Source organism: Lycorma delicatula, chromosome 6 (genome assembly GCF_047948215.1).
Source record: "Lycorma delicatula isolate Av1 chromosome 6, ASM4794821v1, whole genome shotgun sequence".
Taxonomy (NCBI): domain Eukaryota; kingdom Metazoa; phylum Arthropoda; class Insecta; order Hemiptera; family Fulgoridae; genus Lycorma; species Lycorma delicatula.
Genome location: NC_134460.1, coordinates 133,250,390 through 133,311,337, shown reverse-complemented (window position 1 = coordinate 133,311,337; position 60,948 = coordinate 133,250,390). Strand labels below are relative to the sequence as shown.

General features: G+C 29.3%; 1 protein-coding gene and 1 long non-coding RNA gene across 2 annotated transcripts; one reads left to right on the top strand and one right to left on the bottom strand.

Annotated features, from left to right (window-relative positions):
- Positions 1 to 6,844: 6,844 nt before the first annotated feature.
- LOC142326847 (uncharacterized) lies at positions 6,845 to 32,369 on the bottom strand. The gene is made up of 3 exons (XR_012756878.1): positions 32,240 to 32,369; positions 31,626 to 31,744; positions 6,845 to 6,955 (listed from the first exon to the last, which is right to left on the bottom strand). It is a non-coding gene; the product is annotated as an uncharacterized LOC142326847 (long non-coding RNA).
- Positions 20,750 to 32,296, top strand: LOC142326846 (uncharacterized). Its single transcript, XM_075369581.1, has 6 exons — positions 20,750 to 21,025; positions 21,690 to 21,866; positions 24,688 to 24,789; positions 26,052 to 26,184; positions 29,748 to 29,868; positions 32,140 to 32,296. Exons 1-6 carry the CDS (start codon positions 20,931 to 20,933, stop codon positions 32,148 to 32,150), a joined length of 639 nt encoding a protein of 212 aa, XP_075225696.1. The 5' UTR covers positions 20,750 to 20,930; the 3' UTR covers positions 32,151 to 32,296.
- Positions 32,370 to 60,948: the final 28,579 nt, after the last annotated feature.

Here is a 60,948-nt window from a genome sequence, read left to right as displayed (position 1 = left end):
AATCTTTGATCATTACTGCAGTTTAACCTCAAATTGATTCTTACCGACCATCCCTTTTTTCTTTTTGCTTTTACCCGCTTTCGGTTCTGAGAGTAGATAGAACCGTGCCGAAGATAACGGGAACTGAAGTAAATGTATCTTTAATGGATTTGCTGGAAAAAGTTACCTGCGGACCGATATGTCGATCTGTTTCCTTGCGGTAGCTGCACAATATGCCAAATAGCAAATGCTCCTATCGGATAGTGCCGGACCTCATAATTCTTCTATAATATAAAAAAATTCTTATAAAATACAAACAATAACAAATTTGTAAGTGAAAATGGCACTAACCCTAATTAATGAAAAGGATAACACGAAAATTTGTCGTGCTTTTAAGTAGAATAAAATTCAAAATAGTATAACATTAAAATTCAGAACAAAAGAGATTTATAAATTTTTTACATTTTATTAATAAAAGAATACTTTTCTCGTTTGTAGTTGTAGTCAACTATTTAAATAAAGAATTTAGTAACATGAACGGTAAATGAGAAAAAATATCTTAAAACTCACTGCATGCCAAAATATTTAGCCGAGAGTAATTCTAAGCCTGTTTCTTTACGCAACTTATTCATTGTATTTACTAAATCTATGTACTTATATACACGTATGTAGGTGTGTAAAAAGAAGAAAATCACCTGAACTTAGCAATACCGAAATAATTTGGATTTATTTAAATGAAACAAAAAAAATCTTTTTAGTCAGCGCATAAACTAGGTACATACGATCTAAACGGAATTGTAAGGTAAGAAAATGTACGTCCAATACGTAAATGAAATTGATAAAAGAAGGTAACTTGTTTTACACAAACGAAAGAAAATCGTTAAATAATGTATCCTAAAAATGTCAAATTATCACAACACATGAAGAAAGATAACCAAATTTTACGTTTGTAAATATCAAGCATACTTCTCAAATTTTCGCACTAAGATATTAAAAAATACTTATAGAAATCTATGAATTTCAAAGATAAAGACCTAACTAAAGATAATTTATGATAAAAAAGTTACAAAATAAAAGACAAAATGTTTAAATAAATTTTGCATATATAAAAAATTTCTTCATGAGAAATATAATCAATGCAATACGCTTCCAATAATAAGCGCCGATAATAAAATAATGAACATTACAACTCCAGCGTCAGCAATGGCTAAATCACAAAGAAATTAGTCACAAAAACGCAAAACAAAAAAATAGACAGTTTCTGATTTACATGAATATCTATGAATTCGTAATATTTTTCTTCATTAATTGTTCCAAACTGCCTACAATATCTATAAGTGATTCATAGGGTAATAACTATTTTACTGTAGATACGTACCGATGGCCATGATGTCCTAAGTATGTATATTCAGCCTAGTCCACTGTATCTTTATCCTGCAATTACATAATTTTCTTTTATTCCAAAAACTTCTATGAAGAACAATTCTAACAAGCTTCTACTATTCATAAAACGAGATAACAATCTACATAAAATGGAAAGAATTTGAAAAGAAAAAAATAATGTATTTATACATAATAAAAAAACTTTTTTATATTTGTTTACAGGTGCTATTTAATACAAAATTTACCATTTGCACAATATCCTAAAAGTAATTGGCAAACTATTCTAAAGATAACAACAGATAATAAAATCGTAATTCCTGAAACATTGAACAAAACTTATTTCTGCACTGATAAATATGTAAGTAGCCATTTATTTTATTAGTTCGTAAAATTAAAAAAAAAAAATGAACTTAGAAAATAAAATTCTTTCAGGATTTTAGCGGATTATTTATTAAAAGTTAGTTCAGAGTAAGAAGCTTTACAAAAATAAAAGCAAAAACAATTACCTTATTGTTATATAACAAAATTTTTAGTGTGCGGCTAAGTGGGTTTTCACTACTGTTTTATTTTTGGTAAAAAGAAAACAAGATGAATCCAGCCACACCCACAGTATGCGGCTACTTCTACAACTTGTTGATAATTGTTTCAGAAAAATGTGCATCTATTTAATTTTCGCCAGCTACTGCTAAGAAGATTCTGTTAATTTCAATAACACCAAAATAAGAATTTTTATGGAACTAAATGTGTAAATAATAGTCAAACGTGTATCACATTTAAATAATTTTTCCAAAATTAATTCTAAATAGAACTCTCGGTTTTTGAACGTTAAGATTATTTTTTTAAAGGCAAAATATTATTTATAAATTTATTCTTTCACCGATAACTACAGGCCTACACCCGATTACGGATATACTACTCCTTTATGATAAATTAATTTATTAGTGTTAAAAATTCCGTTATTGATTTTAAATTAAATATTCCTTCTTATTTATATAAAACAATTTTACTGTTACAGGTTAAGCCTGTGTACGGGCATGAATTTCTTTAATCCGTAGAAAATTAAACGACTTAAAATAATATCAACCTTGACAAAAAAATAAAAAATGAAGTTTTTGTTTTATTTCACAAAAACACACCAATGAAATTTTACTAAAAATTCATTACACGAAATTAAAAAGAATAAATAAAAAGAAATAACAGAAAAAAACGTATATTTTTAGAGTCAAATATAAAGATAACAAAACTGGTATTTCGTTATAATACTTTTGCAATACTTTTACGTAAAAGTACTTTTACATAAAAAATAAAAATTAAGAAAAAAAAAATTTCTACATTATAAGTCCGGGGTCTTGTAATTAAAAAAAAAATGAAGATATTTTTTGAAACCGTATACATAAAGTGTAAACTTTCAAAAAACTTTTTAAAAATATTTAAACCGAAGGGAGATAGAGCAAAATAACAAAAAATACATGTTTCTATTTTAAGCGGTAGAGGTTGATTTTATGAAGAAAAAAAGAGATTATTTATATATCCACTGCAAGTATCAAATCTGCGTTTTCTCTAAATTCCTTTGAAGAAAATTGAAATTGGTTTTTTCGCGATATCCCCCCTCCTTAACCAAATTAATAAAAAAGATGATCAATTCCCTATTTATAGAGGTATTATTTGGGCCAAATTTTAAGAAAAACAGTTTGGTCAATCCTGAGATGTAAGGCCAAAACCTGTGCAACATAAAAGTACGTACGCACATAATTATAAATGCTTTTTTGGTCTAGATGAACTAGTTGGACCCTAAAATGAAAAGATATAGTAAATACCCAATACCCTATTTTTGAAATGATCACCATATTTTACCCTTTAACAAAGCTATTACATCTATATTCGCAGAGAAAGTAAAACTAAAACGGTAAAAACAGTTAAGACAGAAAAAAATAAAAAATAACTATTTCAGAAGAGGAATATAAATGCATCAATATATTACACAATTTTACATTACACTGAAGTTTTACACGTGACACGAATCAACACGTCAATAAATCCAGCGACTTGCATGCGAAAATAATTAATGTTTTTTTTTTGTTTTTTTTAATTCAGCTACACTGTACAGAAAACTACATGTGCAACAAATAATTGTGTTTAGAGAAAGCCCTTGATGCTATATAAAATTAATTGTAAAATTAATTCCGACAAGTAAAAATTATTTGCAAAATCTTTTTAAATCAAGAGACTATGATAAAACATATCCTAGTAAAGTGAAAAACACGAATAATAATTAGCAGGAAAAGAAATGATACATCGCTTACATACGTCGTGGGCGAATTGAAACATCAGGTTTTTATAATGAGCGTTGTCATTTTGCAATGTGCCTGGCAAATAGGAAAATTATCTAGCGATTTCTAATCATAGAAATTGCAAGATAATTTTCCAATTTGTCGTACGCATTGCAAAATGTCATGGGGTTATTATTACAATAAGCATGATTTTTCAGTTCACCTACGATATATACACATAATTACTACACGGAGGAAGAAAACAAAGGAAGCAACACTCTTATAATATTTCGGAATAAAAAGAAATTGGCATCTTTTTGAACTAAAAAGAAATTGGCATCTTTTTGAACTCAAACAATGAATAATTTAATATTAATTTTTTATTTTATGTCAAAAAATACTTGATAAGAAAATTTAATCCACAGTTGATTTAAAATTTATATTCTGTATCTTTTGTTATTGATCGTATTTTCACACTACATTACATAACATTTTATATTTTATGTGATTTTTTTTCATTTCTTATTTTCAAAAAATAACATTTCTCATCAACATCATGTTAATTTAACCTAATACATCGTTCCTACATTGTTAAAAATGAATTTCATATTTTTTATTAATTATTTTATCAGAATATCTTCACCGAATATAAAAAAACTGTAACAATACAATGCAATTGAGTAACAGTACAATAAAAATACATGCATAATATATACGAGTTAAGCGATAAGAGAAATAGAGGAATACATAACAATCATCTGTGGGTCGATAGATTCTTTCTTTAAATAAATTAGTAGTTAATTCTAACCAAAGAAAACCAATCATAAACTACAATAATTTCACTAATGCCACGTAACAAACAAATTCTTTTATTTTAATATTATTTTTACTTTCTAATAAACGAATATTAAAAACAAAAAAAATAATAAATAAATTAAACTCATTATTACAGACCTGATTAATCGTTAAAAAAACGTTTTTTTATTTTTTTTATTTTATAGAACGTAGAGTTTTTTATTCAGCAAACGATTAAATACGAAACAATAGCCTGCGAAGATACGGTTACTGAAAGAAAAATTGACAAGTACTATAATAAGGATGGACAAGAAGGATTATGGGGTAAGTAACTTTTTCTTTTTTAACAAGAACCACAATTAAATTTACAACAGTTAAATAATTGTCGATATTTACTTATCAATTCGTTTAAAGTTACCAGATTTTCTTAACCCAATTATAGTTAACTGTAATGGTAAAATAAATTTTGTGATGTGTAAAAATTACCAAGACTGATTAATGACACACAGGAGAATATAATGTGACGATTTCAATTAAACATTCAATTAATAAGGTAGCACGTCCTAATATACTTCTAACTTTACATCTTATAAATACTTACAAATGCTACGAAATAAACGCAAAAGCCTCAGCCCCTCGAACACCACCTATAGCTCAGCCCGAGATTTTAAAATTATCAAGAATACATTAAAATAATTTATCAATTTATTTAAATACACCTAAAATCAAATCAAATATCACAATAAATATAATTTAGGTCAACCTTAAAAATGTTATTTAAGATAATGATTATTAATCAATACAATAACAATTATTGTCAGTAATACGAATAATTATTTTAAATATTTAACAATTACACTTGGAGTATATGATCACATATTAAGATCAAGTAGTAGATAATTTAAAAATTTTCATCATATGAAGATTATCCAATGAACCGACATGAGTACTTTTCTTTCTAATAAATCGTGTTATTCATTCTAATCCGTAACGATAACAAAATACATAACTACTATTCGTCGTCTTTCCGATGTCCCACATCATCCAGTTTAAGAAAGGTATAAATTTACCAAGCGTTTTATGATCTACCGTAAATGTAGTATGTTCGTACATGTTAGCGTAAATCATGTTCACCAATTTTCTGCATATGTAGTTAGTTGTTTTTGTTACATCTAATAAAATGATCCATTAATATAAAATATTATATCTAATATTATTATAGTGCTAAAATTGGTCGTCCAACATTTATTAAAAATGTTCCATCGTGTGATGACACTCGCACTTCCCAATATAATTTTCTGAAAGCATACAGCGGCCAAACTATTAGCGTAGAATCGAATTGCAGTTTTAAAATATAAAAACGGATGTTAAAAAAATTGAAATATTTACTTTTTAACAAATAATTTAAACCTAATGTAAAAAAAGGAAAAATATACAAAAAACTTGGAATAGAAATTAACAAAAAATTAATTGAAAATTTCCTAACTACCATTTTTTTTTTAAATTTAGAGCATTAATTTTTAAAAATATCCATCCATTAACAAAAACTGTGGAAAGGTGCTCCCAGTTAATATTTCAGAATTTAAACAATAGACGATGATGAAAAAATTAAATATTTATTATTTTGATAGGGTTAATAAAACGTAAACCATTCACCAACAAAATAGATAATATCAAAAAAGTAGAGATAAATATACTAAAAACATTTATTTTAAATGTAACTAGTATATAGACTATACTAGAGCTTTATTTTTATGCGTTTAAAATATGTGTAAATTACTTACCTTCGATAACAATATGTTAAACTTTTAATACAGTTGCATAAGTTAACCAATTTTTATACTATGTTTATCAACCAGTTTACTGCTGATAATCTTAGTGGCGTAATCAACAGTATGATTTCAAAAAACCAATGAAAATTACGAGTAAAATACACATTTTTCTCACACGCAAACCGGCAATTTATTAAAATACGATCATACCGCTTGGTGAGAACAACTTGAGATGATATTAATTGTTATTATTACATAAATAATAAAATCAGAGCCACAAAAAGAGGTTCGTATCTTGGTGGAAAACGACTTAATAACTAGTAAACTATAATTGAAAATTATTTCATTAAAACTCTATTTGTTCAATTAATTATAATTATGACAAATGTTAATTAATGGAATAGTTGTTTATCGATGGCATTCTAAAAAGCCTTCTGTAGATTATTTAGTTACTAGTATTAAAACAACGACATAGTTTTAAGATTAAACGTTTTAGTCAGTTTAAGGAAAAGTTTATTTTTTTTATTTCAGTTCCGTGGTAAACAAAGAAAAATGTAAAAAATGGAAACTAGAAAAGAAATCTGCAGAAAACGCTTAAAATAAGGATATAATAATAAATAAAATACATACCAAAATTTTGGGAACGTTAATAAAACAAAATAAACAAAATTATTAATAATGTATATGCTTCATTACTGAGTTTTTCCTTCATGTATTATTTACGAAATGATTACCAGACAATCACGATTAGCTAACCTGTAACAAACAATCCATAACTGTAATATAAACAAATATACTCAAATACAAAACTAATTAAAATTTAACACATGTAGCACAACCAAACTGAATAAACAATTTAATTATTGGAAAATATAAAAGGAAGATTATTTATTTAACATGCTAATAAGATCCAGAATATAAAACGCAATGCACAAGCCTGATTACAGTTAAAGAACATATGACAGAAGTGAAAAATTACAACTTAAATATTTTTCGAATTTTACAAACCTTTGAACCCAGAATTGTACTATTGAAAAATACAAAAGCTACCATACCGGGACGTAAAATTTTTGATTATTTTCTTAAGCCTACTTTTTTTATAGTAATGAGTTAGTACATTAGACATGTAAAAGTTATGTAAATGGGTATAATTGACAAAAGCTCCCAAAGCCGGCTTTTACTTCTATTATTTGTTACCGAGTTATCGAAAAAAATTATGGTATAACTTTCGGTTGCGTGATAAGAGCTTGGAGGTGAAAATGCATTTTTTTTTACTTTAGCGGTATGAGGTGTATGAAAATATCACTGATATTGTGGTTTTTTTTATTTATATATTTATAACATTGGTCCATGTATAAAGCTTTACAGCTAAAAAATCTACAAAACACTGGAGATTTCCAAGTGAAAGGTGCAGCCAGTCGCTCGTAAAATAACAGTGATAGTGGCTGTGTTAGTTGAACCGCCGCGCCGAAAACCGTCGCACCACTTAAAAAATCGAAATTCATAGAAACACAAATATGGTTTTTAGATATCTAACTGAAGAGTATTAGCAAGCTAAAATCTATAGACAATCTCTTTTTAATATAGTCGGAAATGGGAAAAATTGGCAATCACTGATCAACATTTTGTTACCTTTCTTCACCCGTTTCTAGGGAAAATCTAGAAAAATCTACAGATTGGTTTTTGGATATTCACACTAAGATTACACACACCAAAAATCAAATTGATATCTTCATTTGTTACTTAAGATTTAAAAAAAAGTATATTTCATTGTGATTCCATTTTAATAATTAAACTACGAATATCAAAAAATAATTTTTTATGCAGCACCGTAAGAAGGTGTATACAAATTTTCATCAATTTATTATTCAGTAGCTTTTCCCTGGGCGTTGATTATGAATCAGTCACAACATGTTTTATACGTATATATGTAAGGAAACTACTTTTTAAGTGAATGATATATTCATCAAATTCATTGAAATTTGAATATGCTGTAGTTGTGTATCTGAAAATTTGCATATGAAAATTTGATAAAGATTAGTTGAGTCGTTCCTGAGTAACGGTCAATTTTAAGATCGAAAGAATTTGAGTGGGGCAAATTAGAAGTACGGTTCGTTATGAGGCCGTAAGTAGAAACGTTGTTCTTTCTTTATTTGGCATATGTTGTTAGGAATATTGTTCAGCGTAAACAGGGACCGTTAGCTACTTTGACAGTCATGATGTCTGAGTTAGTATTTTTTATCTAAGGATTATGCTGACTGTGTAGTGGTGTATTTTTCAGTGTGTAGGGTCTGTACTAGTTAATCGATCGTATCAGTGCGTTTGACTGCAACATAGTGAACGCTTGGAAATTAGTAACATTTTACTGGTTTTTCTTGTTACAGTATATTATAATTATTTTTTATGGCTTCAGGAATGGGGTTGGCACCGAGGATTGCATCTTAAATGCTCTTGCCGAAGTAGAAAGCGCCGACTGTAAATATGTTTTGGCAATTTTTATTGACATGGAGGCAGCATTTCCATCCTTGTGTTGGAGTTCTGTCGTCTATGAGTTGGAACGCTGCAATGTTCTCGTAGCCCAGCAGGCCGTAGAACGTGACTACTTGTCGGATCGCACCTAGTTGTGGAAAAGTCCGTCACCAGGGGAAGCCCGCAGGGCTCCGATCTCGGTCCCTTGCTGTGGTACCTGGTATTCGACGGATTTTTGGGACTGACAATCCCGGAACGGGTCACGGCCCAGGGTTTCGCCGATGGCTGTCTCCTGTTAGTACGTGGTAATTCACGCCCGCAGCTAGAAGACCGAGCTAAGGCGGCTTTGTCAATTGCAGTGGGCTGGATGGACATTCAGAATTTAATGATTTCTGTGCCCAAGACGATGTTTATGCTTCTCAAGGGTGCAGACAAATTATCATAACAGTCGTAATCCCTGTATTAAGTATAAAGGCTATGTAATCAGTTGAGTTCAGTTCGTAATTACCTAGGTGGTTTGTTTGATGATAAGTTGCTGTTTGGCAACCACATTAGGCAAGTAGCGGCGGACGCCGTCTCTGTGATTCACAAGCATAGGAGTATTGCTCGAAAGGATTATGGACTTACAGGCCGTCATTTGTACATTGTGTACCGAGGTGTCTTCGAAAGTATGATCTCTTACGCGGCGTCCATTTGGGTGCCCAGGTTAGAAAGAAATCGAGCATTTATTCAAAAATTAAGGACTACTCAGCGCAGAGCCTTAATTTTATGCACTGGTGTTTTTAAAATAACCTCCTACGAGGCTACTACTGTATTGGGAAAGGTTCTCCTAATTGATTTAGTAGTGAAAGTTCAGGCGGACATGTGGAAATTGCGATGATGTAGGGAGGCTGAGGTATTTGGGATGCGATTTCGAGCCGGGCCTGTACAGTAGCGGAACGGTGATCTCAATGTACCGGTTCAAAATTTAGAACAGTTTCCCATCTCCCACCTGCAGATGAGGCTTTACAGCCTCTCAATGGAATCATGGCAGCAAGAATGGCACACCACGACTAAGGGAAGGTCCTAGTATAGATTTACACAAGATCTGGGGGGATGGTAAGCCTCCCCTTCGTTTTTAAGGGCAACGGGAGCCCGAGTGCTCTCAAACCATGTAAATTTAAACCAAAACTTGTTTCGGTTCCACCTGACAGCTGATGAGCTGTGCGTCTACGGGCAGGTCCAGTCGAACGAATATATGATGTTTGACTGCCCAGCTCCTGGGGAGGCCAGAACTCAGGCACCCTGGAACTTAGAGGTCAAGGGAAAAATTGGCTACTTACAAGCGTCGAGTCAATGTGGCGAGAGCCGCATTGTCGGACCGTGTGGGAGTTCCTTGATGTGGTAGCTTTGTTCAATCGACATCAGTAGTTTACCTAAGGGAAAAGATTCCTACCGCGCTGCTGTGATGAGCTAACCGAGAGATATGGCTGCCCTCAACCAACCACATTAATGCTCCAGCCTTAATGTGGCTGTGGCTGGTAGGTAGCGCTTTAATGGTGGACAGGTACTTGCTGGCATTCAGCGGTCTAGACGTGGCAGCGAATTACTTTCTTTGACGAGATAAATTAATTATTGATAGTCACATATGTTTTGGTATTTGACAGGGTGCGCCTACCTATTTTAGTGATATATGACAAGTGGGCGGTGGGACACGCAACGAGTGGTCAATGGTACCACGCTTATTCCGCTCACGCTTTTAGGTTAGCTCTAGGAGCTCTGCATACAGTCTTTTATTTTTATTTTTAATTTAGTAGCTTTTTTTGAACATTTAAGATTATATAAAACCAGAGCGAAACGGTAGAAACCTGAAAAAGAAAGAAGGGAGAAACAATTATGGCGAAAGAAAAGTAATTGCAAAAAAATAAGTTGTTTTATTAAGCAGGGAAAAACAACTTGTACTGCCAATGCACGACGTACCTAAAAAGAAGGATAATGATTTTTGAACTGGGATTGAGGTAAAGGATAAAGATTAAAAAAATTACAGGAAAGAAGGAAAAAAGTAATTAAGTAGAAAAAATAATACAAAGAACAGATATGTTTTTATTAAGGTGGAGAAGGCAAATTGCTAATGCCAAAATACCTGAAAAAAAGGATCATTATGTTTTGACTTGATACTTTTTCTAAGTACTGAAATTTTAATTTTTTATTTTAGTGTGTTTTTGACGTATAACTACGTTTTATGGATCAAAGATTTTTTTTTTGTAAAATTTTCGATGTGCATGGACTGATACTTTATCAAAAGCAAACAAAATAAAACAACGAAAAGTCAGTGTTTTTGCACAGATCTCCGCAAGTTTTTTTGTCTAAACCTTAGATAGAGTCAAAGTATACTGTAACAGGTCGATTTTCAGAATAATTTTTAGTCACCTCCTACCTAATAATCAATGATTGATACATTAGCCACTTAAAAATGTATAATTAAGAAATAATAGACGTCACTGGATTCTGAAAACAAAATATGGGAAGAAAATATAAATAATATGCAATTGAATAACACTAAATATAATATATTTAATGTTATATAAGTAGCTGCTCAAGCCTAGATAGATCTACGCTTGAACAGTTATTTAATGAAATATCACAGGACCATATTTAATATGTATACCATATTATGTAAGTATATTGATAATTTAAATATTTTATTAGAAATTCATGAAAACAACAAATGTATCAATTATTTTTTGATAAATGCAGCTGTACATACACCATAGTATTTTGGAACTGCATACTATCTTAATAACTTTTACAAAAACATTTTTTTTTAAATTAAAATAATTTCTAAGTAATTTTATCTACGTTATGTTGTCATAAGTAATAAATTAAATACATACATTTAACTTAACCCTTATAAACATTCACATTTTTTTCCCAGTTATTTCAAACACAAATCTTTCAAAATATTATCTCTGCTCCTAGAAATTAAATAAAATGGAAACGATTTTTAAATAACATTAAATGCGATGAGGGTAAATTTAAAAATATTCTTGAGCAGTTCTGCGCAAGACCGACTTTTCGTTACTTTACTTTGTGGCTCACTGCATAAATGCGTCAGGAAAAACAAAAAGTCAATATAACCTTAAATCGAGGTTATGTTGTCTGTTTCCAACCTTAAATTGATTTGTGCATGCACAGATGGGTAGTGATAAGGTACTCTCATCCTCTCTCATCCTCTTATAGAAAAGACTGTACTCCCGACGAGAATGCTCTTTTGGGTGTTCTCGTGAGGCAAACAAGGCATAAAGACCGAGTTCCGGCACCTAGGGTGGGGGAACAGGAACGACATAGTCGGGCCTGGTAACCCTACTCTTAGAGGCAGGCTTTAATAGTTACGATACAGCCGGCTTATAAAAGGACACTCCCCCGGAATGTGTTATGCTTCACTGTCGAATCCAATTTGGGAAAAAAAACAAAAAAAACCTTAAATTGATAGTAACTCAGTAATGACTCTACCAGTCTTCATAAAATTTTTACATGCACAACTTTAGACATACTACTACAGCATAGCTAAATTTCAATGAAATTGATCCAGCAATTTTGGAGATTTTTGTGCCACAAAATTTAATTTTTTTTGAAACATTTGAACTTAACCCACGAACTACACGACCAGTTTTACCAGCATATATATATACTCGTAAATTTTAATGAAATTGATCAAACAGTTTTGGAAATTTCCGAACCACAAATTTTATACATATACATATCAATACATAAATTACTTATGTATCGGTATAAGGAAATTACATTTTAAGAGAATTGGATTTTCGTTGTCCTTCTACCTCAAAACGTAAAGAAAATTCAATTTTACCTCCCAATCCCACTCAGTGCGACTGAAAGTAACACGGTATTTTTCTCCGAAAAGTCGGGAAAAAAATATAATCTAACACGCATTAACAGTTTTTACTCTTAACAAATACCTTAAAGGATTCTTTACAGAGTGTGAAGATCGTGGGTTTACATTTTTTTTTTTACTAAAATTTTAAACTAACTTCTTATTGTTTACGTGATCATTTACTGTAGAAAAGCAAATATTCATTTTATTAATATTTTGTTAATATTAACTGTGTTTATAATTAATAGCCTTTTTCAATGTTTTTTTTTTCACAAAAATATTACATCTCATATATTATCTTTCATTAATTGTAGTAATTAGCAAATTAATTATATTAAAAATAAACAACCTTAACTCGCACTATCACAACTAGTAAACGTAACGTAATATACGTAGCCAATAGGATTGCGAATAAATATCTAAAAATTAGGAAATAACTTCATTAGTTAAAATAAAAAAGAAATTTAATTTATTAAAAATAACTGTTCATGATTTAACCATGGGTCTGACCATTACAGTAAATCCATCCACCTAAAAAAACACCTATACAAAAACTTAAGAAAAGTAATAAATTAATGTGTCCCTATCATAACTCATTATTTTATTTATCCATACACAATGGAAATGATTACAGTCATTGAAAAAGAATTCATTAAATGAAAAATTTATTATATACTACAAAATTCATTTCTGAGTGAAGGGACAAAATGTAAAGAAATACTAACCTTAATAATAATGCTAACCTTAATAATATTATTATTTTAATATTAATTAATTAATATTTTGGCCGTACAAACAAACGTATAATGGCGTATTGTAGTAGGCAGAATTGCGTCTACTCAACATAATTTTTGAAGACTGTCTGCCCTGCCGATCATGGTGAGCTTGATAGTAAGACTATTTATCAACTGTTAAAACTTACGAGAAATTAAAATGTAAACGTACAGAAATTCCCAGGAAGATTTAAATTATCTTATGAAAATGTAAAGTGCATTAACTTGTGTTACCCTAGAAGTTCAAAAACATCCGTCTCTCATAGGATTTTGATATGAAAAATTCCAAAGGACAACATTTACAATTTCTCCCAAAGAATTTTCGTCTGCATAAAATTCAACTTGCACAAAAGAACAAGAAGGTGGTCGACTTAAACTTGTTGAATTTATTAATTAATAAATTCAACTTATATAAAAAAATCTGGTTTAAAAAACTGGTTTATGTACTCGTAAGTTAAACCAAATCGATAACGATGAGAATTATTTTAAGCTGATTTTTTCTGTAGAGATAAAGTTCCATTCATATCAATGGGTTTTTACATTTATTGTCACAACTATCAAATTTGGAGATCAAACCAACCAAACGCATACTTCACGAGTATATTTATAATTTCCGGAAAATGAGTGTCGTAGTTACAGTTTGTATAGCCTATAACAAGCCTTTTCTTCTTTCCACATGATGAAAATGATTTTCATCATTTTGGGATCATTTATGTTGTTTTCTCTCAAAAAAGAAGATGCTGGAATAGAAAGAGGCACAAGAGTAATTTTCATCTAGTATAATTTGCCGGTTTATTTTAGCCTTTCTGTACCCAAAGCTTTAGGTGCCCGGTATCGAAGCGATTTTATCAATAAAAGCGCCAGCTTTTTACTTGCGACGATGGAATTACCTCAAAGGATATTTTTAGGGTTAGAACAAAGTATTTAAAGAAAACATTCGTGATTCATCGTACCTATGGCAAAATATGGGTATTAACAATACGATAGTTTCCCAGGACATATTGATGTAAACATAAACGGCAGGGAAGAAATACTTTTTCAATATATGCAAAATCAAAAACGAAGCACCATCCGAGAAACATCCGTCGATTTGATATCACTCTGCTGAACTTCAAATTGAACTGTAGCAAAACAAGATCATCAGGGTTACAATTTTAAATGCATTAGAAAATTTATCTTTCGTCATAATCATCACAAGTAAATATTAACGGGATTCAGTTCTGAAATTTGTAAAATAAATCAAAAATTTTTAGGGTACCTTGAAAAATTACCGATAGTTAATTCATCACAGAAATGCAAAATTTCTGAAGCTAAAATTTCGAGAATCCCGTCATCATTTGTTATGTATGTACGTGTATAAAAAGACATTAAAAGAGAATACACAACCGATCATAAAGCAATGAAATCATACACAAAGGGTGTTAGCTAGCGCTTTCAAAAATGGTTACCGTTATTAATGGTAAAAGATTTCCTAAGGCTTCATTCAAACTCGATGACTGACGCAAAATAATAATTACGCCAGTACGTCATTCTAAAACAATATAATATTATTTTTTCTATCATACGGATTACGTTATAACAGAAGGAATTTGACGTTTATTGACACATTATAAGAATCAGATTTACGTCCACAAGCCAACAGTTGATTTTCAAATATATTTATGGCATCTGTAAATATAGGAAATGTGGAACTTCTCTGAATATGTAACGTTGTCTTGAATAACTTTACGCATTTAGAATCACATAATGGTTTTCCCTCAATTCAAATACAAAATATAATACTAACATAACTATTAATAAAAAAAAGTAGAAGAAAATAAACCATCGTTAGATTCAATGAGTAGCGAGCACGCCAACATATCACCTCAAAAATTCAAAGAAGCGTAATTTCACGTACAATAATACTATAAATGTATTCATGGTCTGATGAAATTTAAGTCATTTTTAATTCGTACACCCTCTCGTAAAGGGACAAAAAAAGTACTACTTTCAATGAAATCTGCATTCCAATAGAAATTGTAAAAAAAATCTATATCATACGAATTCAGACTACAAAAAGTTTGAACTTCCAAAAGTTAACGTCATGAATTTTCAACTGACAAACGTAACTTGTACGGAAACAAATCATTGTAAAGAGTTACTAAATTCTTTAGTTTTGTAATAAAACTGAACTGTTAAATGTTTGAAATTAATATCCGTCAGTAAATTTATACAAACAAAAATACGTACTACATTTATACGTAATGTCACATAATACATAGAATACTTTAAGTACTAATTAAACGAAATCTAAAATAAAAAAAATCCTCTGCAATCGTATACAAAACAAACATTTAACGCTAGATACAAATTTTCATCATGACAATGGATTAAATCTAACACAAATAAAATTCAACAAACAAACTTCAAAGAAAAGACGTAAATGTGTAATAAATAAATTTTAATAAACTACCGCGCAGAACTGCGCAGGAAGACAGACTTTAACTGCCTTAATTTTGTTTTAATAGTTTTTGATTTTAGTTTAGTTTAATATTACTAACAATAGATCCCGCACATAAAAAACCGTCAACGTTCCAACTTGCACAGCATCATAACGAACCACGCTTCTAACTGTTCAGTTCAAATGTTTTTTGAACTTACATTCAGCATACCTAAGAACAACACAATCAATCTTCATCAAATTTTCACACGAACAACTTAGATACATCGTACAGCATATCTACAATTCAATGAAATTCATCCAGCAGGTTTGGAGATCTAAAAAATGTTATACATACTATGAGGCCTATGAACATAAAGGCCTCAAAAGGTAAAGGAAATTCATTTTCAAACAGCGATCTCACCGTACGACCGAAAGTAATACCGAACTTTTCTTCGAAAAGTCGGTAAAAAAAGAAAAAAAATTATGGAAAACTACAAAAAGAGTTATTTTAATTTTCAGTGAAAATCTGAAAGAGTGTATATCTAGCTAATTAGATTTCCTAAATCGTTTACTGCTTTTGATATAGAAAACTATTTAAAAAGTACATAATTTATCTTTTAATTGATAATTTTAAAAGAAAGCGATTGAATTTTGAACACTAACCGTTCGCCAATGACGTTCCGTGAATTTCATTAACAAGCATTCTTTCCTGCATACGCATAAAACTCGTACGATCAATTTTTCTGTCGTCAGCGGCTTTTAAAATCTTTCTTTCACTGTTATTTTAATATTACCTGGTGGTGAAAATTAATATTTATTCTTCTTCAACATTTTGAATGTTTCCTTAATTCTGGTGAATCTATATTTAAATTCACCATTTGTATTCCATAAAAATATTTATAAACTTAATTACGTTAACAGAAATTTAAAAATCCGTTATCAAAATAATTTTTTTGGCGTTATATCTTTAATACTAATACCATGATACTAATAACACTAATACCATGATTTATCACCTCATTAAAACAAATATTTATTTTTCTAAAAAAATTTTTTTTTTTGTCTTCAGTCATTTGACTGATTTGATGCAGCTCTCCAAGATTCCCTACCTAGTGCTAGTCGTTTCATTTCAGTATACCCTCTACATCCTACATCCCTAAGAATTTGTTTTACATATTCCAAACGTGGCCTGCCTACACAATAGAGTAATATTCGATCAAAATTCACAGAGACTAAATGTTTTTGATACACAAAAATAGATTCTAAAAATTATTTTATCCATCAGTCCCCTACTGTTATACAACAATGAACTTAATTAATATTAATATTAACATTAATATTAATAAAGTACCGACCCTACCTTATTGCTTTTTCAAGAAAAATGAAATGGAAACGAACTTTTTACACGAATGGACTTAGATTAACGGAACTGTATACTCGAATATTATAATAGCGAGGTACAAATCGGTAACGGGATAATTTATCTCGGATCACTGATGAAGATGGTATTTCATATCATCAGATGCGTACAAGATTGCTGAATATTATAGATTTTAGCATACGAATTACTCACTAAGTGTATACTTCATTCGTAGTTATATAAGATATACATGGTAAAGAAAGGCCAACGTTCCTCGAAAATAATTAGGTGATATTCTTCACAATGACGGATAGCAGAATCGTCTAATTTCAAAACCAAGTACATCCAAAATTTCCAGTTTTTATATTTTTTTATTGAAAGAAAAAAGGGAGAATCTTTTAATTATTTCTTTTGATTGCCAAAAAATCAGGTTCTTCTGCGCATCCCTGAACAAACTGCTTATTGAAAACAAACTCCTCTGAACAAACAAAAGAAAATGTCTTGATCTATGAATGGGATGAACCCGATTGCATTAAAGGATCTAACGAAGTAACTTCAGCGTTATAAAACTGCTTAACAAAACTTCAAATTCCAGAGTGTATAACAGAAATACGGTTTGCCGTCTCGGATGATTTGCTCCCAAAAAATTTGAAACTAGTTTTTTCCGTAGTTGGCTACTCTTTTCTGCCTTCAGACAAGAGTTTTCTGCTGCATTGAAAAAAGAATTAAAGCTAAGAATGTTACTGTTAGAGTGCCAAATTATTTTTCTGATTTTGGAACTGTACTCTTATTAAAAAATAACATCGTATTTGATCGGAAGAGTTTTTTCCAAGGAGTAATTAAACCTCCTGGGAAGTGGTATTTTAGATTTAACCCTTAAAAAAGATTTATATTCAGAAGGAACAACAGAGTTAATAACGTACTGATACGTGGTCAGGTCAATCACCGTAATGACATGCAAAATTTAAAAGTATTTGCGAACCTGGGAAACCATTAAAGATGTTACTCAGCCAAATATCATCGAAAAAGGGAAGGTGGTAATCTCAAAAATTAAAGATACGAAGAATTTACTATCAAAACATTTCCGGGAAACATGGAGAGATTTAACCATTATAACATTATATAAAAATTAGTTCATAGTGTGGAAGAAACGCCTGTAGAAAATGATGCCATCAATCTGTTAACTATGGGGTAAAGCAGAGTAACTTCCTCTGCTACAAAAATTTTCTTTATTTGAATTTTTAAAACAATCTAATACATAAGAACCAAAATTTATCTTTAATTTTATTATAACCAGCAGAAATAATCATACGTTTAATAAATAATGACTTCAAAATCAGGTAGATCCAGATTGGGTTTCAAAACCAGTTTCATCCACTTAAAGTTGGTCGAATATCTCTTAAATTATAATCATTAAGAAGTTAAATTTCAGTGAAAAATACTTTAGCCTAATACTATTTCCCATATAAGTCATAAGGTTGTATCATTTCATAATTTTGAAAGAACAGTATTTCAGCTCTCCTAAAAAATTTACATTTTTTGATGTATCTACTTTTGAAAGTAGATGATTAAATTGTGAACAAACTCATCTAAAAATTACATAGGGAATTCCCTTTTTATCAAAAAACATACCTATAATGGACCGAGTTATTAAACGGGATGCAAATTCCCCCCACGGATACAATTCTTAACTTACAAATATCCTTACATCATTCCTTAATACGAATGATGTATCGGTTTTTTTTTTTCAACAGGAAATTATTAATGAAAAAAGGAGGAGCTCCTTTTTTCAAAATGGCTTTCTCAAGTATTATAATCAGTAAGAAATAATGTCAAAACGTAGTTTTGATATTAAATAGCCATAACATTATATTAAGCATGTGTCATGTCTGAGGTGGAAAAATATTTTTAAAAAACAATAACCGGCAAAACTCTGACTACCGAGGGACAGATTACCAGTTAGGAAGACAATTAATTGGAACATTAAAATACAAACCCGCAGGGTTAGTCTAGTGGTTAAACTAGTCATCACAAAATCAGCTGATTTTCGAAGTCAAGAGTTCTAATCGAATCCTTGTAAAGGTGCTTTTATATCGATTTGAATACCAAACTGTAGATACCGGTTTTCTTTGGTGGTTGGGATTCAATTAACCACATCGGGAAGGCTATGGCAAACCATCCATAAAAAACCTGCCAGGAAAACTTCAAGAAATTGGAATCGCCAAGGGTCGGACACGACTGTCGCAAAATTTATTTTTATTTTAAAGTATCCGAGTAGGCAAATAATGAAATAAGTAAAAAAATTATTTTACTCTGTGCAAAATTTTGAGATACAAGATTCATAATGATCGTATTTCCCTACACAATTGACTAGTTGTAAACAAAATTAAATAATATCAACTAACCATATTCTGAAGAATTTGCAACAAAATTTAATAAAAGTTTATAAAACCAGACTGAAAATATGATATCAAATGCCAATTGCTGAAAAAAACAAAACAAAAATAAGTTTCTTCTAACAACATAACACTGAATGAAACTAAATATACAGCCAAATGAATGAAATTATATATTTAGGACAACAATCTGACAGTGAATCGAACAAATTTGCTTCCACTCCTTTTTTGAAGTTTGAATAACACCTAACACTAACTGAAAATATTTGTGTTATCTAAGGAGCATTAAATTATTTGGAAAAATATATATATCTAGTCTATCTTTTAAATGAAAGATTTACATACGGAACCCAAACGTAAAATTTTTTTTACTGGTTGACCAAAGGAGACAAAAATTCAACAGTCCTTATAAGAAGCCATTGCCAAATTTCACTCAAATCGGTTCAAAAACTAGATATGAAGCAAAAACAGGGCAGATACATACGTACGGATGTATATGTAGGGACATACATTCATCGGAATTTTACAATGCTAAAATAGTATTTTTTGGTTTGACGGGGTAAACAACTTCAGATTTTTTTAAGGTTCAAATTTATTAGCAGAAGTGTAACGAAAGTAGTACAATTGTAAAAACGTTGTTCTTTTACGTGAATGTTGTAAACAGCATTGCTTGTAGTTATATTTCTTTTAAAATACTTTTCTTCCGATCAGTTTACCGTAAAACAAAATTAGGATATTTGAGGAATATCGTTACTGCTTTATTCAAGAGTTGTTATTAAAAAGTCTTTAGTTTTTTAATATAAATTTGACTAAAAAAAAGAGGAAACTGAGCTGGTAAATTTTGGAAAATAAAATTATACAGTTTTCATTTTTGCGTTAAGAAAATCAGGGTTGGGTTTAGAAATTCGAGTATTGGCAAATAACTCTAGTATATTCATTGAATATAAATAAAACATTTCTATACACAGACTACTTGTTTTAAAATTATTCTCTAATCGGCTTAGAATATTTCACGTCAGGTTTATCTTTCCATGTGATGTCTATTCACTTGTGATGTTGCCCCGTTTAGCAACTAATGAATATTCTTATAAGAAAAGTCGTATTCTTGAATATTAATAAATCTATAAATAACCTAACACACATACATTTCTATGCATAATTTTATTTTATTTTATTTAATGCTAAATCGATCTCCCAACTAAAACAAATAAATAGCGTAATTTAATTTCATTCTGCAAAACGCAATTAGCAAATAATATTATCCGTATACTTATATTTAAATATAAAAATATACGCTATATCATTTAAGTGAAAAAATAATAATTTCGATACTTTTTTTTTAATATCAACTATTTAAGCTTATATACAAACGGAATATTTACTTTTTTGTACTGACTCTAAGGAATTATATTTGAGGTAAAATTATTAAATTAAATAGAAATGGGAAGATCTTCGCTATTATGTTTTTTCATCCTGCTACTGGCCTCAAGTATTCAGCCATCACAACAATATATGTATAATAATCATCTAAATGGGTAATGAAAACATTTTTATTATTATTAATTTTCCATAACGCATTACATTTAAACTATCAATAAAGAAATTACGAGATAACAATTAAATCTAAGTCCAAAAGTCAACTAATTACTCATCGAGGTGATCCTCGATTAATTATTGCTCTCTCAATTAAGTATCAGTTATACCAATTATAACAGTCTTTCGAATTAGAGGTAAAAAAATAGAATCCCAGAAAATTTTATTAACAGTTAAAAACTGATTTAAAATTAATATTATAATCAAAATCTATTTTGTCATTAAAAAAAAATCGCTGATCTTCGTGACGGAGTGGTAACATTTCAACCTATCATCCGGATATCCAGGATTCAAAACCCAGTTAAGAAACACATTTTTCATATGCTGTAAATTTCCATTTGGGTTAATGATCAGACCAGTTTAATGTTATTTAAATGAAGCACAGTAAATTAAAAAAAAGAAGAAAAAAAAAACATTTAAAACAGAAAAATATTATGGAAATGCAACATAAGGCATGTTAAAATATGATTCCATGTAGCGAATAATTTAATTGTTGATAAAATTATTAAGGATAAGTAAATTGTAATTACGACAGAAAAAACTAAATAAGTTAATATTACAATAAAGAATATATTTTAATTATGTTTAAATATCACATTTTTTCAGCATGTATCCAAACAATATGGGAGGAGGAACTGGAATGTTGAACAATGGGCAATATCCACAATATCCATATACCGGGATGGCGGGAAATCCTTATTACCAGCAGCCACAAGCACCCCATATGGCAGGAAATTCTTATTACCAGCAACCCCAAGTACCTCAAACACCACAGACTCCTGGGTAACTAACAAATTATTTTATTATATTATGATTAGTTAACTTTCTCACTAAAGACTAAAAAATAGCGACATAAGGTATTATAAATAAAAATAAGACACTACTAATAAAACAAAACAAAAATTTACAAACAAATTATTAAAAAATCTTAAAATAAATTGAGCTAGACTTAACAGCATCTAAAAAAAAATTGTACGTATAAACCCGTAATTATCAGTAAAAGTGTTTCAAAATAACGTACAATTTTTTTGATGTTCAGCTCAAAAAATTATAAAATCTCAAGAGTTTTCTTGCATACGTAAAAAGCAAATTATCAAAATATGAAGTTAAAATATCAACTTTTTTAAACCTTATTCTGACTAAATAAATATTATTATTTATTTTTAAGCAAAATAAATATTTGTTTTAATGAGGTGATAAATCATGGTATTAGTATTGAAGATACAACGCCAAAAAAATTATTTTGATAACGGATTTTTAAATTTCTGTTAACGTAATTAAGTTTATAAATATTTTTATGGAATACAAATGGTGAATTTAAATATAGATTCACCAGAATTAAGGAAACATTCAAAATGTTGAAGAAGAATAAATATTAATTTTCACCACCAGGTAATATTAAAATAACAGTGAAAGAAAGATTTTAAAAGCCGCTGACGACAGAAAAATTGATCGTACGAGTTTTATGCGTATGCAGGAAAGAATGCTTGTTAATGAAATTCACGGAACGTCATTGGCGAACGGTTAGTCATCAAAAATCAATCGCTTTCTTTTAAAATTATCAATTAAAAGATAAATTATGTACTTTTTTTGAAATAGTTTTCTATATCAAAAGCAGTAAACGATTTAGGAAATCTAATTAGCTGAAAATCCTATTACGGAAAATCAAATCGTTTCGATATGACCGCATTAAAGTCGGTCAATTCATTCAAATATTTCAAAAAAATAAGAAAACACATTTTGGTCAACGAAAAATGTACACCAACTCCAGTGATCGGCCGTAGGAGAAAAAAATAGATTCTTATAAATATTTCCACCAAAAACTTTCATATCTTGGTTTACCGGTTGGAGAAAGAATATCGTTTATTTACCTTTATTTTGTTTTTTCCCAATGTATTTTTTTCAGTTTATCTGCACAACTGAGACCAATAATTTGATATCTAGTTCAAGAAAATTGGTCCAACAATTCTGTAATTACAGGGGGAAATATATTAAAAAAAAAATCCAAACATACTCTCAATATGGGGTAATAAGAAAGGCATTAGACAAAAACGGTTTAAATAAAGGGATGTTTTCCTTTAATTAAAGTGAAAACGATTCTATTTCAGGAAATAATGGTTAGAATCGACTAAATAGAAAACAACTGTTTGTATTTACGCCTACATGATCTAACAATAAATTCAACCGTCAATAATCTATCAAGAAAATAAATAAAGATTAATTTCTAGTAGTATCTAGTCTTGTCTTCGTGGCCGGAGGTGTTTCTCATTCTTTAAGTTTCACGTCGCCTTTATTCAACTCGAACTAAACTTTATGTACCTAACATACAAAACAGACGAGTCACAGTGGGCAGTCTAAATTGTTGGTTTCAGTGGTTTAAATGTTTTAAAGTTAAATTTACGCATTCCTTTTGGATTACGTAAAACGACAATAGTTATTTGTATTTTTTTTTATTCATATTCTAAACATTGTTTTTCAATTACGATCTTTTATTATTGCTTTGTTTTTATTATTTTTATGTATTTATTTACAAATTTTTATACATTCATCGCCTATAGAAAAAAATTGAACAACACCATATCAGAGGTGTTGATTGATTAACAATAGAAATGATAATCTAAATTTAAAAAAAAAGTATTTGTAAACTACTTTTATTCCTTATACTGTATTATGTATATACTATATACCTTATTACCTGCTTATATTATGCATTATTTACTTATAAATTTATTAGTAAATCAATTTACATAAATTTAAATAGCTAAAATTTTACATAATGAAATTTCTCTTACTTCAGGCAAGATAAAAGTGTTTCAATGAATTCTTTTATTCTATCATATTTTCTACCGAACTATATTTTCATAATTTTATAAACAGTTGTTAAGATTTAAAGAATATTTGTTCTACATCTAAAAGGTGTTGTTTATAAGCTTCTAAATCTTATATACTCTATATAAAAATGAATGTTTGTTTGTACCGTATGGATTCCTATAGCATTCATCCAACTGCGATGAAACTTTGGTCAGTTGTGCGCACACCCGCGAATGTTTCTGAATTAGTCTGGACCCGCTAGGGTCAAGATACTTCGGAAAATTGCATTTATGGAACGATTTGGAATATTCAGAATATATATAAGTTACGTGAAAAGAAATATTTTTGTAAAAACTATACCTTCTAGGAGGCGTAGATGTTAAGATATTAAGGAAACAAACCAACAAATATACATACAGACTTTCTTCTTGTGTATATAAAAAAGCAATGTACGTATATGTGTCCGCTATAGGCTAAAAAACTACTGAACCAATTTACACCTAGGAAAAAGGGGAAAAGGGAAAGGATAAAGAGAAAAAGATAAAGGGCGGAAAGGAAAAAGGGAGAAGGGAAAAGGAAAAGTGAAAGGTTAAATTTTGTGAAGTTCCGTGATTTTTAGGTTTTTAATGTTTATCAAATTTTCAAATGTATTCATTTAATGTACACATATACTCATATCTAGGAATAGCGAGGCATTGCTGGGTGGGCTAGTTTATATATATACATTATGCATTTCTAAATTAAAAAGTATATAGGAGGATTTCGTGACTAATTAGAAAAAAATTATGTTTAGGCAATGGAATCAAATGCAGAATACAAGACTCCCAGGTACGTTCGTGCCTATACCCGGTGGTTATTCAATAGTACAAGACAGAAAACCTGTATATCCGCCTCAGTAAGTATTAAAAATTAAAATTATAATTTTGGCTTATAATATTTAATTTTGTAGCAATTAAGACATAATCACCGTGGTTCATAATTATTTTTAGCAGATGTGGCTGTGTGAGAGGGCAAGCAAATGATTATAATATACGAGAATTTCAATGAAATATTTACATTATCAGCATGTAGATTTCCATGGTATTTACTAAATCTATGTACTTATATACACGTATGTAGATGTGAAAATTATTGTTAAACAAGAAAATCACCTGAACTTAATAATACCGAAATAATTTGGGTTTATTTAGATGAAACAACAAAAAATCTTTTTAGTCGGCGCTTAAACTAGGTACTTACGATCTAAACGGCATCGTAAGTTAAGACAATCTACGTCAAACACGTCAATGAAATTGTTAGAATTATGTGATTTGTTTTACAACAGCGAAAAAAATCGTTAAAGTAATATTTCCTAAAACTGTTAAATTTACAACAGAAAAAAAATACCACATGAAAGAAAGAGAACCAAATTATATGTTTGTAAATATCGAACATATCAACTCAAATTTTCACACTATGATATTAAAAAATACTTAAAGAAATATTTGAATATCAAAGATAAAAATAATCAAACTAAAGATAAGATAATTTAAAAAAGATACAAAATAAAATAAATTTCCTCGTGAGAAATGTTACCAATGCAATACGCTTTCAATATTAAGCGACCGGTACGAAAATAATTAACTCCAGAGTCAGCACAATAACTAGAACACAATAAAATTAGTAACAAAAAAGCAGATCAACAAAATAGACAGTTTATGATCAACAGGAATATCTATGAATTCGTAATAACTTTCTTCATTAACTATTCAAAACTGCCTACAATAATATAAGTAATTCATATGTTAATAATTTTTTTATTGTAGACAACGTACCTATGATTCATGGTTTTTCATATTTTTTTGATCTTGGGAGTAATAATTGTAGATAAATGTACTGTAAAAAAAATACATAATAAATTTGAATTTCAAACTTTTACCTTTAAAGAGGTTGTACGTTTTGCTGGCAATATGTCCTAAATATGTATATTCAGCCTAGGACACTGTGTTTTTATCCTACAATTATATAATTTTTCTTCTATTCCAAAAAATTCTATAAAGAATTCTAACGAGCTTCTACTATTCATAACACAAGATTACAATCTACAGAAAATTGAAAGAATTTGAAAGAAAAGATAAGTGTATGCAAATTTAATAAAAAAATCTTTTCTATTTACAGGTGCTATTCAATACAAAACATACAAACCCAATATTATCCTATAAGTTATTGGGAACCTGTTCAAAAGATGGTAGATGGTAAAGTCGTAACTACTGAAACAATGTACAAAACGTTTTGCTGCGCTGATAAATATGTAAGTAGCCATTTATTTTACTACATCGTAAAATTGAAAAAAAAAGTACTTAGAAGATAAAATTCTTTCAGGATTTTAGGAATTTTATTATTATATATAAATTTTTTAGTGTGCGGCTACTGTTGTCATAATCGAAGAAAATCTAAACAGGGTTTTCACTACCTTTTCAGTGTTTGTAAATGCAAATCAAGCCACACCCACACTATGCGGCTTCTACAACTCGATAATTGTTTCAGAAAAATGTGCATCTTATTAAATTTACGCCGACTACTACTAAGAAGATTCTGTTAAATTCAATAACACCAAACTAAGAATTTTTATTGAACTAAATGTGTAAATAATAGTCAGACGTGTATCAAATTTTTATATAATTTTACAAAATTAATTCTAAATAGAACTCCCGGTTTTTGAACGCTAAAATTATTTTTTTTAAAGACAAAAAATTATTTATAAATATATTCTTTTACCGATAACTACAGGCCTACACCCGATTACGGATATACTACTCCTTTATGATAAATTAATTTATTAGTGTTAAAAATTCCATCATTTATTTTAAATTAAATATTTCCTCTCATTTATATAAAATAATTATCCTTTTACAGGTTAAGCCTTTGCACGGACATGAAATGTCGTTAATCCGTAGAAAATTAAACAATTTAATATCAACTTTTACAAAAAATAAATAATGAAGGTTTTGTTTTGTTTCGCAAAAACACACCAAAAGAAAAACGTTTCGTTTAGAATCAAATATAAATATAACAAAACTGGTAAAGTAGTGCATATCTTTCCTGGCTATAAATTATAATAATTAAAAGAGATAAAAGCAAAAAACAAAAATCAATTTAATATTCTTTAGAGGTGTGGGAGGGGGGAATAAAATTTAATAAGGTTTTTCAAGAGTATTCATAAATAGCTTATTCTTAACAAATTTGCTTAAGTAAAGTTTTCTCTTATCACCTCTTGAATAAAGGCTAAAATAAAAAAAAATAAAATTTTCAAGAAACGTTTCTACATTTTAAGACCGGGGTCTATTATTTTAAAAAAATTGTAGATATTTTTTGAGAGCTCTATGCATGAAGTATAAACTTTCAAAAAATATTTAAACCGAAGAAAGGTATAGCAAAAGAACAAAAAAACATATGTTTCAGGATCAAGACTGCAAAGTTAAAATTTACTTCAAAAAATTCGGGCTCTCGATGAAAATAATTTGGTGTATTGCACAAGCACTGATGAGCTTATGTTGTACTTAGGACAAGTTTATAAATCTGAGGACTGGCGCCTTTTCAGAGATTCGGCCACGTATAATTTAAAATTTGCTCTACTACACAACGGTAATAAATATCTTTCGATACCAATCGCTTATGGTATTCATTTGGAAAAGACATATGTTATGATGAAAGACGTTCTTGAAAATATAAATTATACAAAACATACCTGGAACATACGAGGTGATTTAAAAGGTATAGCTATTTCATAAAGCATGCAGTTAGGCTATACGGAATACATGTGTTTTCTTTGTGAATGCGACAGCAGAGCTGTCACGGGTTAAACATTATGTTACCAAAAAATGGAAGAAACAAGACAACATAACTCCAAATGGGAAATATATTACTCATAAGCCTTCAGTTGAACCAAAAAAAATATTTTTATCCCCTCTCCATATCAAGCTAGGACTAATAAAAAGTTTTGTAAAAGCAATGAAGAGGATACTCCCGGATTTTTGTACATCGGGCAGAAATTTCCGAATGTAAATGAAGGAAAAATTAAAGAAGGAATGTTTGTTGGTCCTCAAATAAGAGAGTTGATCCAAAGATGATGTATTTAAATCGATGTTAAATAATGTAGAAAGTATAGCTTGGAGTTCAATTAAAGATGTTTGCAAAACTTTTCTTGGCAAACAAATATCCGACAATTACCACGATATTGTTAATCAACTTCTTACTTCATACAGAACTATGGGATGTAATATGTCTTTGAAAATACATTTCCTGCACTCACATCCGGATTTTTTCCGGGACAACTCGGAGACGTAAGTGACGAACACGATGAACGTTTCCACCTTTCGGTGATGGAAAGCCGCTATAAAGGGAAATGCTTCCATCAAAACTTTTAAGCTGTGCAGTCCTATAGTGAAAAAGGTCCATATACGTATGTCTGCTTTAATAAACCTTTCTCTAAAACTCCTCTAAGAAAATATATATATATATATTGGTTTATTTTCGCGATATCACGCATCTCCTTAATGAAATTTTGAAAAAAAAAATTATTATGATCATTGACCCATTATAGAAATATTTGAGTTAAATTTTAAGAAAATCGGTTTGGTCAATCCTGAGATATTAGGCCAAAACCAGTGCAACACAAACGTCCGTACGCACATACTTATAAATACTTTTTGGTCTAGATGTACTAGTTGGACTCTAAAATGTAAAGATATAGAAAAAACGCAATACCCTAGTTTTGATATGATCACCATACTTTACACTTCAATAAAGCTATTATATCTATATTCGCCGAGAGAGTAAAATTAATACAGTAAAAATAGTTGAGACAGAAAAAAATATTATATATATATTTCAGGGGAGGAATATAAATGCATCAATATATTAAAATTGTGAAAAGTAGCGTTATAATACAGACAAAGTAAAAATTATTTGCAAATTCTTTTTAAATCAGGAGACGATGATAAAAGAGATCCTAGTACAGTGAAAATCACGAATAATAACAAGTAGAAAACGAAATGACACATCGCTTACATAAGTCGTAAGCGAACTGAAAAAATCAGGTTTGTTGTAAAGAGAGGCGTCATTTGTCATTTTGCAATTCTAGCAATTTCTAATCAGCCTGATATTTTTCAGGCATATTGTAATGAGCCCACACAACTTTAGGCTAATTAGAATATGTGCAGGTGTTTACTGATGAAAGCGAAACAGAGGTAAAGCGAGGTCCAATATAATCATTATTGATTATAATTATCAATATAATCTAACTTAACTTAACCTACGCTCGCCTTGTTCGCTAAACTTGACTAGCGAGTCTAGGTTAAGGTTGATTAAATTATATTTATAATTTTGCTGCAATATATTTCAGTATTTTCACACTATGTTTAATAACATTTTACATTATACGTGAAAGATTCTTTTCATTCCTTCTTTACAAAAGATAACTTTTGTAATGTACATCATGTTAATTTAGCCTAAAATACATCGCTAATAATTATTAAAAAAATTTAATATTTTTTATTAATTTCTGTACCAAATTATCTAAACCGAATATAAATAAACAGTAACAATACAATACAATTCATTGATAGTACATTAAAAAAAAAATATATATATATATAGAGAGTGTATATGAGTTAAGCGATAATAGAAATAAAGGAATACATAACAATCATCTGTGGGAAGATCGATCTCTTTTTTAAATAAATTATTATTGTCTTTCTTTGTAACCAAAGAAAGACAATCATAAATCATAACCATTTCACTAATCGCAAGTAACATACAAATTCTTTTTAAACCTGATTATTCGTTTAAAAAAAATGTTTTATTTTTTTATAGAACACACAGTTTTATCTTCTACAAACGATTAAATACGGAAAAATAACCGGCGAAGATAAAGTTACTGAAAGTAAAGTTAAGGACAAGTACTATAATAAGCTTGGACAAGAAGGATTATGGCGTAAGTAACTTTTTCTTTTTTTAACAAGAAGAACCAATAAATTTACAACATTTAAATAAATGAACAACAAAGCACGATTAATGATTTTTATGAAACTTCAAAATCAAAACCCTTTTAATCGGTTTTAACCGACTGAGTAGAACCGACTTAATGCTATATGGTCCAAATGTTATCTTAGTGTCAATATGTATCGTCAATGAAACCTGGTCTAAGAACAAATAATGTTTATTGTTAATAATGACACTGCAGAACATAATGTGACAATTTCAGTTTTACATCAAATTTATAAGTTAACACCTCCTTATAAACTTATAATTTTACATCTTATAAATAGTTAAGAATGCTACGAAATAAATGCAAAAGCCGCAACCCCCCGAACACCAACCACTCGTCCAGAGTTTTTTTAAATTAATAAAGAATTACATTAAAATAATTTATCAATTTATTTAAATAACCTAAAAATCAATAAATCACGATATTTATCACAATAAATATTGTTTAGGTCGGACTTAAAAATTTTATTATTTTAGATAACGATTACTAAACAATATAATAAAAATTGTTTTTACCAACAAAATTATTCTAAATAATAATTTAGAATGTTAAATAATAAATAGAAAACAATTAAACATGGAGTATACGATCATACACTAACATCAAAGATAAAAACATTATTACAAGTACTTGATAGTTTAAAAATTTTCTACATAAGAAGATTATGCAATGAACTGACATGAATAATTTTCTTTCTAATAAATCCTGTCATTCATTCTAATCTGTAATGATAGCAACCAAATGTAATTACTATTCGTCGTCTTTCCGATGTCCGATAACATCCAGTTTAAGAAAGTTATAAATTTACCAAGTGTTCTATAACCTACGGTAAAATATATGTTCGTACATGTTAGCGTAATTCATATTCGACAATTTTCTGCACATGTAGTTGTTTCGTTACACCTACTAAAATTATACGCTGATACAAGTAATACATATACGTTTAAATTTATTCATATGAGACAAAAAAATTCATACCTTAGGATTTATACACCCGTTCATTCTGTAAAATATACTTTTTGATATTAGCTGTGTTCATGGAAAATCAAAATACGCCTTAATATGTATAACATTTACTCCCAGCTAAAATAATTCCTTTAAATTTCAGTTAGCTAAAATCAATTGGTCATCCAACAATTAATAAAAAAAAATTCAATCGTGTGATTACACGTACTTCTTAATATAATTTTCTGCAAGTATACGGTAAATTATTACCATAGCATCGAATTGCAATTTTACAATATAAAAACGGATATTAAAATATTTATTTTTAACTCTAAATGTCGCCCTAATTCTAAAAAAATCAACAAAAAAATCGAAACAAGACCTGCAATATATTCACCTAAAAACAAATTAATAAAATTCATTGAAAATTTCCAAACTATAATTTTTTTTTAAAACTACTTTAAACTTTAACTTTAAAAATATCCATCCGTTAACAAAAAGTTTGCAAAGGCGCTCCCTCTCAATTAATATTTAAAAATTTACGCAATAATGAAAAAAATGAAATATTTGCTATTTTGATAGCGTTCATAAAACGTAAACCATTTACCAAGAAAATAAAAAGATGTTATGAAAACAGTAAAAAAAAACCACTTAAAAAAATTATATTAAAGATAATTAGTATATAGTTATAAACTATAATGTAGTTTTACTTTGCTACGTTTAAAATATAATATGTACAAAACATATAAATTACTGACCTTCTGTAACAATATGTTACACCTTTTAATACAGTTACATCGGCTAAAATATTAGTATATTCTGTTTATCAACTAGTTTTCAGCTGATAATCTTAGTGGCGTGATCAATAGTATATTCACTGAAAAATCAATGAAAAAATATCAGAAAATTGCACGTTTTTTTCACACTAATCAACAATATATTAAAGTGCAATAAACCGCTTGGTGAGAACATCTTGTGATGGTTTTAATTATTATTATTATTAGGTAAATAATAAAATCAAACTTACTAAAAGAAGTTCGTCTCTTCGTGAAAACGGCCCAATAATTTCTAATTAAAATTAAAAATTAATTATAACAAATGATAATTTATTGAATAGTTGTTTATCGATGGCATTATAAAAAGCCCTCTGTGGATTATCTAGTTATTAATACGAAAACATTATAATTTTAAGATTAATAGTTTTAGTCAGAATTTATTAATTTTTTATAAATTTACTCAAAATTTATACGAAAAATTTATTTTTTATTTCAGTTCCATGGTAAACAATGAAAAATAGTAAAAATGAGAAACAAGAAAATATATCTGCAGAAAACGCTTAAAAAATGGATATAATAATAAACAAAATACATACCAAAAGTTTTATACGTAAAAATAAAAAATAAACAAAATACTATTAATAACGTATATGCTTCATTACTGAGTTTTTCCTTCAAGTATTATTTACAAATTGATTACCAGGAAATCAAGATTAGTTCACCTGTAACAAACAATTCATAACTATAATACATAAACAAACATACCGAATAAAACATTAATTAAAATTTAATACATGTAGCACAACAAAACTGAACAAACAATTTAATTAAAAACATAATTATTGGGAAATATAAAAGGAAGACTAGTTATTTAACATGCCAATAAGATCCAGAATATAATCCGTAATGGATAAGCTTGATTACAGTTAAAGAATATAATGACATAAGTGAAAAATGACAGCTTAATTTTCTAATCTTACAAGCATTTGAACCCAGAATAGTAAAACTGAAAAATATAAACGTAATCATATCAGGACGTAAAATTTTTGATTATTTTATTAAGCCTACTTAAATTTTTTATAATAATGAGTGAGAACATCAGACATGTAAAAGTTATGTAAATGGATATAACTGACTTAAGCTCCCAAAGCCGCCTTTCCAGTTCTATTATCTTTTACCGACTTTTCGAAGAAAAATAACGGTATAACTTTCGGTTGCATGATAGGAGCTTGGAGGTGGAAATGGATTTTTTTTTATTTTAGAGGTATGAGGAGTATGAAAATATCACTCATATTATGGCTTCTTTATGTTTTTATTTATAGGTCTATGTATAAAATTTGGGGCTAAATATCTACCAAAAAAAAAAAAAAAAAAAAAACACTGGAGATCTTCAAGTGAAAGGTGCAGCAAGTCGCACGTACAATAACAGTGATAGACTGTGTTGGTTAAACCGCCACCGGAAAACCGTCACACCACTCAAAAAATCGAATTTCAAAGAAACACAAATACGTTTTTAGATATCTAACTAAAGTGTATTAGCAAGCTAAAATCTATTGAGAATCTCGTTTAGTATAGTCGGGAATGGGAAAAAAATTGTTAATCACAGATCAACTTTTACCTTTCTTCACCCTTTCCTGGTCAAATCTAGAAAATTCTAGAGATTGGTTTTTAGATATTCATATTAAGAATACACACAACAAAAATCAAACTGATATCTTCATTTGTTACTAAGAAATTAAAAAATAGTATAATTCATTATGATTCAATTTTAACAATTAAATTACGAATATAAAAAAAATCCTTTCTTGTATAGGACTATATAGAAAGTAAGTTGTATACAAATTTTCATCATTTTATCTTCAATAGCTTTTTCCTAGGCGTTGATTATGAATCAGTCAGAACACGTTTTATATATACATATACGTATATATATATATATATATATATATATATATATATATATATATATATATATATATATATAAGTTAATGAAAACGTTATAAGTTAATGGTATATTCATCAAATTCATTGAAACCTGAATAAGCTGTAGTTGTGTATGAAATTGTGCATGTGAAAATTTGATGAAGATTAGTTGAGTCATTCCACAGTAACGGTCAATTTTAAGGTCAAAAAAATTTGAGCAGGGCAAATTAGAATCATGGTTCGTTATGATACCGTAAGTTGAACGTTGATTTTTCGTTATCTGGTATCTATTGTTAGCGATATTGTACAGAATAAACAGGTACCGTTACCTACTTTGAGTCATGATGTCTGAGTATGTATTTTTTACCAAAGGGTTATGCTGACTGTGTAGTGGTGTATTTTCAATGGGTAGGGTCTCTATAAGTTAATTGAACGTATCAGTGCGTTTGACTGCGACATAGTGAACGCTTGGGAATTAGTAATTATTTACTGGTTTTTTTAATTCATTATATTAAAATTATTTTTTATAATTATTATTATCTTTGTACAATTTGTTTTAATTTGCTAGTGTTTTTTTACTTTGTTCTGTTTTTTACTTATTTCTTAATTAGTTTTCTTTCCGCATGCAGTCTTTTTTTTATTATTTTATTTTTAATTTAGTAGTTTTTTGTGAACATTTAAGATTAAATAGAAAAACGGGGTAAAGGTAAAAGAAAAAAGAAAAGAAAGGAGAAAAGGTAAAGAAAAAGAAAGAACAGAGAAACCATTGTTGCGGGAGATAAATAATGAAAAAAATAAATGTGGTTTTATTAATGAGGGAAAAACAACTTGTATTACCAATGCCAAGGGTACCTAAAAAATAGGATAATGATTTTTTGAACTGCGATTAAGGTAAAGGACAAAGATTAAAAAAATATAAGAAAAATGGAAAAATTAATTATTAAGTAGAGAAAAATAATAAAAAAATAGATATGATTTTACTAAGGTGGAGAAGGCATATTTCTAAAGCCAAGATATCTGAAAAATAAGATAATGGTGTTTTCATTTGAGATTAAGGCATGAGTTTTTCCATGTACTGAAATTTTTATTTTTTATTGTAGCGCGGTTTAGACGTTAACTATTTTTTATATAATTTTTTTTTAATTTTAGATTAGAATGAGCTGATAACTTTTTTCAAAAGTTAATAAAATAATAAACGAAAAGTCGGTCTTCTTGTACAGATCTACGCAAGAATTTTTTTTGTCTAAACCTTAGATAGCGTCAAAAGTATACTATAATAGATCGATTTACAGAGTAAATTTTTAGTTACACACTACCTAATAATAATCAATGATTGATACATTAGCCACTTAAAAATGTATAATTCAGAAATAATAAACATCACTAGATTCTGAAAACAAAATATTTGAAGAAAACATTAAGCACTACAATTTACTTGAAGAAAAGATTTATCTAGGCTTGAGCAGTTATTTAATAAAATATCACAGGACTATACTAAATATACATACCATATTATAAGACTGTTTATAATTTAAATATTTTATTAAGAATTCATAAAAACAACAATCGTGTTAATTAAATTTTGATAAAAATGCAACTGTGATTGTGTATGTGCAATTCCAGCCGTCGTAACTTTAATTAAATAATTTCTTTTTAATTAAAATTATTTCGAAGTATTTTATCTTAACATTTTTTTTTGTTGTACATCTTTAGTTTATCCCCCTCCCGGAACTGGATTCTGATTTAAGCATTTACTCAGCTCCAGTGGGTGCCATCGCCTCAAACTACCTCGTCGGGAACTAAAGTTCCTCTCAGGTAGTCAGGACCGGGTATTTTTATTATACGCCATGCCTCTAATGAAGGGACACCAAGGGATCCCCCCACCGGGACTCGGGTCTTGACAACATGCCTCAAATGGGAAATCTAAAAACGGATCCCCCACCGGGGCTACGGTCTTACATTGCCCCTTATGTTGAATACACAAGGGAGTCCCCATCCAATCAATGGGAGTGGGACACCTAAGCGGCCCACCTCCCGGTCGAGGCTGTCTTAACCTTAGGCCCTCCACAAGCAAATGCGACATGAATCATATTTTGCTGCTGGCCATGCAGCCCGACCGCCAAGTGAATGCCCGCGGGTATTGCACAGCGAACATTTAGCTCCGTTTGGCAATCCTTCCGGAGGTGCCCCTCAGCTCCACAATTAAAACAACGTCCCCTTTTTTCGGGGTCGCTGCAGGACCCTGCCCGATGTCCTATGCCCCAGCACCGAGAGCATTGTTCCTTAGTTTTTCGACAATAGCGGCTTTTTTTTTAATCGCACGTAACAAAATAAATACCAATAGATAGCTGAGGAAATTTCGCATTACAAACTTATCGTGTACTTTATTCTAAGAGCAAAACTAAGGACGCTATATAATTTTACTATAAGGACCAAACTCGTACTATAGCTATCACACATCGGTAGCGTAATTCAAGGGCGCTGAATAAATAAACTTCCGTAACTCTGTTCCTATTAAAGATAAGTAAAAAATTCAAAACGCCCGGATTCATAGCCAAGGCTACAAGTTAGACAAATTTTCGAAGTATTTTTCATTTCTATATTCCCGTTAATTCGGATCTACTGTGAAAATTTGCAAGTTATTGATAAAACGCCTGCAATAATAAACAAATTGCCGTATCGATACTCGATTTATACAGTGAATATTTTTATTGAATTCTTTTTCAATGATCTGAACAGAACAAACAATCTTCGTTAACAGTTTATGCTTTATAGTGAACTACGAAAAATTTGTACAGCGTATATTATATAATGTTTTTACGATGTTTGATAGACGGTTATAAAACCGAAGAACGAAGAGTATAACATTCTTCGGTTTTATAACCGATTTTTGATTATCTGGTCATATTTGGTTATTTAGAGAATCACAGTAGAAAAATTGAAGACCGACGAAAGCAATTCTCTAATGACTGTGCATAAAGATCTTTCAAGTTATGTAATATCACCCAAAGCATAGGTAATAAGATGTTATCGAAAATCAGTTTAATTAATTTTTTCGGCTCGCATTACTAACACCTCGAAACTGCTCAGATTCGGTAGGGTACAAATTACGGTAAATGATTCTGTCAGTATGTTAACAAGCAGCAACAACTATCCTGCTACAGGATCAGTCTACAACATAACTGGGCGACTAGGTAAGCCGCAGCGAATATATCAGTAGCTAACCCGCTGTCAGATCACCACCAAGTTAACACATCCCAAGACCGCATGAAGTAACAGCATAGGAATGTCTCGGGTTTCCGCTTATACGTATACCAGTCGATTACTTCATAGAGCGAGGTGAGGCGCAGACACTACATCGGCAGGTAGCCTGCTGCGAGTCCACGAGAACGATGTTACGACATCTAAAGGCAATATGTAATGTAATTGCATCTTTTAATTTTATTTTCCGTAAAGAATTCAAACACCAGGTCTGATGCCGCTACAGATCGGTCATTGAAAACGTCTTTCATAATGCATACATTACAGCGAACATGTGACTTTCAACTGTGGTGAACCGCAACTGTCAAGGTGACCTTTTTATGTGTAAGTGACAATAAAACTACATCGAAATTAAAAAATAAACATTTCTTGGGGAAATAAGTTCAAGTTTGGGAAGTAAGATAGATATGTGAATTTATTTAAGAGAGTTGAATAAATCTTTTCAGAACAGTACTATGAATATGTATAGCGATGAAAATAAAAATATAAAAAAGCGTATTATTGAATATTAATAAACATATAAATAGCTTACGTAAATATACATTTTACTTGCGTAATTCCATTTATTTTAATATTATGTTGAATCAGTTTCCAAATTAAAGCGTATAAAAAGCATAATTTTTTTTCATTCTCCATAAAAATAATCGCAAACAATATTATAATATAGTTAAAAACTATACTATATGTTAATTATTAAATAAATAAAAAATAATTGAAATGCTTTTTAATTGAATAATAAATAGTTAAACTCATTAAAAAAAAGTATAAAAACGGGGTACACTGAGGTGAAATGATTAAATTGAAATGAAAATGGCAAATTCTACGCTATTAAGTTTTTTCATCCTGTTACTGGCTACGAGCACTCAGCAATCACAATATCCTCTTCCACAAAATGGGTAATGAAAACGTATTTATTAAAATTGATTTTTCTTAATGTATTATATTTAAATTATCAGTAAAATAATTATGGGATAACAATTAAATATAAGTTTAAAAATCAAGTAATTATTGCATGAGGTGATCCTACGATGCTCTATCAGTTACCTCAATTAAAACACTCTTTTGAAGTAGTGGTAAAATAATACAAACAGATCACATCTTATTAACCGCGAAAAGTTATAAAATTAAGTTAATAAAAAGTGTCCATGATGATGATGAGGTAGAGTGTGTGTAAGAAGAAACTGACAAAGAATTTAATACATAAAAGGGGAAGAAAATGTAATAATAGTTGGAGATTGGAATGCAAGCATTGGAAATTTCATGGAAGGAAATATTGAGGTGAATATGGGCCGAGCAAAAGTAATGAAAGAGTGGACCGACTTATATAGTTTTGCACGAAGTATAATTTAGTAATTGTCAACACCCAGTTTAAAAATCATAATAGAATATACACACGGAAAAAGCCTGGAGCAGACATTGATAGCGACCATAATTTAGTGATGAAATGTAGTTTGGGGGGTTAAAAACCTGAAGGAAAGGTGTTAAATCAGTGGAACTTAGAAAAGCTTGAGGAAGAGGAGGTAAAGAAGATTTTTGAGGAGGACATCGCAAGAGATCTGAGTAAAAAAGATAAGGTAGAAAATGTAGAAGAAGAATGGAAGAATGTTAAAAAGGAAATTCTTAAATCAGCAGAAGCAAACTTAGGCGGAATAAAGAGAACTGGTAGAAAACCTTGGATATCAGAGGATATATTGGACCGGTTCAGAAAAACGTTTTATTTACTATCCAATTATATATGGACTCTACCTTCGAAATAGTTCCCTTGGGAAGCACCGTAACGCTTCAAAAGGTTTTCCCACTCTTCATAGCAATACTGGAACTCAGAAACCGGAATATCCTTCAGATGGTCGGTTACATTTATTTTTATGTTTTCTACTGTTCCAAAATGATTCCTGAGGTGTTTTTTTTTTTAAACTCGGGAATAGGAAAAAGCCGGAGGGACTCAAGTTAGGTGAATAAGGTGGTTGAGGAACTACAGGAATATATTTATTTGCCAAAAACTCATTAATTGAGAGTGCAGTGTGACAAGGTGCATTGTCATAATGCAATTGTCATCATGACAATACACCTTCTTCATGGCTGGTCTCATGCGGGCAACTCTTTTCCGCAGTATTTCAAGAATTTCTCGGTAAACAAATTGATTTACAGTCTGTTATGTAGGCGAAAACTCCTTTGGAAAATGCCTTTAATATCGAAGAAAGAAATTAGCATGGATTTGAGATTTCTGATTTGCTCATTTTTGCTTTTTTGGGACGTGGTGAGTTTGAAGTGTGCCACTCCTTGCTCTGGCGTTTTGTTTCTGGGTCGTACTGAAATGATCAACATTCATGACTAGTAATACCAATTTTTAGAAAATCAGGGTCAGTAACACAAAACCTGACTGCACAACGTTGCTCATAATTAGTATCACTCATTTTTGTTACGCACAACAAAAACTCTTTTACAAAAAAATTCCTTTATGTCTCATGAACAATAGATTAAAAATATTAATACCTAATATAAATCAGCTGCTCATATAACCATATGTTTACTAGTAACTTTACAGTGTTGCCACTTTGACTGCCAAAAAAAAAACTAGGTTCATTACTTTATTTACAGACCTCGTATGTTTGGAGCGTAGCTTTATATGGAAGTGAAACTTGGACGATCGGAGTACATGTGAAGAAAAGATTAGAAGCTTATGAAATGCGATGCTATAGGAGAATGTTAAAATAAAGTGACAAATGAAGAGGTGTCGCGGGAAATTGATGAGGAAAAATATAGTTATAAGAAGAGACAGACTTACAGGCTACATAATAAGGCATCTTAGAATAATCGCATTAATACTGGAGAAACAGGTAGAAGGGAATAATTGTGCAGGCAGGCAACGTTTGGAATATGCAAAACAAATGTTAGGGATGTAGGATTTACAGAGTGTACCGAAATGAAACGACTGGCACTAGATAGGGAATCTTCAAGAGTTGTATCAAAACAATCAAATGAATGAAAACAAAATATATGTATATATTTTTTATATTATATTATTAATTAGTACACATGATTACTACCTACCACATTCCTCATAGGTACGCCAGGCGAAATCTCTTCTAAATGGTATCAAAATGAGCAGATCTAATTTTTTTAACGAAAACGCTCTCAGAGACCCGAGTTTTATTTTACTTGTTATACTCATCTTTCATTACAAAACGAAATAAATAACTCCGAAAAAACTTGAAATTTATAACGTGATGAAATCAAAGTGATTTTTTAAAAACCTTAGAAGAATAATTTGATGATTGGTAGATCTTAATTAAGGCGTAATCCAGTTTTTGCAACACAACGTACGTTAAAATATGATTTGATGTAGTATATTATTTATCAATAAAATTATTAACATTAGTTAAATTTTTATAGAGAATATATTTTATTGCGATAGATAAAAACTAAATAATTTAATATTAGGATAAAGAATACTTTTTAAATATAATGTTTAAACATCACATTTTTTCAGAATATATCAAGGTAATACGGTGGGACTAAACGGAATGTTGAACAATGGGCAAATTCCATATACCGGTCCGGTGGGAAATCTTAATTACCAGCAACCCCTAGTACCTCAACCGGCGGGAAATCTTAATTACCAGCAACCCCTAGTACCTCAACCGGCGGGAAATCCTTATTACCAGCAGCAAGTACCTCAAGTTCCATATATGCCCTGGTAAGTAACACATTTTTTTATTACATTAGGAGTATTTAAAGTTCTCAATAGTGACTAAAAACCTAAAAATAGCGACCTAAAATAGCGGAAAAAGAACTAAAAATAAAAATAAAAAATACTAATAAAACAAAGCATAAATTTACAAACGAATTTTAAAAAATCATAGGATAAATTCAGCTAAAATTAAAAGCATCTAAAAAAAATTATACGTACATACCCGCAATTATCAATAATTTGTTTAAACTGAACGTACAATTTTTTTGATATTGAGTTCAAAAAAACTATAAAAACTATAAGAAAATAATATATTAGTTTTAATGAGGTGATAAAACATGTAAAACTGAATTATTCATATCCATTAAACAACGCCATGAAATGATCATGATAACGGATTTTTAAATTTCTGTTAACGTAATTAAGTTTATAAAAAATATTTATATGGTCTAAATAATTTAAATATAAAACACCAGAATTAAGAAAACTGTCAAAATGTTGCAGAAGAATAAATATTAATTTTCAGCATGAGGTAATATTAAAATAAAAGGGAAAGAAGGATTTTAAAAACCGTTGACGACAGAAAAATTGATCGTAAGATTAAGAGTTTTATGCCTATGCTGGAAGGAATGCTTGCTAGTGAAATTCACGGACCGTCACTGGCGAACCGGATACTCATCAAGACCCACCGGGTTGGTCTAGTAGTGAACGCATCTTCCCAAATCAGCTGATTTGGCACTGGAGAGTTCCAGCGTTCAAGTCCTAGTGAAGTCCCGCAGTTATTTTTATACGGATTTGAATATTAGATCGTGGATACCGGTGTTCTTTGGTGGTTGGGTTTCAAATTGAAACTGAGACTGTACCGAATACACGGAATGGCCGAACTGTACAAGACTACACTTCATTTACACTCATACATTCCTCTGAAGTATTATCTGAACGGTAATTACCGGAGGTAAACAGGAAAAAGAAAGAAAGGGATACTCATCAGACTTCAATCGCCTTCTGTGAAAATTAAAAATAAAAATATAAATTATGTACTGCTTTTGAAAAATTTTTCTATTTCGAAAGCAGTACTCGATTTAGATAATCTAATTAGCTGAAAATCCTTTTGAAAAATGAACACCCTATCCAGTGATCGGCCGTCGAAGAAAATAAAAAGATTCTTATAAACCATTTTAATTAATTTTCCACCTAAAATTTCCAGATCTTGGTTTACAGATCTTGGAAAAAGAACGTCATTTATTATCCTTCATTTTGTTTTTTCCCGATGCATTTTTTTCACGTTACCTGCACAACTGATATCAATTTTATATCTATTTCAAGTAAATTGGTCCTACAATTCTGTAATTACACGGGAAATATATTAAAAAAACATCCAAACATATTCTCAATATGAGGTAATAAGAACGGTAATAGACAAAAAAGGTATTTTTATCCCTTAATTAATGTAAAAACGATTCTACTTCACGAAAAAATGGTTAGAATTTACTAAATATAAGTCGAACTGTTTGTATCTACGCCTACATGATTAACAATAAATTCACCAGTCAATAATCCATCACGAAAATAAATAAAAACATGTAGTAACTAGTATAGTAGTCATGGAAGAAGGTGTTTCTGATTCTTTAAGTTTCATGTCGCCTTTATTTTACTGGAGTTAAATTTATGTACTTAACCTACAAAACAGACGAATCATGGTGGGCAGTCCAAATTGGTGGTTTAGATGTTTTTTAGTTAAATTTACGCATTCTACTTGGATTATGTAAAACGACAACAGTTATTTGTATTTTTTTTATTCTTATTCTAAAAGTTGGCGATAAGAATTAATTTTACAGTGTTTTGGAAGTATGAATACATTTTATTTTTCAATTACTATCTTTTATGATTGCTTTGGTTATTATTTCCATGTATTTATTTACAAATTTTTATACATACATCCCCTGTAGAAATAATAGAACTATTAATCAGTGGTGTTGATTTATTAAAAATCGGAATTATCATTTAGCTCTAAATTTTAAGTATTTGTTAACTGCTTTTATTCCTTATACTTGATTATGTTTACATTACATACCTTATTACCTGCTTATATTATTATTTACTTTAAAATTTATTAGTGAATCATAAGTTCAATAGTTTTATTAATTCCTGTTTTTTTTTATGGCTTTAATAGCTATGATTTTGAATAATGAAGTTTCGTTTATTGTAAGCAAAATGAAAATGTTTCAATGAATTCTTTTATTCTTTCATAATTTTTATCAAACTATATTTTTCAAATGTTATAAACACTTTTTAGGTTCAAAGAATATTTGTTCAAGATCTAAAAGGTATTTATAAACTTCTAAATTTATGTAACATATACATTATGCATTTCTAAATTAACAATTTTATAGGAGTATTTCCTCACTGATTAGAAAAAAATTGTGTTTAGGAACTTGAATCAAATGCAGAACACGGGACTTTTAGGTACGTTCGTGGCTATTCCCGGTGGTTATTCACTATTAAAATACGGACAACCGATATACCCGCCTTTGTAAGTATTAATAATTACAATAATAATTTTATCTTATAATTTTTAATTTTGCAGCAGTTAAGAAATCACTCTGGCGGAGATTCATAATTGTTTTTAGTAAACGTGGGTTTGTGAGGAAATGATTGTAATATACGAGTATTTGAACGAAGTATTTGCATTATCAGCATGTTGAGTTCCATGGTATTTACTAAATCTATGTGCTTATATACATGTATGAGAGGACAAGCATTTGATTATTAATATACGAGTACTTGAATGCAGTGTATCTGCATATTGAGTTCCGTAGTAGCCGTGATCGTATAGCGGTTACTATCTGATTGTTAATTATTATTATAAACGCAAGTAAAGTTTATTTTTATAACTTATGTACAGAAATGTTAAATTTGACACGAACAAATAAATACGCTGATACAACATTTTCCCCGATTAAAAAAAAATAAAAAATGCGGATAGGATAAACATTTTTTATTCAAACGTATTTTTAAATAACACAAAATCACCTACCAGTATTTTGCTGAACAAAAACGGTTAAAAAAGTCGTTACCTTCCAAACGGTTTGGAAAGGAATGAAAGGTTATCTTGCTGCCACAAGATAACCCTGACTTTCTTTGGTTGAAATCTTTGACCACAGCTGCAGTTTAACCTCAAGTTGATTCTCACCGACCATCCCTTTTTCATTTTACCCGCTTTCGGTTCTGAGGGTAGATCAAACCGTACCAAAGATAACGGGAGTTGCAGTCAGCGTATCTTTGGTGGATTTGCTGGAAAGAGCTATCTGTAGACCGATCTGCCAATTTTGTTTCCTTCCGGTAGCTGCACAGTCAGCCAAATACCAAATGTTCCTATCGGATAATGTTGGATCTCATAGTTCTATAATATAAATACTATTAAAAAAAATTCTTATAAAATAGAAACAATATCCAATTTGTAAGGGAAAATGGCACACCCCTAATTAATGTAATGGATAGCATCAAAATTTGTCCTGCTTTTAAGTAGGATAAAATTAAAAATAGTGTAACTGTAAAATTCAAAACAAAAGAAATTTCTAACTTTCGTACAACTAAGCAAAGATACTATTAATAAAAGAATGTATTTCTGGTTTATAGTTATATTTAACTATTTATATAAAGGAATTAGTAAGGAGAAAAATATATTAAAATTCAACAGATGCCAAAATATATATATATTTTTATTTTGTGAAATTAATAGCTGAGAATAATTCTAAGCCTGTTTCTTTGCACAACTTTTTTTATTGTATCTACTAAATCTATATACTTATATACACGTACAAAGGTGCACAAATTATAGTAAAACAAGTAAATCAACTGGTTAGTAATACCGAAATAATTTGGGTTCATTTACATAAAATAAAAAAATATGTTTTTAGTTAGCACTTAAACTAGGTCCTTACGATCTAAACGGCATCGTAAGATAAGACAATTTACTACAAATGCGTAAATGGAATTGAAAAAATTACTTAAACTGTTTTACATCAGCGAAAAATATCGTTAAAGTAATATTTTCTAAAAATGTTAAATTCATAACAGAAAAAAAATACCACATGAAAGAAAGATAACCAAATTTTACGTTGGTAAATATGAAACATATTTCTAAAATTTTCACATTAAGATATTAAAAAATACTTAAAGAAATCTAATATGAATTTCAAAGATAAAAACCTAACTAAAGTTAATTTATGATAAAAAAGTTGCAAAATAAAAGATAAAATGTTTAAATAAATTTAGCATATAATATGTATTTTTACAAAAAAATTCTTCATGAGGAATATAATCAATACAATACGCTTCCAATAATAAGCGACCGATACTAAAATAATTAACATTACTATACTACAACAGCGTCAGTAATAACTAGATCACAATGAAATTAGTCACAGAAACATAGAACAACAAAATAGACAGTTTATGATTTACTTGAATATCTATGAATTCGTAATATTTTCTTCATTAATTGTTCGAAACTGCCTACAATATCTATAAGTGATTAATATGGTAAAACTTTTTTATTGTAGACAACATATCTAAGGATCATGGTTTTTTGATATTTTTGGATCTTTCGCAATAATAACTGGTAAATAAATGTATTGTAAAAAAAAAAAAAAAATACATAACGAATTTGAATTTCAAACTTTTACCTTTAAAGAGGTTACATATTTTGCCGGCAATATGTCCTAAATATGTATATTCAGCGTAGTGATCACTGTATTTTTATCCTACAATTACATCATACTTCTTTTATTCCAAAAACTTCTATGAAGAATTCTACCGAGCTTCTGCTATTCATAAAACAGGATAAAAATCTACAGAAAATGGAAAGAATTTGAAAAAAAGATAACAAGCGTATCAAAATTAATATAAAAATGTTTAAACTTGTTTACAGGTGCTACGAACAAAATCGTAGAAACAACGGGGTAAATTTTTCAGATAAACTAATTGGTAAAAGAGCATTTACTCACAAATTGACCAGAACTTATTTGTGCACTGATAAATATGTAAGTAACCATTTATTTTACTAATTCGTAAAACTGAAAACAAAAACTGAACTTAGAATATAAACGTTTTTCAGGATTTTAGCGTCTTATTTATTAAAAGTTAGTTCAGAATACTAAGCGTTACAAATAAAAATGTAAAAATATTACCTTATTATTATTATATAATGGATTTTTCAGTGTGCGGCTACTTTTCTCATAAACGAAGATTTATCTACCCAGGGTTTTTATTACCTTTTTATTGTTGATAAAGGCAAAACAAGATGAATACAGCCACACCCAAATTACGCAGTTAGATTTTATAAAATGCATCTTATAAAATTAACGCCGACTAATAAGAATTAAATAAGGCTAAATAAGAAGATAATTTTAAAAATATCAAATTGGGAATTTTTATTGAACTAAATGTGTAAATAATACTTAGACGGGTATCAATAAATTATATAATTTTTCCGAAATTAATTCTAAATAGAATTCCATCCAGATTACTGTAACGAAAAGATTTTTTTTTATTGTTAAATATTATATTATTCGTTTTAAATTACGTATTCCCTCTCATTTATATAAAATAATTTTGCTTTTACAGGATAAGTTTGTGTACGAGCGTAAAATGTAGTTAATCCGTAGAAAATCAAATAACTTAAAATAATATCAACTTTAACAAAAAATAGAAATAATAATATAAAATAAAGTTTTTCTTTCATTTCCCAAAAACACACCAAAGAAATTACTCAAAAATCCATTACAAGAGAATAATAAAAAGAAAGAATAGAAAAGAAAAAAACATTTCTTTTTAGAATCAATCATAAATGTAACAAAACTGGTAAAAAAGTAAAATATTGCAAGTCTTTACCGGCTATTAATCATAAAAATTAAAAGAGTTAGAAGCAAAAATCAAAAAAAGATTTATATTTTCTAGAGGTGAAAAACAATTTAAGAAAGTTTTTCTAAAAATATTCAAACATAGGTTAAGTTAGACAAATTTGCTTAAGTAGAGTTTTTTCTAAATTTGTCGACCTTTTTAAATAAAGGCTAAAACAAAAAAAATTCAAGAAACGTTTCTACATTATAAGTCCGGGGTCTGTCATTTAAAAAAAGTTGTACATATTTTTGAGAGCTCTACGTATGAAGTGTAAACTTTCAAAAAACTTTTGAAAAATATTTCAACCGAAGAGAGATAGAGCAAAATAACTCAAAATATATATTTCTATTTTAAGCGGGAGCGGTTGATTTAAAAAAAAATTGGATTATTATATATGTACTGCAATAATAAATCTGCTTTAATAAAGTTTTTTTGTGAAATTCCTCTGAAGAAAATATAAATTGGGTTTTTCGCGATATCCCGCACATCCTTAACGAAATTTTGAAAAAAAAAATTATTATCAATGCCCAATATATAGAAATATTTGAGGCAAATTTAAAGAAATTCGGTTTGCTCAATCCTGAGAAGTAAGGCCAAAACCAGTGCAAGACAACGTACGTACCCATATATACTTATAAATGCTTTTTTGGTCTAGATCAGAGGTTCCCAAACTTATTTTTCTCATAGACAACTTTCAAAATTTTGCTGGTTCCGGTGGACCCCCTACAGCTACATTTCTACCATATTTTCAGTCGACGGAAAATGTGAAGATTAGATCTAACTATGAAAATTTGCGTTACGGCTGAGTTCCACGAACTAATAGCTTCCGAAAAAAAAGTGAGAATTGATTGGTTAATTTTTGATTGACTGTGCTGTGAGTGGATGTCAAAAAGTAAAGTTGGCCAATCAAAAAAAATGCTTCCATCCAACTTTACATTTTTGACATCTACTCACAGCACAAGAAAGCAATCAATTCTCACTTATTTTATTTAGAAAACTTCCCATTCAGAGTGGTAAAAAGCAAAAGAAAAATAGTATATTTTTTGTGTTGCATTTATTCAAATATGTAATCATTACTCTATTAATTATTATTGTTATCATATTGCAATTTAATATAATAAAATTGTCGTAATATAATTAAAATTAAACATTAATAACGTAATGTAACTTCTACAATGACAATCTCAAAATAGTTATAATTTTAATGGGAGGGATGTACTTGATGGATTGACAGCAAATTATCAATATTTGGCTTCAGTTTTGTTAGGAATAAGATTGATACGCAAAGTCAAGCCAACATTTTAGTTCTTCACAATCGAAACCAGATGAATTTTCGTGGACTCCCGCTTACGAATTGTGAACCCCCATTTTTTTTGTCACGCCAACGTAGACCCCCGTCGAGTCTCCCGTGGAACCCTGAGGGTCCACCTGGACCACTTTGGGAATCAATGGTCTAGATGAACTACTGGGACCCAAAATGGTAAGATATATGGAAAAAACCCAACACCTTTCTTTTGATATGATCACCATACTTACCCTTTAATAAAACTATTATATCTACATTCGCCGAGAAAGTACAATTAGAACAGTAAAACTAGTTAATATGAAAATAATTAATGGTTTTTTATTTATAATATATTTTTTTTTTAATTCAGCTACACTGTACACAAAACTACAAGTGCAACAAATAATTGTATTTAGATAAAGCCCTTGATGCCACATGGAATCAACTGTAAAATTCTGAAAAGTAGTGTTCGAATACTGACAATGTAAAAATTATTTCCAAGATCTTTTTGAATCAGGAGACCATGATAAAAAAGATTCTAGTAAAATGAAAATTTGGAATAATAACAAGTAGGAAAAGGAATAATACATCGCTTACATACGTCGAAGGCGAACTGAAAAATCAGGTTTCTTGTAAACAGCATTTGTCATTTTGCAATGCGCGCGGCAAGTAGGAAAATTATCTAGCATTTTCTAATCAGCCTGATATTTTTCAGGTTTATTGTAATGAACCCATACACCTTTAGGCTAATTAGAAAATGTGCAACTGTTTGCTCATTAAAGCGAAAAAGAGGTGAACAGAGATCCAATATAAGCATTATGGATTATAATTATAATTACAATCTAACCAAACATAACCTACGCTTGACTAGCGAGCCTAGGTTGTTTGATTATATTATATTTATAATTATTCCGCAAATCTTCAAATATCAACTAATTTGAAAGAAAAACGTCAACAATTGCACATTTTCTTTCTATTTAGCCTAAAGTTGTATGGGCGCATTACAATTAGCCTGTAAAATATCGGGCTGATTAGAAATTTCAAGATAATTTTCTAATTTACCGGGCGCATTGGAAAATGTCGTAGGGTCTTTACAATAAGCATGATTTTTTAATTCACCTACTACATTTACACATAATTAATACACGGAGGAAGGACATCGGAGTAGAAGTCAAAGGAAAATATTTCGGAATAAACAGATATTGAAGTCTTTTTGAAAAATGTTTAATTTTATTTGAAAAAAATACTTGATCTGAGTTTAATTCATAGTTCATCTAAATCTTATATTCTACGTATCTTTTGTTAGTGATAGTATTTTCACACTATATTTAATTACATTTTACATTTTATGTGAAAGATTATTTTCATTCGTTCTTTTCAAAAAATAAATTAATTAAATTATTAAACAAAAATTTTCGTATTTTTTATTAATTATTCTATCAAATTGTCTAAACCGAGAATAAAGAAACAGTAACAATACAATATAATTCAGTAACAGAACAATAAAAAAATGCATATATAGTGTATACCAGTTAAGTGATAAAAAGATAAGGGAATATATAAAAATCATCTGTCGGTCGATCGATTTCTTTTTTTTCAAATAAATTAGGAATAGATAATTGAAACCACATAATTATAAACTATAATCATTTCAGTAATCGCATTTAATATACAAATTCGTTTAGTTTAATTTTTACTTTCTAATGGTATATGTCTATTAAAAACAACAAAAATAAATTAAACTCATTATTACAGAAGACCTGATTAATAAAAAAATAATAATTTTTTTTTTATAGAACACGCAGTTTTATTTAATTATAAATTCGATTGACACACTAACTGGCAGCGGTAGCCTTACTGAAGATAAATATGTCGAGACATACTATAATATGGCAGGACAAGAAGGATTCTGGAGTAAGTAACTTTTCCTTTTTTTTAACAAGAACCACCATTAAATTTTTAACAGTTTTGTTTATGACAATTTATTAAGTTTATAACATTCCCAACGAAGTTGATATTTACTTATCAATTCATTTAAAGTTACCAAATTTTCTTAATTCAATTATAGTTACTTGCCAATGGTAAAATAAATTTTGTGGTGTATAAAGATTACCAGCATCGACTGGGATATGAACCAAGAATTTATCAGATGAAAATAAAGATCTTTTCAATTTTCATTAAAGATAGGTGAAGTGAACATACACGTGCAAAATGTTAACGTGACATGAAAATCTTTTTTTTTTTAATTACGAACTATCGAAGAAAGACTAATAATTTTTATGAAATTTCAAAATCAAAATCATTTGATAGTTTTTCACCGATTCAATACAACCGATGTAAAGTTATGTGGTCCATATCTTATCTTAGTATTAATATTTATAGACAATGAAACCTGTCCTAACAGTAAATAATTTTTATCGTAAATAACGATACTCAGCAGAATATAATGTGTCAATTAACAGTTTTACATCAAATTTAAAAGTTAACACATCCTTATATACCTAAAATGTTACATCCTACAAACAGTTATAAATGCTACGAAATAAACGCAAACGCCGAGACCCCCAACACCAATGGCCCGAGTTTTATAAATTGATCAAGAATTACAATAAAATAATTTGTCAATTTATTTAAATGCAGCTAAAATAAAATAAAATATCACAATAAATATAATTTAGGTCGAACTTAAAAATTTTGTTATTCAAGATAAGGATTATTGAACAATACAAAAACATTATGCAAATAATAACTAAAAATATTAAAAGATGCTAATTGAATTCATGCATAATACTACCAAAAAATAAGAATGGTAGTTACAACAAAAACTAATCCTGATAGAAGAATTCTGGTTTCATATTTGAAATCAGCATGAAAAATACTATAAGAATCACTTATTCACTCTCATTTAAAAATAATTATTGTTGATCAGTTAGTATATATATATATATATATACATAATTAGTATACGGTTATAAACTACACTATAGTTTTACTTTTCTACGTTTAAAATATAACACGTACAATTTGTATAAATTACTGACCTTTGAAATCAATATATTACAACTTTTAATACAATACATCGGTTAAAAAATTGTTATATTCTGTTTATGAACCAGTTTTCAGCTGATAATCTTAGTGGTGTGATCAACAGTATAATTTCATAAAAACAATGAAAAATATACGAGAAAATGGATATTTTTATCACACCCAAATCAACAATTAATTAAAAATACGAGTAAACCGCTTGGTGAGAACATCTTGAGATGGTTGTAGTTATTATTATTAGATAAATAATAAAATAAAACCCACCAAAAGAAGTTCGTCTCTTAGTGAAAACCAGCTTAATAATTTTTAATTATAATTAAAAATTATTTCGTTATAACGCTACTAATTCAATTAATTATTATACTTCATAATATAATAATGACGAATGATAATTTATTAAGAAGTTGTCTATCAATGGCATTGTAAAAGCCTTCTGTAGATTATTTAGTATTAAAACAATGTTATAGTTTTAAGATTGAAGGTTTTGGTCAATTTAACGAAAAATTTATTTTTTTATTTCAGCTCCGTGGTAAACAAAGAAAAATTTTAATAATGAGAAACTAGAAAAAATATCAGTAGAAAACGTAGTAGTAAAAAACTATTAAGGATATAGTAATAAATAAAATACATAAGAAAAGTTTGGAAGCGTTAAAATAACAAAATAAACAAAATACTATTAAAAATTTATATGCTTCATTATTGAGTTTTTCCTTCTGTATCGTATTCGCAAACTGATTAACAGATAATCACGATTACCTCATTTGTAACAAACTTTCATAAGTGTAATACATAAACAAACATACTGGAATAAAACATTAATTAAAATTTAACACATGTAGCACAATAAAACTGAATAAATAATTTAATTATAAATATAATTCCTGGGAAATTTAAGGAAGACTAGCTACTTAACATGCCAATAAGATCCAGAATCTAATCCGCAATGCACAAGCCTGATTACAGTTAATAATAACGACAAAAGAAAAATTACAGCTTAAATCAATTTCGAACCTTACAAGGATTTGAACCCAGAATTGTACAATTGGTAATTATAAACGCTACCATACTGGGACGGAAATCTTAATTAAGAATCTTAAACTTAATAATCATTTTATTAAACCTACTTAAATTTTTTACAATAAGGAGTGAATACATCAGACATGTAAACGTTATGTAAATGGATATATATGACACATGCTCCCAAAGCCGCCTTTCCGGTTCTATTATTTTCTACCGCCTTTTCGAAGAAAAATAACGGTAATACTTTCGGTTTCATGATAGAAAATGAATTTTCTCTCATTTTTGAGGTATGAGGAGTATGAAAACATTACTCAAATTGTGGTTTCTTTATATATATTTATTTACAGGCCAATGTATAAAATTTTGTGGATTAAAAATCTCCAAAATATTGGAGATATCCAAAGTGAAAGGTGCAGCCAATCACACATACAGTTAACAGTGATACTGGCTGTTTTGGTTGAACCACCGTTACTGAGTTTTCATACTGAGAAACTACATTTACTACATGTTAAACTACATGTTAAACTACATTTTAAGTTAATGGTATATTCATCAAATTCATCGATGTTTGTAGTTGTGAATCTGAAGTTGTGCGTTTTCCCTGCTGAAAGAATTTCAGCAGGGAAAATTAGAAGCGTGGTCATTATGATTTGGTATGTTGGAACGTTGTTGTTTCTTTATGTTGGTTTCAATTAACCACACATCTAAGGAATGGTCGACCTTAGACTGTACAAGACTACACTTTATTTTTATTCATACATATCATCCTCACTCATCCCCTGAAGTAATACTTTGCTGTGGTTCCATAGGCTAAACAGCAAAAGAAAGGTATCTATTGTTAGCAATATTGTTCGGTGTACACAGGTAACGTTACCTACTTTGAGATTCATGATGACTACGAATGTGTTTTTTATCTGATTGTGGTGCATTTTTTAGTGGGTAGGGTCTCTACTAGTTAATCGAACGTATCAGTGCGCTTGACTGCGACACAGTGAACGCTTGGGAATTAGTAACTTTTTAATGATTTTTCTTGTTACAGTATATTAAAATTATTATTTATATCTTTGTACAGTATATTTTTATTTGCTTGTAATTTTTTAGTTAGTTCTGTTTATTTCTTATACCTTAATTTGTTTTCTTTCCGCATGCAGTCTTTTTATTTTTATTATTTTAGTATCCTAAATACTAATTTAGTATCCTTTTGTGTACATTTAAGATTAAATAAAAACAGGGGGAAAAGGTAAAAAAAAAATAAAAAGAAAGAAAGGAAAAAAGTCTAAGGAAATTTTTTATTCAGGGAATAAAGTAAGTTTTATTAAGGGGGGAATAACAACTTATATTGCCAATGCACGACGTACCTAAAAATAGGATAATTTTTTTTTTAACTAGGATTAAGATAAAGGATAAACATAAAAAAAAAACAAACAGCAAGGGAGGAAAAAACGAATTATTAAGTAGCGAAAAATAATACATTGAGTACATACGATTTTATAAAGACGAAGAAGGCATATTTCTAAAGCCAAGGTACCTGAAAATAGGATAATTGTGTTTTGACTTGGGACAAGGCATGAGTTTTACATGACATATTTTTCCAAGTACTGAAATTGTTATTTTTTATTGTAGTACGATTTTGACGCACAACGTTTTTTTTATAAGTCAAAAGATTTTTTTTTTAAATTTCCGATTTGAATGAGCTTATACGTTTTCAAAAGGAAACAAAATAACGAAAAGTCGGTGTTTTTGCACAGATCTACACAACAGTTTTTTTTGTCTAAACCTTAGATGTCGTCAAAAGTATATAGTAACAAGTCGATTTACAGTGTAAATGTTGAGTTGTCCCGTACCTAATAATTAATGATTGATACATTAGCCACTTATAAATGTATAATTAAAAAATAATAGACCTCGCTAGATTCTGAACACAAAATATAGGAAGAAAATATAAGTACATCATTTTATGTGAGAAAGGATCTTTGTAAGCTTGAGCAGTTATTTAATAAAATATCACAGCCACCACATTAAATATACATACCATATTATATAAATCTGTTGGTAATTTAAATATTTTATTAAAAATTCATAAAAACAACAAACGTGTCAATTGATAAATGCAGCTGTCATGGTTTATGTCCATTTCCTATCTTCATAACATTAATAATATAAATTTATGTATATATATTTTTTATTAAAATTATTTATAAGTTATTTTATCTTAACATTACGTTTATGTAATGTTACAATATGTTGCCTGTGAGTAATAAATTAAAAACATACATTTAACTTTACCATCATCAAATTTTACTTTGTTCTGCCAATTATTTTAGATATAAATCTTTTAAAATATTACCTCCTTTCCTAAGTATGAAGTAAAATGGAAATGATTTTTAAACGGCATTAAATACGATGAGAATAAATTTAAAAATTCTTGAGTAGTTCTGCGCAAGACCGACTTTTCGTTATTCTATTTTGTATAACATTTTTTTTTGCGCAAGAAATATACAAAACTTAAATTAAATGATAAAAACTAAAAGAGGAACAATTTTTTTAATTTAATATTAAAATATATTTTCTATTTAAAAGAAAATTGAATTGAAATAACCATAACTCGTAAACATATTTAAAAATAACGAGGAGATCCTACACACAAGCATCAAGTTTAAACCCATTCACCACTGTGAATCACTGCATAAACGCTTTAGAAAAAACAAGAAGTCAATATAACCTCAAATCGAGGTTATGCTGTCTGTTTTCAACCTTAAATTGATAGTAACTCAGGAACGACTCTAAAAATCGTCATCAAATTTTCACATGCATAACTTCAGACTTTCTACTACCCCGTATATAGATTTCAATGAAATTTATCCAGTAATGTTGGAGATTTTTGAGCCACAAAATTTCAAATTTTTTGAAACAACCTAACGTAACTCAAGAATGACACAATCAGTTTTTCACATGTAAAATTGTTAATACATTACTGCAGCATATATACTCGTAAATTTCAATGAAATTGATCAAGTAGTTTTGGAAATGTCCACACCACAAATTTTATACATAGACATATCTATACATAAATTGCATCTGTATCGGAATAAGGAAATGACATTTTAAGTGAATTGGATTTTCGTTGTCCTTCTACCTCAAAACGTAAAGAAAATTCAATTCACCCTCCAATCTCACTCATTGCGATCAAAAGTAACACGGTACTTTTCTTCGAAAAGTCGGGAAAAAAAAAAATCTAACATGCATTAACATGTTTTTACTCTTAGAAAATACCAGAAAGAATTCTTTTCAGTATGTGAATATCGTGGTATGAAATTTTAACTATCTTCTTATTGTTTACGTGATCATTTAGTGTAAAGTAAAGATTAATTTTGTTTATAAACAACATTTACAAAAATATTACAGCTCATATATTATCTTTCATTAATTGTAGTAATTAGCAAATTAACTATATTAAAAATAAACAACGTTAACTCGCACTGTCACAACTAGTAAACGTAACGTAATATCCGTAACCAATAGAATTGCGAATAAATATCTAAAAATGAGGAAATAACTTCATTAGTTGAAATAAAAAGGAAATTTAATTTAATAAAAATAACTGTCCATGATTTAACCCTGGATCTGACCATTAAAATAAATCCAGCCATCTAAAAAAACCCACGCAAAAACTTCAGAAAAGCAATGAATTAATATATCCTTCTTATCATAACACATTATTTTATTGATCCATAGACAATAGAAAAAATTACAGGGTTATTGAAAAAAAAGGTGGGATTTAAAGAATTCATTAAATGAAAAATTTATTATATACTACAAAATTCATTTCTGAATAGATATTAGTCATTCAAAATTGGGTAGAAGGACAAAATGTATAGAAATGTGTTGACCTTAATAAAATTAATAATGGAACTAGTACAGGCAATTTGTCATCAAAATAGGCTGTATTTGAAAATCCTTACCTACCGATGATCTTTTGTCCATGCGTTAGAGGTGATGAGGGAAGCTTAACTCCAGATTTTTAACATCCCCCTCCAATAGATTTTTCAAAAACTAGAAATACTCAAAAAGTTTAAGAATGCGTTTTTCTCTGAATCTATGCATTTTAGAGAAAAGTTTTTCAAACAAAAAATGTAGAGGATATTCCCCTCTACAATTAATATGTTTGAAGTTATGCGGTATAGTTTGAAATTGAAATACTAGGTGGCGCTGAAGTTGTAAACGAGTAGACCGGTTTCGAACACGTGCCTAATTCACATTTTCACACTTTTACAAGCTACAGCTCCAAAACGGTAAGTCGTACAAGAAAATTGTTTAAATAAAAGTTGTCTGTTTTTTGAGATTAACTACTTTTCCAAATGCAATACAGACGAAAAACAATTTTTTCCGGTGAAAACCCCGAAAAACACGTTTTTTACAACTTCAGCGCCACCTGGTATTTCAATTTCAAATTATACGCCATAACCTCAACTACATTAATTGTACAGGAGAATGTCCTCTACATTTTTTGTTTGAAAAACTTTTCTCTAAAATGCATAGATTCAGAGAAAAACGCATTTCAAAAACCTTTTGAGTTTTTCAAAAATCTATGGGAGGGGGATGTTAAAAATATGGAGTTAAGCTTTCCTCATCACCCCTAACATATGGAAAAAACATTAATCGGTAGGTAAGGATTTTCAAATAAAAATATAAATTGACTGTACTAGTTAGTCCGCGGTAATTGATTTGCAGGCGTCAAAATATTTTGGCCTTATAAACAAACGTGTAATGCGTTTTGTAGTAGGCAGAATTGTAATCAATTGCGTCTGCTCAACATAATTTTCGAAGAACGTCTGACCTGCCGATTACGGTAAGCTTGATAGTAAGACTGTCAACTGTTGAAACTGTTACGTGAAACAAAAATGTAACATATAGAAATTTCCAGGAAGATCTAAATCATCTTATGAAAATGTAAAACGCATTTAATTTATGTTGCACTAGCAATTGAAAATCATACATCTCTCGTCGGATTTTGATGTGAAATATTCCAAAGGGTACTATTTAGAATTCCTACCAAAGAATTTTCGTGTGCATACAGGTACAAAATTCAACTTGCACAAAAGAACAAGAAGGTGGTCGACATAAACGTGTTTAATAATTTATTAATAAATAAATTCAACTTATATAAAAAAAATCTGGTTTAAAAACATTTGGTTTAACGTATGTTAAACCAAATTATTTTAAGCTGATTTTTTTACGTACAGATGAAGTTACGTTCATATCAATAGGTTTTTGATATTTATTGTCACAACTATAAAATTTTGAGATTAAAGCAACCAAACTCGTATTTCACGAGTGCATTGAAAATTTCCCAAAGTGAGTGTCGCAGTCTGTTTCTATAGTCTATAACAAAGTTATAAGCCTTTTTTACTTTCCAGAGAAAATCATTTTGTTTTGAATCGTTTCGTATTTTCTCTTAAAAAAAAAAAAAATACTGGAATAGAAAGAGGCACCAGGGTAATTTTTATCCAGAATGTTTTGTCAGTCTACTTTAGCCTTACTGTCCGGTATCGAAACGATTTTATAAATAAAAGCGCCAGCTTTTTTTTTCTTCGATGGAATTACCGCAAAGGATTTATTTAGGGATTACAACAAAGTATTTAAAGAAAATATTCGTGATTCATCGTACCTACATCAAAGGATGCCTGTTAACATTACTATAGTTTTGCAAGACATATTGACGTGTTTCAATATACATAAAATATACTGTTTCAATATATACAAACTCAAAAACGGAGAGACATCCGTCGATTTGATACTACTCTGCCAAACTTCAAAATGAAGTGTAACGAAACAAGATCAAGGTTATAATTATAAATACACTAGAAAATTTATCTTTCGTCATCATCTATATTATAATCAAATATTAACGGGAATCAGTTTTGAAAATCTTAAAATAAATCATAAATTTTTAGGATATTTTGAAAAATCCAACATTTGATTCATCAATGTACATTCAAAATTTCTGAAGCTATAAATTTCGGGAATCCCGATATTATTTTTTATATATGTATGTATATTAAAATACGTTAAAAGATAATACAGGACCGATCATATAGCAATGAAATCATACAGTGTAGATCAATGAAATCAGACAAAGCGCTTTAGATACCACTTTCAGAAATAGTTGCCGTTAATCGTAAAGGATTTCCTAATGTTTCATTCAAACCCGATCACTGATGCATAATAATAATAATTACGCCAGATCGTCAGTCTAACACAATAGAATAGTATTTTTTTATCTATAATACGGATTACGTTACAACAGAACGACTTTGACGTTTATTAACATTATAAAAATTAGATTTACATCTTCCATCTACCAGTTTATTTTCAAATATACTTATGGCGTCTATAAACATACGAAATGTGGAAATCTCTTTGTATGTAACGTTGTCATTAATAACTTTACACATTTATAATCACGTACTGGTGTTCCCTCAATTCAAATAAAAAATATAGAAATGACAATTATAATAATGATGTGAGAAAATATTTAAATAACTCCGGGAAAACACACCCGAAAACAATCAAGTATAAGTACAAAATTTGCGTCAAAATATTTCACGTGAACGTTTTTAGTAGTGTTAAGATGTCTCTTAGTTGTAAAAAATAAATGAAGCTTTTAAATGTCATTATTTGTAATTCTGATCGAATAAATGATTTACATAAAATGAGTTAAATAACAATACATAAGAACCAAACTGTAGCAGAACGAGGACACGAATTACGGACGGAATTCCACTTATTTCTTTAAGTTTGGTTTAAATAAACAATCGTAATTCAATACAATCCAGATTGTATTGAAGCAGTGAAATATATTGATTTCAATTGATAATTCGTTGCATCACTCATATGCTATTCGCTATAAATTTGTTGCATTTAGCTATTTTTATCTCTGAATAGAAATGCGAATTTTTTTGGCATACATTGTAAGCTTCGCTTGTTTTTATAAATGTTTACTTTTTTGTTCCTGCAGGTTACAATATATTAGTAAAACCGTTTTAAAACAAAAGGATAAATCACAAAATACTAACATAGCTATTAATAAACAAAAGTAGAAGAAAATAAACCATCGGTAGATTCAACGAGTAACTAACACGCCAATGTATCCCCTCAAATATTCAATGAAGTGTAATTTCACATGCAATAACGTTATAAATGTATCCATGGTTTGAAGAAATTTAAGTCATTTTTAATTCATACACCCTCTCATAAAGTTACAAAATAAAAGTAATACTTCCAACGAAAATCTACATACCAGTAGAAATTATATACAAAATTCTACATCATATGAAGTCGGACTACAAAAACGGAGAACTTGTAAAAGTCAACTGTCATGAATTTTCAACTAACGAACGTAACCTATACGGACGCAAATTAAAAATATAATCATATGTTGTGAACACAGTGCTCTCGATCGAAAGGGATGACATTAATTGAATGTTTTTGAATTAAATTAATTACGAAATTGATTTAAGTTATATAAAAATAAATAAAATAAAATGGTGGTAGCTGGTAATAAAACTAACAATCCAGTGCATTTAGAAATATTCGACTCCCTGCCAGAGTATTGTTACTATTAGAATGCACCGATTCAACTGCTATAAATTTCCTTACAATCATTTTCGAACGGTAATATTTAAAACGTACTTTCCTAGATTTTTTAAATATTGGAAATATTTTTTAGTAAATTTAAGAAACGTTGGATTAAAAAAATATTAAACAATACATATACAATACAAATACTACCTATCCTTAATTTATCGTTTTTGTGTGTTTTCTGTCAGTAATAATTCACATTATATCTTGATATAAAACTTTTTATCCAACGTAATAAATTGAAGGTAATCTTATTTTATTGCATTTTTTTCTAAGAGTTTTATTAATTTTATTGAAAAATTTGTCTTTAAGAAGACGAAGAAAAACTGAAAACTCATGTTTTTTAATATTATTTAACCGCGCTCTACCTACCTATTGCCGCATGAAATGCCAAAAATATTTCTAAAATTATTTCTTTAATTGTCCAATATATAAAATTTTATTATACATTTTACTGTCGTAAAAAGCATTTTTCTATGAATTAAGAATATATAAAGTTACTGTTTTATTATCATTATTGTTGGTTCTATTATATATGCCAAGAAACAGCTCTGAGATGCGATAAGGAAGAGGAAAAAGTATAAATGGGAGAAACTCCAACCTCAAGTTAATGAAGAGCTCTTGGGAATGTACTATAGGCTAGTGATGCGACAATGGGAAGCACAACAACCAAATCGGCAAACGATACTCATGCGGAACATCGTGGATACACGTTTACCTACCCACAACAGGAGAAGCCACGGGAAAATTATTAGAAAGCCTCCTGAAACGAAAACTTATAGTAGCTACCCAAAACGCACAGATCCTCTCGAAGAGACAATTCAAGAGACGGATTCAGAAGAAGCTACTCAACCATTAATGTGATTGAAGAGGTTGTGAAATCAACCCTTGAGGCACAGAGCGATAACAAACATTCTAGGAAGTCAATCCTATTTGGTTACTCGAAAAGTGCTTTTAACTCGGTTAGATGGACCGATATTATGGAAGCTCCGGGAAAAAATTCAGATTACCTGCTACGAATGATCAACAGTTAACACAGTCAAAGAAAATTGGTGTACCAAACCACGGAGGAACCTTTCTGGAAAGATATCACTGATGGGACCGCACAAGAGTCAATTTTGTTGAATGTGGCGTATGATGGAATCCTCCGCATGGAGTCACCGGAATACACATTCCTGATAGGATATCTTGATAATATAACTACTATAATAGTCGCACAAAATAATGAGCTAAAGATAAAAAAAAGATACGAAGAAATACAGATGAAACTATACCAGCTTATGTGGCAAATGGAATTACGGGTGGAAGAACATGAACTAAAACTGGTAACGGACAAGACGAACACGGTTCTACTCCCTAGACGACAGATCCCAACCAGCATTGAGTTGGATATCGGACAGGGCGGAAGGATCAAATGCGAACAAGCGGTTGAGTCAGACTTAAACGCCAAGCTGACGTTTGGAAATCAGATCAGGTACGCCGCAACTAAAGCAACAAAGGTATCGACTGCACTGAGCCGCCTTATACAAAAAAT

What these genes read in the sequence shown, in the direction of transcription:
- LOC142326846 (XM_075369581.1), top strand. Translation starts at nt 20,931, where the DNA reads ATGGGAAGATCTTCGCTATTATGTTTTTTCATCCTGCTACTGGCCTCA. An exon ending in CAAACACCACAGACTCCTGG is followed by an intron (nt 21,867 to 24,687) that starts GTAACTAACAAA and finishes AATTATGTTTAG; the next exon opens with GCAATGGAATCAAATGCAGA. An exon ending in AAACCTGTATATCCGCCTCA is followed by an intron (nt 24,790 to 26,051) that starts GTAAGTATTAAA and finishes TTCTATTTACAG; the next exon opens with GTGCTATTCAATACAAAACA.